This window comes from Colossoma macropomum, unplaced genomic scaffold, assembly GCF_904425465.1.
Source record: "Colossoma macropomum unplaced genomic scaffold, Colossoma_macropomum, whole genome shotgun sequence".
In the NCBI taxonomy this organism is placed as follows: Eukaryota; Metazoa; Chordata; class Actinopteri; order Characiformes; family Serrasalmidae; genus Colossoma; species Colossoma macropomum.
In genome coordinates, this window is record NW_023494791.1 from 35,529,186 (window position 1) to 35,589,839 (window position 60,654).

At 39.1% G+C, this 60,654-nt stretch overlaps 2 protein-coding genes across 2 annotated transcripts; both read right to left on the reverse strand.

The window, feature by feature from the left end:
* Positions 1 to 15,088: 15,088 nt before the first annotated feature.
* LOC118810844 (ATP-binding cassette sub-family E member 1) lies at positions 15,089 to 28,259 on the reverse strand. Its single transcript, XM_036574939.1, has 18 exons — positions 28,127 to 28,259; positions 26,986 to 27,144; positions 26,624 to 26,709; positions 26,327 to 26,424; positions 26,129 to 26,246; positions 25,452 to 25,589; positions 25,286 to 25,355; positions 23,763 to 23,859; positions 22,991 to 23,080; positions 21,594 to 21,715; positions 21,002 to 21,223; positions 19,476 to 19,535; positions 19,332 to 19,390; positions 19,118 to 19,228; positions 18,673 to 18,816; positions 16,266 to 16,387; positions 15,990 to 16,101; positions 15,089 to 15,380 (listed from the first exon to the last, which is right to left on the reverse strand). Exons 2-18 carry the CDS (start codon positions 27,086 to 27,088, stop codon positions 15,333 to 15,335), a joined length of 1,800 nt encoding a protein of 599 aa, XP_036430832.1. The 5' UTR covers positions 27,089 to 27,144; positions 28,127 to 28,259; the 3' UTR covers positions 15,089 to 15,332.
* A 10,545-nt stretch (positions 28,260 to 38,804) lies between these two features.
* On the reverse strand, positions 38,805 to 46,484 carry LOC118809984 (nephronectin). Its single transcript, XM_036573501.1, has 6 exons — positions 46,416 to 46,484; positions 46,001 to 46,093; positions 45,509 to 45,631; positions 43,632 to 43,751; positions 41,723 to 41,857; positions 38,805 to 39,343 (listed from the first exon to the last, which is right to left on the reverse strand). Exons 3-6 carry the CDS (start codon positions 45,582 to 45,584, stop codon positions 39,138 to 39,140), a joined length of 537 nt encoding a protein of 178 aa, XP_036429394.1. The 5' UTR covers positions 45,585 to 45,631; positions 46,001 to 46,093; positions 46,416 to 46,484; the 3' UTR covers positions 38,805 to 39,137.
* Positions 46,485 to 60,654: the final 14,170 nt, after the last annotated feature.

The window sequence follows — 60,654 nt, forward strand, 5'->3', positions numbered from 1 at the left end:
ATATTTTGTGTGTTGGTTATGGTTATGATGAACATGCTGCCTAATGCCAGACAAAAGCTTTTGGCCTAAACATTTTTTTATGGTACAGAGGTACATGCAGGGCATTGTGAGGCCAACGAGTCCTCAGAGAAAACTTATTTTTATATATTTTACTCTATTTTACCATAATCATGATTACATATAAAAACTCAGAAAACACATGTAGGTTCACTGGTTGTTTTTGATAGTGAATTAACTGGCTTTATTTGCTTTGTAGACATTGTGACTCCTGGTTCTTATCACCACCCCTGTAAAGAAATCTGAGGCAGAAAGTTCCTCTACAATGCATCATTTCACATCAAACCACTCTGAATGACTTTGTTCACATCTCAGCCACTGAATAATGCAGATTAAAAAAAACTGGCGGAATTCCCCTTTAGCTTCAGTTATAAGTCATGCGTTTTTCCTTTTCCTGTAGTTACCATTTTAGAGATATGAGGCTTTGTCATGACATGTTAATATGCAGGATAGATAACAACAGCTCTAGTAAGACTGGCAACAGATCAACAGGCTAGTAACAGAGGTGGAACAATACCATTTACAAGTCTGACTTCCTAGGTGTGAAAAATACCTCACATCCTTGATCTCACACTCTGACACCATTATCTGTTCAGTGTAAACAATATGTATTAATTAGCGTCTTTTGTGTCTCAACACTGCATGCAAAAGTGTCCCAAAGCACATTTTAACACATTCTGCATGTTCAAATGTGCTTAGATGCCAAAGTGCTATTTGTGCAGTAATGTCTCCATTATGGTTGCATCCCCAATGCCAAGGGCTTAGGCCTAGTTCAGACTTCCACAAACAGGGTTCAAGCACAGTCACAGTTCAAGTATCAAAACAGCAACTCTACACAATTGAACGCTATAATTGCACACAGTTGGCTGAAACCCTCACAAAAGGCTTTGGGAATGTAGGTGGCCAACAGCTGCTGGCTGAGTCACTTTTAGGGCCAGTTTCCCGGACAGGGATTAATCCTAGGCCTGGACTACACAGCATTTTGAATGGATATTCTCCAGTGAAAAGAACATGTAGTCCAAGACTAGGCTAAATCCCAACATTTAGTCCTGACAGTTAATGAAATGGCTGGTTTCCCAGACCCAGATTAAGGCAATGTGTAGAAAAAATAGCATTTTTTAAATGTAAAACATCACTGACATAGCAAAGACCTACGATAAGGATGTGTGTAATCTGATAACACATCATTTCAGGACAGCAGATCACACATTGAGGCTCCCTGACACTGATGTGGGCCTACATACAGACATGTCTATTCTTAGGATTGAGACACTGCCATACATACAAACAAAGTGGCTCGCTCACTATTTTTATTCACAAACTGTGTTGTATTCACAATGTTCTCTGAGGTTTAGACAACATTCTAAGTGATTTAGACCTGTACAAGTCAGTTAGTCCTTCTTTAAAGGTTCAGGGACTGGATCTGTTTTAATTGAAGACATTTTAGGTTCAAATTAACATTCATGATCCTGAGAGTATGCTGTCTGACAGTCTTGTGCTTCAAATTATAGTAGTTCAAAATGTATTAATGTAATACTAATGACATAAGCTGATTGGCTAATGAGGCTGTTTTATAACATTATAGCTTTTTCTCTGCGGCCTATTTTTCTTCTTTTTATTTCCAAGTGGCACTGTTTACAAATCACGCTTCTTGTCAAAACAGTACTGTGCTCTTGTAGCACTAGCATTTGAGAGTGATAATTATTAACTAACAGTTTGATTCATTATGAAAACATATTGAGCCTCATTCAACAGCATTTATCATGGTCATTTCTTTAATCCCACTGCCTATAAGACATTTTAGGGGATATATGTCTATTTACAAGATAATTATAGGACAAGAAGTTTCATTTATAGATTAAAACTCAAAGTATCTTTAAAGTAATGAAACAGATCCAGATTCTGGATTAGTTTTAACAAAAAGCAGACTGATTTTGACTCAAACAGCAGGTCTGGAAACTTCCAAATCTTCAGAGAAACACAAGAACATTTTGAAAAATATTGCTAGTAGCCTACAAACAGTCTATAAACAATTCTTGTATGAGGCCCAGTGTTAGTTATGTAATGTTATGTAATAAGTTACATGAATAACTGCTACACCCATTTCCAAAAGTGTGAATTTATCTGTCTCAATTACAGCAGCTTGACCCTTTTGACCCTCCTTCAAAATATTCACTCTTACTGTCTAATGCACATGTGTCAAGCTCCAGTCCTAACAGGCCAAGACTTTTGCATGTTGTCTCGTTAAACACACCTGATTCAGCTCAACGGCTAATTAGCAAGGCCTTCATGAACTGAATTCAGAGCGTTAGATGAGGGAAAACACTATTCTCCACAGCACTTTGGCCTGGAAGGTCCCAAGTTTGACATGCCTGGTGTAACACAACTGTGGGAGCTGCTCTTGGTGTAAAGAGACAAAGTTGCTTCAAAGGATCACCTTTACCAGAGTAAAACTGTCAGTGTTGAAAGCTGAAGTTGGACACAGTCGGTTGCTTGTTGCTGTAGTTCCTGTGTTTAGTTCAGTTACAGTATTTAGGCTGTACCTAGCTACACATCAGCACAAAACATCTAAATTAAAGACTAACTAAACATGTGAACTAAAAGGCTATGAAGCTAGCAAGATGGTCAAACTCATTAACCTTCATATTACACCCGCATACACACATACTGTAGGGTTACAGATTATCTCCAGTATTCAGTTTACTACAGTAGAACAGAACATATGACACCTAGGAACATATTTCTTTGTCTTTGTTGAATTTCAATTCTTGGACTTCTTTTTTTTTTTTGGGTATATTACATCACAGAAATTATGAATGGGTGTTTTTCATACTTCATGCTGTGGAAACTTACCTAACAATGCATGAAGTGTACATTATTAAGATATTGTATGATCTGCACAGTGGCTCATTCTGGACAGTTTCCATCTCAGCTAAAATATTGTCATAAAGTTGGTGCTTCTTCACTTAGTTAGAGCTTAGCTTAGGTTGTCATAAATAGGATGGATTTAAGATTTTGTTCTGTTTTAATCATTTAACAGTACAAACAATGGTGTAAAGAAGAAAAAAACAGAGTGGCATTTCAAAAAGCAAGATTTCTCAGTTTGCCAGAGGACTGTCCAATAGGAGGAGAGCTAAGAGGCATTCCTATTCCCAGTTCTAATATATAAAATTTAATTGCCTAATTTGGCATGCCATCAAATCTTTAATTAAATAAGAAATAGCAAAGCACTTCTTATGATTTGAAAAGATCTAATATAACAATATTTACAGTATGCAAATGAACACCTTTATCAAATGACGCTGATTTTCTATGTGAAATTAAACAAAAACCTCCTCTATAGGGATGATACTTAAATATGGCATTTTGCCAATTTCTATTTATTTACTGAGTTGAACATATTAGAAAAAATAAAACAAAATATAAAAAGTGCTATGTCGTTTGCACAGGCCACATTTCATGTTTTATTTTTTTCCAGAAGTGTTTCTCTGTAGAGGATGTGTTGACTTCTTTTCACTTAGAAAATGAACAAAGCAAGTTATTTGATTTGAATTTTGCATAGGACTGTAAGAATGGGTTTGTATCTAAACTATAAAAAATCTTCTTGATCTCATTAAACCAGGTCACAGCCTCCTCAGTGTCTTTGGAGATGTAGGTGTCCAACAGCTGATTCAGTTTTTCTTAATCCTGACAGTTGAACTGTAAGGTCCAATGTCCCAGATCCAGACTAAACAGGATTTTTTTATGGTGAAACACAATTGCCATTTGCTGTTTAGGCCAAGTACTAAACTTTCTTTAAGATGCAAATTGGAACAGAGATGTGTGGACTGATTCGATTACACATAACACAGGTCAGGTCCAACTGCCCTCACACACCATGCATTCAGGATTATTTACACTAATGTAGACCACATAACAACCTAATATACTCTTAGTACTGAGACTTTGGGCCCTGGGAAATCATACTGAGTGTTTAGGTTCTTTGTAGATTTTTGTTGTGTTTTGTGTTTTGTTGCACATCAAAATTTGACACCTGCACCAAGAGGAATCCCTCGTACAACTTGTACTTGGCGAATAAAAAAGATTCTCATGAAGAGCCAGTGGTACGAACAAATTCATTCTTACATGGTCCAGGCCGGCTCGCATTACAAACAGGCGCCTGTGTTGACACGGCGCTTTGCCAAGGCCTTTCTAGAAATAAGGGCTCCACTAGTGATATTTAAATGCTGCTTGTCTCCAAGGCCTTTTGGTTTTAGCCCAGTGCTTCAGCCTGTTGCTTTCAGCACTTTCCTGCACTCTAGAGGAAAGTTCAGATTTATTAGGATTCCTGAAAGGATCATTTTGAATTGATCTCACTGTTTAAATACTATTATTATTATTTTATACATGTAATGTCAGCGATCTCACAGAGCTTCTTGCTCATACTGTAGTTTCTCCATTTGAGTTTTGGTTCGTCTTAGAGGTTCTTCTTAGTGCTCTTAGAGTGTTTCTCCCTTTGAGTCCTGGTTCATCTCAGTGGTTCCTCCTCATGCTCTTAGACAGTTTATACTTTTGAGTTTTGGTTTCTTTCAGTGGTTCTTCTTCTTACTCTTAGCAATTGTTCATTTTATTGAGTCTCTTAATAGCTCTTCTTGTTACTTCCTCATGTTCTTAGGCTGTTTTTCCTTTGAGTCTTGGTTCCTCCAAGTGTTTTTCCTCACGCTCTTGTAGATTTTATCCTTTTGAGTCTTCACATTGTTTCTTCTTCATGTTCATAGAGAGTTTCTCCCTCACTGATGCTCATTAGGGGTCTAGACCCACCTTTCTGGATGAGGTGCGTTAAGACAAAGTCTGTTGCCAAAACGCTATACAAATCACACGGAATTGAGTTGAATCACTAGTTTTGCAAACTTAAAGGAGACAAAGGCACAAACATGTACACATGTTATTAATGGAATGACTCAAATACAGCATCTCTATCAGTGTGGTTGTTTTGAACAGGGTTTTGAGGAGTTCCAGAAGATCACTAGCCAGTTTGTATATACACTGACCGACCGGCCACTCCATTAAGTACTCCTCCTTGTATCTACACTCTTTGTTCATTTTATTAGCTCTACTTACCATATATATGCACTTTGTAGTTCTACAAGTACAGACTGTAGTCCATCTGTTTCTCTGTATATGAAGTTAGCCCCTTTTTACTTTGTTCTTCAATAGTCAGGACCCCCACAGGACCATCAAGGAGAGGTATTATTTGTGTGGTGGATCATTCTCAGCACTGCAGTGACACCGACGTAGTGGTGGTGTGTTAGTGTGAGTTGCGCTAGTACGAGCGGACCAGAGCACAAATCTGTTCTCAGATTAGCATCAAGGAGCATTTTGTGACAAGGCCCTTACAATGATAGTGCCTTTAAACGGTAGGCCTTTAAAGCAACAGTTTAATTTGAAAAAGCAAATGTTTTTCACTAATTAGCCGAGACAATGTTTGGCATCTCAAGTTTACTTCTTTAGTTTTGCACCAGAGCTACAAGGCTAATATAGTTAACAAGTAATAGATTTTCTTATGTTAACATACTGTTAAAATGAACAAAAACACTCTGCATAGCTAAAAAACAGTAGGAATTATTAATTTTATCCGCACTTTTGTGGTACACAGTAGAGAACAGCATGTTATGTAGTGTCAGAAAACACATAAGTAAATCTAATAAACAACTTGACACCATTTGAGACAAGTATGTGATAACCTAAGCATGCAGTTTGCAATTGGTGGAATGTGAACTTGGATTATTTGGTAGCTCCATTAGCATCAAAGCTTCAGTGCGAACTAAATAAACGTCAGACAGCAAAAATATGAATGTTGATTGACTACATTTAGGGGTAAGTGGTAAACTGCCAAACATTTTCACCTGATTTTGTTTTTGTGCCTATTATACCCAATATGTATCTTAATAGACAAGTATTAACGGGACTGAGAAGAACCGTGTGCTGTTTTCATTCATAGAGGGCATGCACTGTGGGTTTCAGTCGAGCAGTGATGACACTGCAGCACACGCCCTCCATGCCAGCCCGTGCCTCATAACTCCACTCCTTGATTGGATAACAGTTTGGATGATTGGCATTTGTTTAAATGGACAATGTGCTATTTGTACACAGGCTGTGTGTAAGATGAGCCTCCCTTTGCAACCCAACAGCCGCCTCTAAAGACGCAGTTGGCCTGAACACCCCCCCCCCACTCCTAAAAACTGCGAGGAGGGTGGTCTGCCATACTGTGTTCCCAGGGTGGAGGAGAGGTATGATGGGACAATTGTGGGGCTTTACACAGGCTAGAACTGACTGGAACAGGTGCCCCCTGGCCCCAATGCTATAGAGCCCATGCCTAGCGTACATCTAAGACAATGCTATCTGTGATTCATCTTGGTGGTTAAAGGAAAAAAAAAGATAGTGCTCGGTTTAGAAATAGGACAGTGAACAATGGTCACTGAGTTGCAGTGGTTTATGTGACAGCTCAGAAAAAAAAGCAATAAATGAAGTGAAATTTGATATTTGACATAAAGTACACTCTTAAAAAAGATGGTGCTTCGAAAGTTCTTTAGTAAAGAAAATGGTTCTATATAGAACCATAAACACTGAAAGAATGCTTTGCATGATTAAAGGGTTCTTTGCATCATGACAGTGTTCTTATACGCATGAATGTGTAGTAGATGGTTCTATGTAGAACCTTTTTAAAGAAGGGTTCTGTATAGCACCCAAAAGGGTTTTTCTATTGTTACAAGCTTGATGCTGCAACAATAGAAGAGCACTTTTGGGTGCTATATAGAACAGTTTTCAAAAAGGTTCTATATAAAACCATCTACAACACATTCTCCATCGATTTGAAGAACGCTTTCATGATGCAAAGAACCCTTTAATCATGCAAAGGGTTCTTTAAGTGTTCATGGTTCTATATAGAACCATTTTCTTTACCAAAGAACCCTTGAAGCACCATCTTTTTAAGAGTGTAGCCTACAGTGCAAAAATCAGTAACCACCCTTCATTTATTCAATTTCCAGTGAAAACAGCCATTTATTACATGATACATTTCTGAGCAGATTATAAGATAATCCACTAGCATAAAGAGGGAAAAAGAAGCGGAAAAAAGAGGTGAAAGTGAGCAAAATTTCCAAAAGGTTTCCAAAATGAGCTTCTAACAACCATGCAAGACCTGAGACCACCAGACAAACAGCACTGAAAGCTTTCACAGAGGAGAAAGTCAAGCTTCACTTTGATTCAGATCTCAAAAAATCCACCATTTCTGTCCATCCTAAACAAATATGTGTCTGAAAGGACATGTAGCTGTCAAGAAGCCGTTAGGAAAGGAAGAACAAAAAAAGAACATTATAAAATTAAACAAAGAAGCTGCTGGTATTCTGAGAACGATGGACAGACCACCCCAGAGTCTAGACCCTGTGTCACCAGAAAAGAATGGAAGTTATAATAAAAGCAAACACACTGAATACTGAAAGAATATCATATTTAGTTGTTGAGGCATTGAAGTATTTGTGTTATTTTCTAAGAAATCTGTGTTTCCTTTCCTAAATAACTTAATTAACTTAATAGCCATTTTGACTAGAAATGAAATAAATGAAGGGTGGTCCCTGACTTTTACACACATTGTACATGCAGGCTCCTTTTTCTTTTTTTAAGTAATGTGTAAATTGTACTTATTGCATGACAGAATTATATAGTGCATAAGTCTAGAAGAACTCACTCATTCCTGCTTTTTGACATTTATTATCCTGATTTTAGCACTAGTGAGATGATGTCAGGTAGTGGAAGGCTAGAGTTCCTTAAGGTCACTGGCTGAAGCTGTTAATGGATTATTAATAGACTAAGAGAGCTGAAAGACAAATGAGCAAAGAGAAAATCTCAAAATGATCCCAAATGTTACACATCAATACAGAAGTAAAACCATTCTGTTATACACTGGCAATCAAAAGTATAAAACTTCACATTGTTTAATGCTAGAATAAGAGATAAGATGCAATATGCAAAATAAAAGCACTGCCTTGTGGACAGAGGTTTGTTTAGCTTTTAGTCAAAAAGAGATGACATTGGTTCTACAGTTGCAAATGCATTACACTATAGTGGCTTGACTGAAGCTATGATAATGTACTACGCATTTCACAGATGTTCCTCTAACACAACACAGTGAGGTCATTTCTCACGAGATGAGGGCGAGAGAGTGTGTGTGTGGATGGGTGGGTGTGTACGAGTGAGAGAGAAAGAGTGGGGGCGGCATCCATCTGGAGATATTGTAAGCGATAGGACACTGACATCACCCTTTTCCTGTAGAGTATTTGAAACAGAGTTTGGTGGGGTGAAAAAATAGCGGGCTTCCCATGTCTGTCTTTATTTGTGTAAGAATGAAATAATAGGAGTTAGATCACCACTATATATAAACTATCCACTATTACAGAGGTAAGCATAGGATGAACATGCCTGTAGTTATTCTGAAGATCTGAAGAAACAAAGGCTTTTGGAAGAGAAGTTAGATAGTACTGATATAACTGATAATACTGGTAATGACTGAAAATAAGAAGTGATAACTGAAAATGGTCTGTATTAGTGTGAGATGATAATCTATAAAAAAACTCTACTCTTTCATCTTTGAGAGAGAGGAGAAAATCAAGCTTTACTCTTGCTTCAGACCTGAAAGAATATACCGGTGTTTCTGTCCATCCTTCCACTGTGAGAAGACAACTTAATGTTGTGGGTGTAAAAGGATGTGTAGCTGTTAAGAAGCTGTTACTGAGAAAAGAACACAGACAAGAAGAAAATTTCCAACTCAAACAAAGAAGCTGCTGGTGTTCTCAGAATGCTGGACTGACCACCCCAGAGTCCAGACCCTGACCATCATTGAAGGTGCTTGAGCTTTGAGATCGTAAGAAGCGGAAAATGCAACCAATTTCTAAGACTGAACTTTCAAGGTGTGGAAAAACATCCCTGCAGATTTCTTAAATCAGGTCAGCAGAAAAGAATAGAAGCTATAATAAAGGTAGAAGATGAACACACTATATAGTGAAATATAATATATGGTGTATATAATATGTACCATATATTATATTTCACTATTTAGTGTGTTCATCTTCTACCTTTATTATAGCTTCTATTCTTTTCTATATATATATTCTGCATTTTTTCCTTGATGCTGAAAATTTACTAACTTGTGCTTCATACCTTTTGACTACATATTGATAGGTGGTCTCTAACTTTTGCACAGTAGTGTATGTGTCCAAACAAAACGTAGAAACTTGACTCCTTTAAACTCCTTTCAACTCCTTTAATTTTCTTATGTATTAATATAGAGATATCACTCGTTCTATACCAGGTACTGGTATTAGGCCAATATCAGTTGAAAAAGCTGGATTAGATATTGGCAGCAAAAAAGAATAAATCTGATTAAGAAATCCAGTTTGAAGTAGGACTCACTCACATTGTGGGATGCAATGTTGTTAGCTGTGTATTTCATTAAAAAAAGCACATTGTTGGCACAGTGGTTTGCGATAAGTTAGCACATCCTGTTCAGAGAACACAGTTAAATATGGCATTTTCCTGCAAGTTTTTGTTCACAATTTCTAATTATTTGCTGAATTTAACATACTGTAAGAAATAATGTGCTGTAACTTTTGCACAGACCCCCTTTTTACCCCAAAATGTTAAATTCAGCAAATAAACAGTAATCGTGCATTTAAATGTGCTGAAGTGTGTTCTCTGTAGATGATGTGGGAATTTATTCTAACTAAGAAAAGCAACAAGACATGTCATTTGACCAGGGGAGCCCAAATGTTTGCATACCACTGCATCTTTGGCTGCGGTCTTAAGAATAAAAAGAACCGCTTACTGTCTCTGTTGCACCCACAGAGGCTATGATGTCACCGCCATCACTCCATTGATCCTGCCTGTGCCATCACTGCCACCATAGCGTTGTAACTATAGCAGCGGAGGTCGAAGGTCACGCAGATAGGCCAGTAAACTGTCTTAATCGAAGCGATTCGTTTCTGAGAGGGCTTGCGGGTATCGGGTTTACCCATAATCCCCCTCCCTCTCTCCTCCGCTTGAACGGCCTCTCTGCTGTCCTCTTCCCCCATTCTCTCTGTCTCTAGCAGAGGAGAGCCATCGATCAGTGCCAATTAACCACGGCTCTCTGAGGACACCGAGACAGGCCCCTCGCGCACACACACACATACACACACACAGCCACTGACCAGATACTGGCCTCTGATAACCTCTCCCTATTACGGATGTCACTTTGCAGCCGTCTGGTGGTGATCGGTTATGTGCTCTGCATGCTAACTGCTCACTGCTTTAGCTTTATCCTTCGGTCTCCATTCAGACACTATTCTACGATACAGCAGAGAGACCGGATGTGGGGTAGCTGGGTGGGCTGCAGGATTCCCAGATTTCAGGATTGTTGCAACAGCTATTGCTAAAAATAAAACAAAATAATTATGATTCAAATAATAGTTTGAGCACAGTAAAGATATATTTGTTCTTTTTTGGGTGGTATTTGTGTTTTTATTGCATGTTTTACAAACACAAATATGTTCTCATTACGGAGAGCTGAATAGATGTAGTCAATCAGCCCTGGGTAAAATGGAAGGTGCAGATACATGTTTTTAGCCATGTTCTCATATTCTCAGCACCATCATCTGTCAGTGTTGTTGCTATTTCTCGAGATTAACCCTATTTCTCTACCGTAACAGTAACTTTTTCCATCCTATGTTTTTTTGATCACCAAGTTGTGTGCGTAAGTCACAGAATTCACACCTACATTATTTTAATCACCCTCTTGGAGCCTGTGATGTAGCACCATTTTAAAGCATGTAAATAACTCACAGTGAAAGCTAGTGAGGCTAAAGTACAGCCTCCACATGGCAGGGGTAGTTTGAACCATAGGCATGTCTAGCCCCTTTTTAGGGGTGCTTATTGGGTGCTCAGCACTCCTAAAGCTCTGATCCTAGAATCGGCCCCTGGTTTGAATGCAGTGTTATAAGTAAGATAATGAGAGATGTACATATTCTCCCACATTTAGAGGTTTTTATGCACAGATTCATCAAATACATTTTATAGATGTCATGTTAATAAAATATATTTAAATTTTATCTGACATTGTGGTCAAAAATAAGCCACATTTCACACAGGCTCTTTTCATATTTATTTTGATGCATACATTTTTATGCATTTATATTGGAAAGCTCATCATTTTACTAACCCCTCTACTTTATTAAGTACCTCGTTTCTACACTGTCAATTTTATCAGCTCCATTTACCAAATAGATGCACTCTGTAGTTCTACAATTACAGACTGTAGTTCATCTGTTTCTCTGCATACTTTGTTAGCCCCCTTTTACCCTGTTCTTCGATGGTTAGAACACCCACAGGACCACCACAGAGCAGGTACTATTTGGGTGGTGGATCATTCTCAGCACTGCAGTAACACTGACCTGGTGGCGGTGTGTTAGTGTGTGTGAGTTTGTGCTGGCCATCCTCTAGTCCTTCATCAGTGGTCACAGGAAGTTCACATATTTTTGGTTGGTGGACTATTCTCAGTCCAGCAGCAACACTGGGGTGTTTAAAAACTCCAGCAGCACTGCTGTGTCTGATCCACTCGTACCAGCACAACACACACTAACATACCGCCACCAGGTCAGTGTTACTGCAGTGCTGAGAATGATCCACCACCCAAATAGTACCTGCTCTGTGGTGGTCCTGTGGGTGTCCTAACCATCGAAGAACAGGGTAAAAGGGGGCCAACAAAGTATGCAGAGAAACAGATGAACTACAGTCTGTAATTGTAGATCTACAAAGTGAGCATATATATAGTAAGTGAAGCTGATAAAATAGACAAAGAGTGTAGATACAAGGTGGTGACTTTAATGAATGTCTGTTTGGAGTATACCTAGTGTAACAATCTTTATAAATACATTATAAAGTTGCAACTTTGTTACAGGAGTCCAATTAATTGTTATAAATGTTTTAAGTATATATTTTAAGTATACTAAACACTTAAAAATCATTAACTAAGCATTAAGGAAAAGTTTATGTATCGAAAACTATCAGAAGAGTAAATCAATATGTAATAATTTAGTGTAGTCATAGACACTTCATTCAAAATGATTATGAATTGTTTTTATGCAACTAAGTATATGTTTAGTATTTCTGGTTATATATGAGTTCTAAATATTAACTAATTTTTGTTATGTCAATAAGTAAATGGTCCATAATATAAATGGCACCCTTTGTTAATGCGTATGTAACTAGTACATAAATATGAAACATCATAAACCAATTTTTAGACGATGATTAAGTTGCTGTTTATTAAGACGTATTAATTACTTTAAAATGTTCCGAAATGAAACACTGATAATTGTGAATATAAAACGAAAAAACACATTGTCTCATACAAATAAATACACAATAAATAGACAATAGTATACAGCAACAGCGAGCAGTACGTTTGAAGCAGTAGGTCAACTGCTAATTTAAAACAGTCATTTGTGTTGCATCCAGCCCTGGAATCTGTATAATGCAATATCCAGTTGAAAACAGACTGTCTTAAATAGATTGGACACAGAGGCCCGTCCAGTCAGTAAACATGAATGGTTGAACGTAGCTAATAAATGACCATCTTTAAAACCAAGCAGATGAGTGGGCTTCACAAAATCTCGCAATATAAGACACTGTGTACGCTGTGCAAGTAGAAGTACTAGATGGTAGGCTGGCATACCTGATGCAGCTTTGTCGTCCTTCTACTGCATAAACAGAAACCTCTTTTCATTCATCCACTGGTCCCACTTTCTCTTTCTCTCACCCACCATTATACCCTCTGCATTAGACACAATGCTGACTGTTGTCAGTGTTGTTGCAGGAACAGTTCAGTGAAAAATCATATTTCCACTTCACAATTCCTTCTTACCCAAAATGCAGCCAATTATCCAAGAGGCGTTTGAAATTGTATGAAGTTTGCTTCTTTAGTTTTGCACTGGAATGGTGAGGCTAATGCAGCTAACAAGAAATGAAAGCTTATACCCAACAAATTAGCATTGTGCAAACTACCTAAGTGATTATATACTTACCTCAAAACATGTCAAGTACTTTTGAATAGACTATAATAAATACAAACGAAAGACACAGACAAAATTCAGGCTTTAATATGGCTGCACATATTGAATAATACTGCATGCCATGAAGAAGTGAACCTGGCCTGCAGTGTTGTTTGGGTAGGTGGCACATGTCAAATTGACATACATATGCATGCCTAGAACCAGGGTTTCCCAGCAGAACGTCACTGAGAGCAGCACACTCCCTCCGAGACTTGTGTTCTTCCCACAGTGCATCCCAGTGCCATCACTTCTCCAGGTAAACAGTGCACACGTACCCTGGCTGTCCACGTGATGAAGAAAACGGGACTCATCAGACTAGGCGACCTCTTTGCTAAAAGGTGCAGTTCCGACGCGCCCAACGCGCATTGCTGGTTTGTGGTTTGTCTCTCCTCAGACAAACTGTAGGTAGGTACTCACTGACCCAACAAGTTGGAGATGCTTCGACCCAGTCGTCTGGTCATATTTGGTCCTTGTCAAAGTTGCTCAGGTGTTCACGGCTGCCCATTTCTCCCACATTCAACAGGCCAACTATGAGAACTGACTTACTCACCATTTGGTGTATTAATATATCACAGACCTTGACATTCACAGTTGTTTCCAGATAATCATTTGTTTCTTCTGTAAGCAATCATGTATATATGTGTGTGTGAATATGGCAGCATATTCCAGACTTTATTCAAATTCAATATGTATATAAAATTGCATTTCCTATGCGAGAGTGCATTGTTAGAAACATAATTCAAATTCACATGCAAAATGAGTATATACATTTGCACTTCTGTGTATAATGGCTAGAAAAACTTAATAGGGAAAAGCAAAGTGCTTTTGTTCGTACATACACACACACATACACATACAGTCATATGTAAAGTTAGTACAATAGTAGATGCATGCACTTTGACATCCACAGTGGCTACTTGCAGATGCTGTGATGAAAGTTTGGGGTTCTGAAAGACTTCATTTAAAATCTTATGGCCTGCTCTTGGGTTAAATTTGCTGATCTTCTGGACAGTGGAAGGATTGATTTCTAATATTTTTGAAACACTTTTCAAACCCCGGACTCAGACATCCACAATATTCTTTCTGAAGGCCTCAGAAAGCATTTTTGCATTTTCTAGTCATGATGATATCCCAAACTGCAATAACAGAGCAAACCAGACCAGATATCTGAGGTTTAAATAGGTTAAAAAAAAAAAACTAGTTCCTTTAAGATATTATCTAAGTGTTCCAATCATTACCACCTGATCAGTGCACCAGATTTCAATAATTTTTAGAAGATATACACACACACACACACACACACACACATATATATATATAAGGGTGTACCACATAACGAAATTGCATCCGGGTTTATTTCAGTTATAGAAAGGATGATAAAAACGTTCATTTCACATATTATTTGTTCAATTATATCACTGTTATCTGTCAACATTGTTTAAATGAAGGCCATTCGATATCTGTATGTCCAAACATGTTGGAAAAAGTCTAAACTTTTCATGGGGTGTACTTACTTCTTCACATGACTGTATATATGTGTGTACTCATAAATATGTATATATTTTTCCTATGAACCACAGCACGGTTCTATACTGGAAACAACACCGGAATATGAAAGTCTTCTAACATTCATCTGTAGTCACTCCTCTAATCATATCATTTTTCATATTCAAGTGTTTTTTAACTTGTTCTACTTGAAAATACTTTTGATTATTAATGTGTATCCTAGAGGAATAGAGCTGAAATTCATACATTGAAAACACAGAGTAGGCATTCTCGTCCATATATCTTTTAATTAACATCTTAAAAGACATGGGAGTTTAGAGCCATATTTATACATATGTAATGCCAGTACATGTAGTCAGTTGCCCTCTGGTGGTCAAACACTGAAAATGCATTAAGAACAACCATGCAGAGGAGATGAGTACATTTATTGAGTGTTTCCATTAAAATACCAAGAGATAGATTATGACTCTGTGGACGTTGGTGGAAGGCCAAGCCCAGGTAACAACAGAAGCAGAAGCTAGCTTAAAGCAGCAGGTCCACAGTCCATATGAAGGACCTCATAAGCAGCAAACTCATTTCTCCTTTTTCTTACTCTCATTGAACTAAACGACTTTGGGGGATGGACGGATTGCATTGTGAGATGTGAAGCTAGTCGTCGAGGAAGAAGTAGTTGCCACCTCTCTTCTGCTCCACGTCCTGTAAATTAAAAAACAAACAAACAAACAAAGCAGACTGAGTGTAAAGGAGTGCAGTGAAAACACAAATACAAGCTTTAAAGAAATGTTGTACATCAACAAGCTGAAATCTAAAAATCTGTTTTGGTTTGGATTACATTCATATGCTGATTTATGATGTGTTCCTCACAGAAATGGCAAATACAGCAGACACTGATACAACCAAGCTAAAGAAAAGTCCATGTTATCATTATATATCCCAGTGCATGGACTGGAAGGGATAAGGAACCAAATAATAACTTTATACTGCAGCTTTTATCACCCAACACTAAATCTAAAATTATGTGTATCAAATAAAATGTCACATCCTTTTTAGACTTCAATCTGGACAGCTACAGTCTAAATGACATTTTATTGTTTCAGTAGGAAGGATGCTGTACAAGTTCAATGGTTGACTACACATGCTTCACCTGCTTCAACACAGCACCTTAGCTTAGTTAAGGGGTTTTTAATGAGCTGATTAGATGGTGTGTTGGAGCAGGAAAAACTCTAAAATGTGCACATAATGGAGCTCCCAGAATAAGGGCTGGGAAAACACTGGACTAGACAGTTGAAAATTAGCACTGTGCACCTTAATGGAATTGAGCTTGTTGATTCGTGGTCTGAAGTTGTTGGGGTCTCTCCTGAATGTAATCTCCAGGAGTGAAAGGAACTTGTTCATACCGGCAAGCAGCGTCTGTGGCCTGAGAGGCAGATTAAGAAATATTCAGGAGCATAAAAACACTCACTAAGGGTTATTCTAAGTGAAAGGAACATTCCCACAGAAGTTACGTTGCATAAAACAATTTCATCAAAAATTATTTTTGTTAATAATTTTGTCTTCAAATATCATCTCAAGCATACTTACGTGTTAGCAGTTGTCTTTTTCGATGGAACACCATCAAACACAATAACACGGTCAGCCAAGTATGTGGCCATGATGAAGTCATGCTCAACCACAAAGGCAGTTTTCTTCGCATGGAGGATGAAACCTGGGGAAATATGGCAACCACACATTTCACTAGACAAAACCAGACATTTATTACCATTCAATATACAGTACTGTTCAAAAGTATTAGGCAGCCATGAAAATTGTTTATAATTATCTTGGAAGCATGCTTTTTCCTGTAAATATTCCATATATCCCAGTAGTACTAACATTAGAATAAACACAAATAAACAAATACGGTACAATGTAACAATATTTCTCCTTCTTGGTGCACTCCAGACATCGCATAGATTTGTTAAATTCCATCAGGAGCACAACTGACTTAATTTCATGAAGGATTGTTTAGATAAACTAGAGCTTCTTCAAGGAAAGGTTTGGAAATGGTTAAGCTAACACACTAACACAAACAAAATAACAATGAACTGTTTATTCGTCCATTTGATTTATTATAACATTGGTATTTCTTACAAACCAATAAATGCTTACTGCCCAGATTAACAACCTTACATACATTTTTTCAGAAAAATTGACCGGTCAAATTACAGGTTTGTACAGGTTGACCTTTTGAAAATAAGTTAATGCATCCTCTACAGAGAACACACTTGTGCACATTTTAATGCACAATTACTGTTTGTGTGTTTACTGGCTGATTTGAATATATTGGAGAAAAAATAAAACATAAAATGTGGCCTATGCAACAGCTGAAGCACATTTTATGCTGCATGTCTTATTTTTTCCACAATGTGTTAACTCAGCAAGTGACTAGAAACTGTGCACTCAAATTAACACATATATCTCATATACACAGACACACCCTAATGAGCCAAAACATGACCACTCACAGATAAAGCAAATCATAATAACGGGGCACATCAAAGTACCAGATATATTAGACTAGTTAATCTAAACCTGAAGTTATAAATATTTCGCTACCCCCTTTGCCAGCGGGCGCTTCACCACAAACCACAAATCTTTAATCCAGCACAAAAAAATGCTTTAAGCTCAGTTCAAGGCTCTCTCTCAGTAACGGGCTTATCAAACAGAAATTCATAATCGACATTAGTCAGTCTTCCATGGCTTGTACGTGGAGCCATCCAGCAGAGCTTGCACGCACTCATTAAAATGATCATGTAGCACCACCCTCCCAACCCCCAGGTTAAGAACCCCTGTACTAGACAGTAAGCAATAGTTGATTCTCATAGCGGACGGTTTGGATGCATGAGGACTGGGCAGGCAACTTCGGTGAGGGCCTGATCGTTATGGTCCAAATATTGGGTCAGAGCATCTCCGAAACAGCAATTCTTGTGGGGTGCTCCCGGTCAGCAGCGGAGAGTACCTACCAACAGTGGTCTGAGTAGGGACAAACTACAACCTGCGACAGGGTGCTGGGTGTGCAAGATGCATAGATGCAGAAGGGGCAACAAAGAATATCACGTCTGCTCCAAACTGACAAAATAGCTACTGTTTTAATGGTGGTTACACGAAGAATGTGTCAACACACAGACCATCACACCCTGTTGCGTACGGGTCTGTGTAGCCACAGACTGTTCAGAGTGCCTATGCTAAGCCCTTTTCATTGTCGAAAGAGCCAATAATAGGCATGTGAGGATTGAAACTGGACTTTGGAGTAATGAAAGAAGGTTGCATGGGCAGATGTATCCCGTTTTCTTTAACATCATATGGATAGCAAGGTACGTGTGCAGTGTTTACCTGGGGAACTCATGGCACCAGGGCGCACTGTGGAAAGAATACAAACTGGTGGAGGGAGTTGATGCTCTAGGCAACGTTATACTGGGACACCATGGGTCCGGGATGTGGATGTCATTTTGAAACATGCCATCTACCTAAACAACATTGCAGACCACGTTTACCCTTTCATGGCAAAGTTATTCTCCAATGACAGTGGCCTCTTTCAGCTGGATCATGTGCCCTGCCACACTGCACATGTTGTTCAAGAATGGCTTGACGAACATGATTAAGAGTTCAAGGTGTTGCCCTGGCCTCCAAATTCCCCAAGTATCAATCTGATTGAGCATCTGAGGGATGTACTGAAACAACTTCAATCTGCGACGGCTACAAGTCCCAACTCATAGGACTTAAAAGATCTGCTACTAATGTTTTGATGCCAGATACCACAGGGTACCACCAGAGGTCTTTTAGAGTGCATGCCTCGGCGGGTCGGAGCTGTTTCAGTGGCGTGGGGAGGACCAAAAGCATATTAGGCTCATTTGGTTCATCAGTTTATATACTTTAACTTTATGATTTTGACTGCAGAAACAGAGATCAGGGTGAATATTGTAGCAGAGACCTGTAATTAAAGAAGTTACCGTTTGATAACTCTGGCAGCCATCAGACGCTGCTCTGAGTCCAGGTAGGCCGAGGGCTCGTCTATCAGGTAGACGTCCGCTGGTTTACCCAAACACAGGGCCAGCGCCACCCTCTGAAGCTCTCCTCCTGACAAGTTCTGAACCTGTGAACCAGCACACAAATTTTAGGCTTAAAACACAGCAAGACTCTTTCACCTTCTAAATCCTCCTAAACCTTAATGATTATTGAGAGTTCAGGGAGAATTTCACAAAGAAAACAAAGCCTTAAGCTAGGATCAGACACCTGGATTTTTTTCTGTTTCAGGTGATTATGGTCATACAAACCACAGACCAGAGCTCAAAACTATAAAATTCTTCATACAATGCTCCTCTTTTGAAAGGTCCATCAATGCCTTTTGTACTTATTGCTAATAAAGGTCAGAATACATAATGGCAAACACTCACATCCTGATCTATGATGCTATCAATCTGCATAGGCTTCATGACGTCCGTGACGAACTGCGGGTGTGTGTACGCATCTCTGATCTTCTCGTGGAGCAGGGCACGCACACTACCCTGCAGACACACACACAGACCACACACAGCAAGCATTAGGGGTTAGTAGGGGTGCTAACCAGTACCCATGATACACAAGGTGTAGAACAGCACATCATCGTACTTTGAATTTGGGGCTGATCTTTTGAGGTTTGTAGCTGACGTTGAGAATCGGAACCTCTCCTGGAACGGAAGAGATAGAATTTAGACTGTTACATATACAGGGAGCAGCGAAAAACAGTAATACTCACAGAATAAAGTCACTCACCCCCATCATCTGGTTTTAGTCGGCCAGCAAGCATCCTGATAAATGTGGTTTTGCCCGTGCCTGAAAGAATTGATTTGATATTAATACTATTTCACATGGAGAAATAGTAAACAATGAGGGTTCTTACACTCTCCACAACCACATGTACTGCTGTGACTGCCAAGTATCCCACTTTTGTGTCTACTTTTGTGCCTACTTTTGTTTTTTCATCCTTCAGCCATTCTCTCCTATCTACACCCATTAGCAATAAGAATAGTATTATTGATATTATGATTATTAAACTGAAGCTAATGATCACTATTAAGTTGAATCAAGAGCAGCAGGGAAATCACTAAAATGTGAATGTGTTTAGGATTTGGATCAGAGTTACGAACCAATTTCCCAGACGAGAATTAAGCCTAGACCTGCGGGGTATTTCACAAAGCAGGATTTTTAAGTTTAGCCAGCTAACTTAAGCTCAAAGTCATGCCTGTCCAATAGAAAAAAGCTGAGGGAGGTTTATATTGGACAATTCCTCAGCTTTGGGCTCAAGTCGTCTGGTCAACTGAGAAATCCTATTTTGTAAAATACTATCATGAAGCAGGATTTCTAGCTTAGCCAACTAACTTTAAGCTTAGTTCGATCTAACCATGGAACCTTGTCATGATGATGGATGAACTTTAACAGGGTACTTCACCATGGTAACTTATTCTGCATGCCTAACATGCACAATCAGGAAATGACGAAGGTGGACCCCTCTGGCCATTATTTTTTTCCTTCGTGACGTTTGTGGCATCCATTATGCAAAGAACACCGATTTTCATACTACTAGATGTAAAGAATATAAAGCGATTATTACTCCAATAAGCACTAATGTAGTGAAAGCACTACATTACTACTACTTTTTGGTTATTAATGTTTACTTATTACATATTTACATTGAAAAAACAAACAAACAAACAAACAAAAAAAAAACAACCCATGACTCAACCTCATGTTTCACATGACTGGCTGATTGTCACAGGTGTCACACTTTTGTGTGCACACACATAAGGACTAAATATAGCTTGAGTATCTAAACCTGGCTTAACAGACAAAGCTGGAAATCATCTTTGTGAAATGAGTTAACCGCCGTTCTGTTTGTTAGATTGTGTGAAGCTGAAACTTAGAAATTCCGTCTGTGCTAAACTTTTTTTTGGGAGACAGGCCCCTGGACTACACAGCATTCTCAATGGAGATTCTTTATTGAAAAGAAAATGCAGTCCAAGGCTCGGTTTAATCCCTGTATGGAAATGGACTCTATATGTATTTGCAAATTTAATATTTATTTTATTCATTTGTATGCACATTAATAAACCTAAAAGTACAACTGTTAACCAACTAGCTAATTTTCAACTCTAATACCTAAGGTCTAATGTTATACATCAGAAACAATTCAAAATAAACAAAACAAACGATAAAACTAAGACTATAACAAGCATAAAGCACATCAACAACGAAATAACAAAAACATCTACATAGTTTCTTCACTCTCAGCTGCGCCTCACCATTCTCTCCAAGCATGACCATGATCTCAGAGTCCGTGAACTCGCCCTCCACAATCTGCAGCTCAAAATCCCCCATGACCTTCTTCATGTTGGGGTACTGGTAACGGCACATCTTCTTCACCTCCTCCTCCGTGGCTGTTTCAGCCACCTTAAACACCAGGGAGGCCTCTCGGAACCGAAGGTTCTCCGTCGGCACATATCCATCCAGGAAGATGTTAATGCCTAGGATCAACATGAACATGCGGGGTTAGAGCTGTCCCTAGAGCTGTCTCTATACCCTGTCTTCTTAATTCTGGTGGCGTCAACTGAGAAACTGTTGTTCTGTACGTGCAGTAACTGTAGAATACCAAGACCATTTAAAGGGATCGGTCAAACATAATTTCTAATATGTCTAACAATGAATAAAAGATAGTGCTAGTTAGCATAAGCAGTGGCAAAGCATTTTACTGTTAGATTTCACAATATTTAGCACTCACTGCTTCCTTTCAATGGTTCACTGCTGCAACTCCTTTTTGGTAAACTATTCTTTACACGTCAGAAATGTACATGGACACATTCGGATATCTTTTCAGCAAGTGGAAGTGTTCAGTACCTTCTCGGACGCTGAAAGGCATAGTAACAACGCCGTATGCACTGGGTACTCCATACAGACAGCAGATGAAGTCAGACAGGTAGTCCAGAACACTGAGGTCATGCTCCACAACAATAATGTACCTACAGAAATTCAGAGAGAAAGAGCAGAGGCCAGGGTTAATGTTATGTAGAATATTGATAACAGCAGAAGTGGGCAATATGATGATAGAGAGAGGACAGAGAATGATTTGCACTCTGAGCAATCTGAAAAGCCCTGTTTGGAAATACTTCAGAGCAGAACTTAAAGGTCTGCAGACGGCAAAATTGTAGAACTTCAAGATAAAGTTGTATGCAAGCTGTGTAAGCTATACTTAGCCTACCATTCCAGCACTAGCAGCCTGAGGGCACATCTTGAAAATATGCACCCAAACGCATCCAATTTAGTTCACCTCCAAAAATTCACCTTCCCCCGGATAAAGCATGGTCACAGGGGTGTGCTAACACAGCACTGAACCAATGGAAAACGAAATGGGTGAATAACATGGCATGCCTCAATTTAATAATCCAGTTCACAGCAAAGCGAAGATTTACACCTTTCTTAAAACTTTTTAGTAGTTGCAGTGTTGTTTAGAGCTGATTTCTTCTCCGTGAATATGTGCACACCCAATGATGTGATTCATGAAGGGAAACGTGAATTTGAGGGGCAATTGTATCTGATGCATGTATTGTACTGGTTTGCCCTCTTATGGATATGAAGCACGAAACCAGATATTTGAACAGTTCGAACCTGTGTGTTCATCATTTTTGGTCAATTCTGATAGCCCTAGTCATGAGACAAATCATTGAGGTATATGCCCCAATGAGTGTTGAAACTTGTAGCACTTTAAATTTCATTTTAAATGTTTGAATGGTGCTGACCAATCAAAAATGCTGTGAAACGCTGTGTGTGAAAAGCAGTAGTGCATAACTTAGTCATTTTGTGGTCTATGTATTTCTTCCTTTAGGGGAGTAGAATATTTGTTTCACCGTGGTATTGAGCCACACTTAGCCCTGTTCAACTGGATTTAGTGGGGTACAGTATGAGTTTTGATTTCAATTTTTAAATTAAGGTACTAGTGCATTGTGTCTGTGTGATAAAATATTGTGACATAAATCATGTATCGTGAAAATGTCTTTAAGTATTGTGATATGACATTTTTTCCATATTGCCCACCCCTAAATAACAGCAAATACAAAAAATATACTAGTGTTCTCAGTTGAAAACCCTTGGCTGTCAACTGCTTTGGCATAATGGATCCGAAACTTTGAGGCATTTGTCTTGGTTCCTGTTTCAGTTGTAAAGCACTCATGAAAGACACAAGTGAACAGTCATATGTGGAACTGCAGTGATATGTAGCTCTACTGGGAACCGCTCACCTGTCTGGTGTGATAAGGGAGCGAATAGTGATGGCAGCTTTCAACCTCTGCTTCACATCCAGGTAACTGGAGGGCTCGTCAAACATGAAACTGACACACGAAGGACAAAGAGAAGCGGCACAAGGACAAGTTCATTCATGAGCACGACAAAAGGTGGCACGTTACAAAGTAGCGGACAAATTCAGGTTTGTGAATAACAAATCATCTATCATAAAATACTGTAAGACTGTTTTACATTCACAGATTAATCCTAGTTAGGGCTAGACAGGGCTGCAACTATCATACTTTCATTTTTGAACATTCTGTCGATATTATCTAAAATAATCTATAAAAATAAGAAGCTCAACACATGATTCAAATTATTATTACTTTATTACTATTAACTATTGTTATTACAACTATTTGGACAAATCTTGTAATTGAATGTGTCATTTATGCAAATTGCTTTACCATTATCAAATATTTTAATTATGAAATTAAATGAAAATCATCAAATTTGTTGCAGTCCTAATCCTAGTCTTAGTCTTAAATGGTAATTCAGGAAGAAAATCCATGTTGACAGTCGACAGGCTGAAACTGTTAACACAGAAACCATGTGGGAAACCCAAATTGCTCCTTCACAGTATCTACACACTGCCACCAGTACAAGATGAAATTACATCCTTAAGGAAAGGAACCTAATTATGCTTGAATGTGCACCTCCACACACTGCCCTAAACACGTTTAACTTCATACCCTAGTGAAGTGTAAAAATAGTATTTTAGGACCTTACATGTCAGCCCTCTGGATGCACACCACAGCACAGGCAAAACGCTGCAACTCTCCTCCTGACAGATCCTCAACATTCCTGTCCCTGAGATGAGTCAGATCTGTGTCAACACAAAGATCAACAATGCAAAAAACTTGCTCTTTTCATTGAGATTAAAAGATCTGAGACTACAGTTACCACTATCACAATATATTCACCTACACTGTACCTACAGGTCATCCAAACCATAAAGGGTGCGTTTATACTTGTAATTCAGCTTCCTTGGTGTGGATCAAAGCAGACAATGACAAATTGCTGCATTTTAGTTGTGGTTTGCTTAGCGTTCACAAGAACCTGTTTAACATCGAACCAAAAGATGTAAACAAAAGTCACAAGAGTAAAAGGCCAGAACTGTTTAGGCAGATTTTATGATGTACAATAACTGCGATCATGTCCACTGAACTTTCTGAATTATGTTGTTCTCCGTTCTATGTGAGCTCGGTTTTATTTATGTCTTGTTTTATCTGTCATTTGATATTAGACCAATAAACCACGGTAAGTCTCTGCATTACTGTGTATTTGCATGACGCCAAACGGGGTGAAGTCCCTGTAACATCCTGAAGTGGCTTACTGCTTTTACAAAACAGAGAAACCTTGTTGCCTTATTACACTACAACTTATGTGTGCAGACAAATGTGCACATTGAGTATTTAATGATTTCAAACATGCCTCAGACTGATTTCAAAACCAAAACTATCCATTCTATTATTATCAGAGTTATGGAGAGACGATAAAACACATATACATGTCAAAACAGCATCAGAAACTGTTCTTTTCCACATATGAAATAAGTAATGCAAGAGGGGAGACAATGGCTCATTCTGTCTTTGGTCTATATGCGCTCATACTTTAAACGACCTGCACCAGAGATCGTTTTAAAGTTAACCGAGACCGACCAGGTTGCTAATTTGGTGCACACCAGAGTTGGGATGGCAGTGTTCTCTCTTGCTCTAATTTGCAACAGGGTTCGTTTTAATTGAGCCAAATTTTCCCAATCCTGAATGCACCCTAAAGCAATAGCTTGGCAAAAAAAAAAAGACAAACCCACACAATTTCCCCCCTTACCCAAAATGTAGTGGGTGTGTAAAGTTTGAAGCTTTAGTTTTACGCCTGAACTACAAGGCTAATGTAGCTAACACATAACGGAAGCTTAACCTCCACTAACTACACTTGGCATGTAGTTCAAATCAACACACTTATCACAAACAGTTAACAACTTACTTATATGGTTTATGACACTGTAATGGGCAAAAATAGGCATAAGTACATAGCATAGAAAAAAAAATGTAGTAGTAATCTTGAAGCCTGAACTTCGTCTGAATTTTTGCCACGATAACTGTATTTGGGGTAATGGACGAACTGTGCAAATTATTTGCAGAACTTTAAAACTCTTTGCATTATAAAAACTACTGCATTTATACCTACATACCTAATCTACTCGTTCCAACTCACTTTACAGTGTATGATCTTTTCTCTTGTGAGCATACCAAGTTGTTCGCAGACAACTCCCTCCGTCTTAGTGTCATCCTTCCTGCTCAGAATAGAGCCCACACTGCCCTACGAAACAAGTCACAAGATTTAGGATTAACTTTTATAACTAATCAACACCAACAAGCAAAACCACAAGCAAAAACCTGCACCTGGCCTACTGACCTTGACAGTCTTGGGGATCTGGTCCACGTACTGAGGCTTCACAATGGCCTTCAGGTCATCCTCCAGGATTTTGGTGAAGTAGTTCTGCAGCTCAGAACCTCGGAAGTAGGCCAGGATCTCCTGCCAGTCAGGGGGGGCCTGTCAAAAAGAAAAAGACATTAGTACATTGTTTATTACATCTTAACCAGAAAATGCCTGAATTAAACTATATTGTGGTAAACAGTTTTCTTAAAGTAAACATAGAAAGTCCTGTTCTTTCAAGTATTATATAAATTGCATTGGGCCATGTAACCTGGCAGATGATTACTGAGGCAGCGGGCTAATCCCATTTTTAACGCTGAAATATATATATTTTTTTAATTATCCTTCATTTGTAACAGGCAATTATTCATGTGTATAATTATTTTGATCTATTAAATGAAAGCATTGCTTTCTTCTCTGATAACTGCTGTACCATCTACTTTTCGTAATGAGAGGGAAATGAATTTGTAAAATTATTTAATAAATAATTTATTCATTCATTCACTGTGAATTACATTCTGCATGAATTCAGTCCTGGTACTTCAAGTATGAACGAACTAATGCCAGCTCTGCCTTCAATAATGCCTGAGAAATAACTCTAAAACAAAGGTCAAATTGGATTCTTCCTCATACATACATTCCTATCCTTGACTCACGTCATATTTCCCTAGGTTTGGCTTCTGTTTGCCTGCAAGGATCTTAAGCGCTGTAGACTTTCCAATACCATTTGTGCCGACCAGTCCTAAAACCTCTCCTGGTCTGGGGATAGGTAACCTGTATAGATGAAAACAAGACAGTTTTAGCTTATGCATTTCCATCAAACATTATCCAGCAGATCAATCTGACCCTCTTACCTGTGCAATTTGAAAGAGTTGGCACAGTATCTGTGAGTAGTCTCTTTCTCCAGGTTGCTTGGCAGATTGACAATGGCCAAGGCCCCAAACGGACATTTCTACAGAAAGAATTCAAATAAAATAAAACTCATATATACAATAATTCAGCATGACTTGTCTATTTTATACTTGCTTCTGGGCGATGGCCTTGCAGCCAAAATATGAAAGCCAATAAAATCTGACAGCACAGAGTGATGCTTGTTACCTATACTAAGTGTTTGCAAATTTTCCAAAAGTTTGAAAAAACGCTTCACATACCTTAATGCAGATACCACATCCTATACAGAGTGATTCAGATATCCAAACAATTTTGCTCTGTGGAGTGACCTCTATACACAATTTGCCTGCAAGCATAATTTACAATTAGACAAAGTGGCTGGAACACAAAAAGCCATACAAATTTAGTTATTAATTCTAAAATGAATCAAAGTAAAAAAGAAAAGATTATTACTCCTGGAACACAACTACCTCTTTTATAACTACTGTTTTGCTAACCACTATTTTGTTCCACTGAATATATGATTCAGATGAGAATTGATTTGAATATATGGATAGTTAACAACAGTCTACGTGTGTATAAATGATATGTTAACAGCAGCAGAAGCCTCCTCTGTTCTTACCCATTCGAACCACTGGGCAGCTCTTCTTGCATTCTTGCCTGCATTTCTTTGGCTTGCACTTGTCATGGTTGACTATGGCAATTCGGGTTGGTTTTTCAGACATCCTGCCTGACTCTCATCAGAATGGGCTGCGGAGAGCCCCTTTCTGGACCTTAAACACTGCAGAAACAGGGTTAGAACATTTCATGACCTCATCAACACATGACAACAGCAGCCCCTTTAAACTCTCCAGACTTATATCAATGAACCGTCTCAGATGTCTAAGCAATAACAGAGCAGCAGCAATTCACATTCAGACACATGCAAAATGATTGCTGGGTACTGCAGTTTAGTGCTTTCCATAAATAATGCTATACAAGGCTCCTTCACTTTCTATGTGACTCTTTCCCTCAAGACTATTTTACTTTCTAGACCTCCTATGTTAAGTTTTCTTTCTTTCTCTGTGTCATTAACCATTTGATAGCAAAGGATTGCATTAAATGTAGTAGGTATTAGAGAGACTAAGTACAGAATAATATTTATGGATTGTGTTTTTTCCTCACCCTATATTACTTTGATACACGTTTTCCAAAACACATACTGAATGCAAGTGAGTACTGAGTGTTCATGATTATATATACACAACCACTGTCTTTACTCCAGAACTCTTGATGAACCATCGTTTTTAAGAGTGTCTGGATAAAAAAACTAAACGTACAGTCCAGAGCTGCTGCTGCTGCTACTCCAGGACCAAAAGTGGAAACACTGCCCTGAGTGTGCGCTCATCAGCAGTTTGGAGGTTTCTCACTGGAGCCATCACCAAGCAGAGCAACTAACTCACAGGCCAGAGCCTCTCTAAACGGCCCAAAACAAGGCAGACAGCGAGGAGCGATTTCAACTCGCCTCACAAGCCTCATCGTCTTACTCGAGAGTCCCCGTTGTATAAACTCCACTAATGCAGCCTGGCGTCTTGCAATCAGATGAACTCGTAACTTGCCACTATAAGCACCAACAGCTGGGAGTCTGAAGCGAAGCTAAGCTAAGCTAACTGGTAGCCACACGTCATTCCAGCCAACCGGCGAGGCAGAACACAGCACCGTAAAAGCTACACAGTGGCTAATATTCCTACAACAAACTTTTTCAACAACTTGTGTGAACTCACCTCGAAATATTCTGACCTCCTCAATGTGATTTTTATTTGTTTTACAGGTGCCGCACCGTTTTTCTCCCTGCAACGTGGAGCAGCTCAGACGGATAGGAATATGGCGGTATGGAAAGCTTTAAGGACCAAAACTAGTCAAAACAACTTCGCAATCTAACAAATGACATCACCGAAGGGGCGAATGGGAATGGCGTCATACCTGTCCCTGTGAGGTAATTACAATTTCTCACTGTTTCAAGTAAGTGCACGCAAATTAATATATTGAGGCCACCATTTACTATATTGAGTGCGCAATTTATTATATTGAGGCCAGAAAATAATATATGGAGGCCACCAGTTGAGAGAAACTTAACCTGTGGGCTCAGTGTATTAATTTGTGGCCTCAACACAGTACTTTGTGCTCTCAACATATTAATAGGTTGCCACGTCTTATTAAAAAATAATCACCACATCACCTTTGGGTCTCTAAATCTGCGCAGTAAATGGTACATCTGAAAATTTGTAAAAGGCAGTATTTGGTCAATTATTAGGCTAAATGAAAAAAAAAACACTCTGATGTGTCTGGTTAATATCCACAATACACAATGTTCTGTCTCATTATCCAATCAGAATGAGGTACAGTCTCGGCCTCAGATGCTCTGCCCATAATAATAAACTTCAAAAATTACAGGTGTGACCAATCACAGAGAAATCCAAGTGTTGTAACAAATAATAATAATAAAAACTATGAAAAAAAAATTAATGATTAAAATGTAACCAAGTAAAAAGTAATTACTTAGATACTTCATTACTCATACGAACACTATGAATGAGACGTGAGGAAATGCCACTAAACTCTCGGAAAGCTATTACATGAAATGGCTATAAATACTTTGCCTGAGACTTTTTTTCCCTTTGTGATTTACCACTATTTTACCATCATTACATATAAAACTCAGAAGACACATGTAGGTTCACTGATGATTTTGAATAGTAAATAAAACAGTTATGTCTGCGTTGCAGACATTATGGCCACTTGTTTGTTTCACCACCATTGATTCTACATTAACGTAGTATGGGTAGGAAATAATTAATTATGAAGTTCTACTCCTGAAAAAAAAAGTTGCAGAGTTAAAAGCGTATACTCCACCCATTAGCATCATACCACCTGCATGCGTTAAACATCACACACTGGCCTCTAACTCGGCCAAGTTATTTAAGCAATCTCAACTAGCTTATGTGGTTTCTGACACTGTATGGTATGCAGTTATCTATAAAAATAGACAAACAATAGACACTGATATGTCCTGAGCCTGTGCAACATCCTACATCCCTACAAGTGTTAATGCATAATTACTTTATATTTGATTAGCATCTCAGCCACTTTTAAACCACCACTGTCAGAACACAGTACTCAACCACTAGTTTAACCACTAGATTTAGTTACAAGTTAGTCACCACACCTGGCCCCCTCCTGGTCCTTCATTAATTCATTGTGATATGTGGGCCACAAGTAAATGTTGATGGATTGGGCCCTATCAGTGTTGAATTCAACATAACTGCTACTACTGTTTTAGCTACAGTGTACATTGTTCATTTATAGTCCATGATGATAAATAGTGGGGTAAAATTAATACAGCACCCTTGTAGCTCCAGTGCTTTCTTTAATTGCAACAATTTTAGGTTTACAAATGACCTTATCTAACACTTGCAGCTATATGGAGACTTGGAAGAATCCTCACTTAATCTGTCTTTAATACAAACTAAGGTGAGTTTAATTAGGTTATTTACCGGCATCTTTTGTTACAGACATCTGGTATATCGCAACCTTGTGAGGTGGTGCTGGGCGTATACACTGGGAGTGTAGTTATCTCCTCGGTCTTGGCCCCTATGCCTTCATATTAATGAGCGCAGCACGAGTAGGACGTCATCAGGGGGCGGTAATGTTGTTTGACTGATTTGCCTACTGTGACGACAACACGTCATCCGCGCCTATAGACCACTGTAGTCATGTCGCCATTTTGTAATTGCCGCAATATTCTTATGCCCATATTAGGAACTCCGGGTCTAAGCTTCATTTTTTTTTGGCCAGAATGAATAGGGTTTTTGAATAATCGCCTCAATCTCACCCTGTGTTAAATAAAAATGTTCAGAACCAGATACGTTTTGTCCTGTGAACATTTTTCCCCGAATACCACTGGATCCTCCGAATTACCAGGTCGTTAAGAGTTGAAATATGAATATTGCTACATGTAAGTTAAAGCTACTGCGCACTGAATTCACGTCATTAGACTGGCAGCCTCCTTAAGTGGGTTTTGGCAGTAAACATTTCCATGTTCAGACTGAGGGCAGATGAAAAGAAGTCAGAACAAAATCACCAGGTTTCCCTGCAGTTCTCTGTTCTTCGTTTGATGCTCACTGAAACACGATAGATCTTTCCTTTTAGCTTGATTTGAAAAGATCTACAAACGTACCTACACTCAGGCTAATCCAGTACAGACTCATCTTAATATCACTGCTCACCCCCTGATAAACTGCTTTAATGCTGGTAACATTTTTCTAAGGACATTCACCAGCTTTTTGTTCGAATTTTCCCATTCCAACTTAAATGGTGCAGCAGTCACGTTCTGAACTGCTGCACCATTTAAGGTGGAACAGGAAAATTCGAACAAGCAGCCGGCGAAAAAGAAGCTGACTTTAGCTTAACTTATTTTTGCTGTTTCACCGAACTAACAGGTCAGTATTTTGTCTCGTTTGCTAATGTTTGTAATAGACAGTCACAGCTGCTGCACCATTTAAGATAGAACGGTAACATTCAAACAACAAGCTGTGAAAAAAGAAGCTAAATTCAGCCTCATAGTTTAATGATAAGGAGTTTTAGCCTATCACAATATCCTACCCAGAGGTATTATTTATGGGCATACCTGTAATTACGCGCTATGGTAGAAGATTTTGATATTGCACAGAGGGATCATCAGATCACCGCCCCAGCCCGCCTTAGTTTCGTGTAGCTTAGTGACATCAAATTGATGCGTAGTAGCTTTAGCTCGCATGTAGCAATAGTATTATAGCTCTTTACGACCTTGTAATTCGGAGGATCCAGTGGTATTCGGGAGAAAAATGTTAACAGGACAAAACGTATCGGGTTCTGAACAATTTTACTTAACACAAGGGGCGATGGAGGCCATTTCTCGAAAACCCTTTTTAAATGGAGAAATGGAGCTTAGACCCGGAGTTCCTAATATGAGCATAACGAGGATTACAGAATGACGCACGACTACAGTGGCCTATAGCAGAGTTGAACCAGAGGGGCGCTGCAGAGGCGGAACTGACCATGATAAAAATTATATTTTTACAGTTTGGAAAGATGTGTTCACATTTAAGCAAGGCTGGTATATTTTATTATTACATAGCAGTGCATTTCAACTGTTAATGAAAAAAGGTCATAGGGTGTAGTTACTCGTTAAAGAGTAAAGGGTGTATTTTGCGTTACTTCGGCAAAGTGAAGAGCAGAGGATTCTAATGAGATGGGTGATATTTTTCTGCAGTTAACTGTATCATAACGTGCTTATATCTGTATTTGTATGTGTGGATAGCCTGAATGTTAAATGTGTGGCTGATTAATAACTAAAATACATCAAGTTTATCGGCGGCTATCATTGTTTTTTTGTTGACGCCCCCAACTCGGGGCTCATTGAAAAATCAGAGCTTCCCACTAGTAAATACGACATAGTGGTGACGTTCATGTGCATTCACCTCATATTTCCGATATTTCCGACAGGACTTCAAGGCAGCAACCGCACACTCGATTTAGAGGTTTAACAAAGGATCAGGTAGACTGGAGCTTGTTTTGACAGAGCAACATATAACGTTAGCTCCTTATTAAACCCATGGATTTACAGCTTTATCCAAACCAGTGTTAAACTGAGACTAAACGGCTGCTAGGTTAATGACAAAGCAATAGCCCCTCTAATTCCAGTTCATTTCCCTACCTGCTAAAGAGAAAGCTCTAACCGTTTATAATAACCACGATTGACGACTGGTCTTTTTGGTCGTTTTATTTCACTCTAAAGCCTATAGTTTACCTTATTGGCTAATAAGAAGCGATACACTGCATTGTTCTGTGCTCTCACATAAACGTGTTCATTTACGTAAAATCCATCAAAGCTTTAACTTTTCTCTGTTGAGTGTGAAAATAAAGGCAAAAACACTCGTTCTGTGGCCGCTAGCATAAATGCTAATAGCGTTAGCTAACCTAGCTAATTTAAACACCGTCAGACCAAACGGCCTCAGAGAAAAGGTATCAGACCAAACGCAGGCCTGGTCGAGCACATACTGGTTCGTATAACTTAGAAAACTATTATGTATCTCTATATAAATGCCAGTATATCATTTCCAGTTTTTTCTGACAGTGTTTGTTCTGACGTTCAGTTTCACCAGATCTGAGTCATGACGATGGTTTTTCTCGAGACTCGAAGTTGTTAAGCTTGAGGAATGAAGCCGTTCTGACTCGGAGGTCTGAGGATGTCCCAAAATGTACCCCGTAGCCCCGCCTAGTGCCAATTAACATATATTTGCATGTTGGTCAGTTTGAAAACGAAAACGCAAAGTCGGAAATGTAAAGTAAATCTCCAGCAGGTGGCGCTGATGTTCGTCTGCATTTGCCTTTTCATTCTGACACTTAAAGCGCGTCCGCGCCGAAAACTGAATCACAAACTGTCACTTTGCTGTTAATTTATCCATTTTGCATTTTCATTTTCATTTTGTCAGATATGCAGCCGATTGCTGTGAAAAAGAAATAAGAACGTAAACTGTGCATTTTGGTTTTAGTTTTGACACGTATTCTGCATTTCATGGAGAAAAGCCAAAGCCAAAGTGAAGCTTGGATTTTCTTTTCTCTATTAGCTTTTTCATTTTAGATTTGGCCATGAAAAACCAGAATAACGACTAAAATGAAATGACAAATAGCTGTTTTACATTTATTTTTATTTTTGTCACAAATGGCCCGTGCCCGTGTGAAAAATGAAATTGCAAATGTAGGTATTTCATTTCATTTTCAATTTTGGCAGGATATTTGCGCAGATGTTTGGAAAAAGAAATGGCAAAAAGAGGTTTGCATTTACATTTTATTGTTTTAATTTTAATTTCTTTTTTGGCTGGATTTGCCTCCCATACAAATCAGCCCTCCTACTCAAAGAAGCTTTGTGAATATGGCCCTGAAATTATAGGGCTAATTAATTAGGTAACTGTTAGTATCAGTTAATTTAAGTTAATTAGTAAATAAGTTTAGTAGCAAATGAATAGAACCTGAAAAGAACAGACATTTAAATGTTAAATTGGTCCATCGAACCTGACAAAAATACAAAATGTAACATTGAGGTACAAATGAACAGCCACAGACATGATGAGTTCCATAGCTATTAGTAGTACAGTAAGAAGACACTGTTGGTCATGAGCAATGAAAATGTAAACAAAGGCATAAATGGCAAGAACAGCTATTAAACAAATCCTGTGGTTTGCTAAAACCTAACCATAATATAAAATGATCTGTGAAAGGGTAAGCTGAGAACTTGGTGAGTAGTTGGTCATTTTGTTAGGACCCTTGTGCCATTGTTGTCATTTGGTTCATTGACCACTAGAGGCCACCATTTCCCAACAGTTATTTGTAGCCTCTCTTGTGGTCAGCTTGAATGTGCTGGAACTATCTCTCTCCTTAGATAGTTTGCTGTTACATTTACTGTGGAAACTTGGGTTTCAGATTAGGCCTAAATACATTCCTCATTCACAATGATTTACATAGTTGCCCCCTAAAACATCAGCTTGTGTTGAGGTAGAAAACACTTGTGAGCCTCAGTAATTTCCATTTTACTCATACAGGCAGTTAGGGCATAGTAAACAGATATGCAAACCGAGTTGCATTATATTGTTACTGGCGTGGGCTGAGAAAGGAGTGTGGTCAGATTGTGGGTTGTCTTGTGGGTTATCCTTCACCTGCAAGCTCAAGTTGTAGTTTTATAATCTTTGTTGCCCTGCTAGCTTTGTTACCTCATCATCGTGTAGTGATTTCTCACTTCTAGCTTTTGAAATTTTGGCAAAGTTTCACAGCCCTGGAGGAAATTCTTTCACCTTATGTCATCCATTCTCATGGATACTTTCTCTTTATAATTATGGAGGATGCAGGGTTGTGGACCAGACTACTCGTTCAGTTTCTTAACTGTGAAGAGTGCTTTGATCCTGGTCCTTATGAGAGTGTGAGCACATTTGTCTCTCTGTGGGGAAAGTAACTCAGTGACAGGCTTGGTAGGTGATGTCAGTGAGTGGAAAGTGATATCCCAGCAAACACTGGAAGTGGCCAGTGGTCCGTTGCTGTCTACTGGTGCATTTCCTTCTTGTACAAATAGTTGTGTATATGTATACTGTAATTGCACTATAATGAGGCACTAATGTGTACAATAAATAACTGTGTTTGAATGCTTCTGCAAGCCCATACACACCTGAGCTTTTGCATGGAGTCAGAGGGTTTTAGGGCAAAAGAGGCTTAGATCTCTAACAGTGAGAGGGGGATTGAGTAGTGTAGCCTGCCAGCCGGCCAGCCAGCCAACCATCCAGACTTACGTTGCAGCTGTTCTGTCTTGCACCACAACGCTTCCACTGTTCCACTTCCAATACAGCACTAATTAAAGCTGCGCCTATCGCAGCTACTGCCAGAAACCCACCACCACCACCCGCTCTGAGATCCCCCCCAACCTCCCCAACAACAGCTGCCCAAGATCGCACATTTCAATTGAGTTATTGACCGGCTCTTTTCTAAACTAAATTTACTGCTTTCACTCTTTTCCCTCCCCTGCCTTTTGATTTAATCTGGGCGTAATTGATCTCTTCACTAAGGTCTTTTTTGTCTTCTTCTACCACCCCCCCTCCCATTTTGCCACAGGGGCACCATTTGAAACAGGACGTGTGCAAGGCGGCAGCAACACGGGGAGGGTGCAGGCCAGAAAGAGGGATCCCGCTCCACTGAGGCATCTTCTCTATGGACGGCCATTGAAACACAGATGGGCCACCAACATGGATGTTTCAAATACTCTGAATTGTGATTCAAATTCCTCCACTCTTCTAGGTCTTTTTTTCATGCTGGCTGTTAATGACTGCCCGTTACATTAGTGCATGTCTCCGTAGGTGATCCAGGCAGAAATGGTGGTATCAAAAGCAGAAATCATCTGGTCCAATCTGGACTAATCACTGCACAAAAGAAAACGGTTCCAACTGCGGCTCCTCTCCTGGCCACTTCCTTTCCCTTCCACTTAAAAGTGAATTCCTGTCCAAGAAGCATACCGTTGTAGATTAGGTTGAAAATCTTTCCTGTTCTGGCAGGATAATCCCTAGGGCACGACTGCTCTGGGCACGTCGTTCTGGTTTCCGGTCAGCACGGCCACCCCTCTTGCCGGGATTTTGGGTGTTCCACTCACTCCTTGCTTTGTGGGACCAAGTCGGCTTTTGTGGTAGGAAATTTGGGGTTGTTCGTACTTGCCCACAAGAAGATCAAAATGATGGCTTCGATGTGAATGATTCATACAGAGGTTTCTGTTAAAAACAATGCAAAGGCCTATTTTGGGTTTGTGGATTGAGAGCTGGGTTCCCCCCATGGACCCTTGCATATCCGAATGTGGTACTGGGAGTGGGAGAACCTTAGATATACATTTAAACAGCTTTTCTAGGAGCTCAAGTGGCCTTCTTCCCATGCCACCCACAGCCACAACTATACCTTACTTTAGAATACTGAAGAAATGTGAATGAAAATTTGATCTTTCCTGAAAGGCCTTAGTGGTAATCCAAATGGCTGGTGCTGTACCTAAAAAAACATTTGGGAACTGTTTGTACTACAGTAAGACATTTGCCAAAAGTATGAAAGCAAGCACTGATTTCAAAATAGTTAGAAACTGTTAGTTACTATAGCTGCAAACAACCAACACAACATGTTTGTTGACATAAAACTTAACCAAAATGTTTTTCCACAGTATCCTTTTAGTTTGCAGTGATGTACCCTCATTATAAGGGAAAAGCTTTCACATTTTTCATTGATAGCAGTCCCTTACACTGACCTGTACACATTTAACGCACATTATTTGCTTAATGAAGCCTTGATGACAACATATAAACACCTAATTTAACCTGCCTGATTCAGTCAATAAAGCCTTCAGTCTGATCTGAATATAAGAATCAGGTGGCTATGATTTCAGCTACAATATAACTGCAAGAGAATCAGCAGGAACTGCAGACATTTAGATAGAGATGGGCGATATGGCAAAAATGTATCAGGATACTTAAAAGACATTAAGAGACATTTTTGTGATACATGATGCGTATCGTGATATTCTGGCACACATACACAATGCACTAGTAGTGCCACATTTAAAAAAAAGATTTTTAAGATTTTACATTTTGCACACTGTACTGCACTAATTCAGTTAAACAAGACTATTTATGCTCCTAATTTACATGCAGTTGGTCAGTGTTTTTTAACCTCTTAAAAGGCCAGTTTTATTATACACTTCTTCAACCTAAGAAAAGCTTAACTAGTTTGGATTGAAGCCCCCGTAGTTAGAGTAATAAGCTTTAGTATGTAATAAGCCTGGGATTTTAAGGGTTACGTACTGATGACATCCATGATATGCTCACAAAAGCATACTGGTTATCATGATAACAAAGTGTGTTTGATTAATAGTTAAATATTATATTGTCCACCTCTACATTCAATGAGACCATTTTGTTATATGTTGCTAAACATAATACTCACCAAAAACGCACAATTGTATGTGTATTTTTGCAAAGTTCCAGTTACTTCAAAACTTTTGGCCTGTAGATGCATTTTGAAGCTATCGCAAAGAGAATGGAGCCTAATGATGTATGTAACGAAGAAGGTGTTCTATCTTCAGCTATAAGCTTCACTGATAGGACCAGTGAACCTGCTAACCGATGGTTTTTGTTTAAGATGACAAACTTGCTGTGAAGTGTCTGCTCTCCAGGAGGGTGTTAAAATCAGAAGCAAATCCATCTCAGACTACAGTCCTGAGTCATCATGATCTAAACTCCACAGTTCAGTGTAAGCTTGTCATCATGTCTCCACCCCCCCACACCCGCACCCTCTTGGCCTTTGCCGTCGGAAACAGTGCATTGCATCTTGCGGAATGGATGCTGAAGGGCCTGCTTTACATCCCTTTTAGAGAAAGGGGCAGTCCGGGTAATGCTGGAGGTTTCTGTGGTTTTACACTTCACTACCTGTGTTTTCAGCACACACTCTTTGCAGCAACGTGGGTGGCAGGTTATACTACCATGACACACACTCCCTCCTCTGTGTGTATGTGCGTGTGTGCGCACGCACGGTTCCGTATTGTGCTTGGCTCTCCGCAGCCCTCCAAGTCATCGCTTAGCTCTTTGCTTGGAAAATGGTCAGATTGTTTCATGATGAAAGCCCGATTCCTAAAGAGGCAGTCTAACTGCAGAGGTCTAAATTAGATTTACATATTTATTGTTTTCCCTCCTGAGCGGTGCAGCATTGGGGCAGTGATGCTGCTCTGGCGGTCCATCCCGGGACCCTTTGGCCCACTTGCCATAAAAACACAGAGAAAACAACAGAGAGGGAGAAAGTAACAAGCAGGGACATTGGGCAAACTTTCCACTGCTGACTGAGTTTCCTTTCTCACTCTCCACTCTCCACGTTCACTCACACTCCTCCTCTCCCCTTCCTACCCTCCCTCGTTCCCTCCCTCCCCTCTTGTTCCCTTTATTTGTAGTGCAGTCAGTGCTTGGCATTAAATCTTATTATTTTTCAGTAAATAAACCGGTTTCTGGTAGGAATTACACCCAGCTTAGTGTGAGGTCCGTTTCATAAAAGGGCCTGGAAGCTTTTATGCGTGATGTTTTCTGTGCTTTCTGTTTGTGCTTTAACAGAGAGACACTTTCTGACAGCTTAGAAAAGAAAGAGTCCAGGTTTTTCTTGCGGTAAGTTTTTTTTTTTCCTTCTCCTTTTCCCTTCCACTCCAGGCATTGTGGTGAGGGTTATTCGAAGGGGCTGCATTTTTCCTTGATTTCACTCTTTTGTTCTTGGCTGTTTCATAAGTAGTTCCAGGGTTGCAGGGCTGTGTGTGTGTGTGAGTGAGTGTGAGGGACCGGTGTGACACCTGCTGTGGTGAGAATGAATGGGGGGTCAGGGACGGACTCTAGCTGCAGCTGCTCCTTCCCACTGCTGTCTCTGGAGGAGCATACACATACACACACAGAGGCATGCATGCAGACACTCACAAAACATGCAAATGCCACATGCACAATCAAACTCAATCCAACAGGAAGTTTATTGTTATTTTTGCCTTTTTTAGCCACTTATACATCCATATCTGTATACTGTCCTCAGAACCCTACAGCATTTATGTTTTTTTCACTATCCCAGTGCGTACATGCCGGTAAGTGATTGTAGATCACAATAAAACATACAGTATATGAGTAAATACTAACACATACATAATATATATACCAACACAGAATAATCACAGGCATCCATATAGTTAAAAAAGCTAACCAGTATATTTATATATAAATATAATTATACATAAATACATTTTCAGGCTTGTTTTAAAAACCATCTCTTCAGACATGTTAAAAAAAAAATGAATGAATAAAAGAACGTAAATAAATACGCTTATAAATCTGTTATTATTGTGATATTTCCACTATTACAACCCCACAGGTCAAGCAAATGGACATAGCATCAAAGCATTAAACTATTATAAGGGATGCTTCAGGAGCACGCAAAGCACTATTTGACACTGCAGTTCAATTCAACTATAATTATCCCCACAGGGCTATTTTGAGCATTGAGAGCATAAACACACAGAAGATATCAACGATGAAAAATATCTATAATATATTCACATACATTAGCTACACCAGTCATAAAGTAAAAAGGCTATAAAATTTGGCCCATATACATGGGACATAGTTTAAAAATTGAGAAGTATATAGCTGAAAACTGCTTTGTTCATGGACATGTCTCTCTCAGCCTGCTCTGTTTGCAGAGTTTGTACTGGAAGTATGTGCTGACCTGTGATCTTTCTTTCTTCTTCCAGCAATTAAGGCCATCTCCAACATAGTCACCCTCACAGTGGCAGATGTATGAGCCAATCGTGTTTACGCATTGTGCATGGCGGCTGCAGTGGTGGTGGCCTGTCGCACACTCATCTTCGTCTGGGGAGAGGACAGCACCGGGTGAGAATAAGAAACGTTGCAGGTGTCTTTAGGTGCGTGTGTGTGGTGTGCTTCCCTTGCAGGATTGTGTAGCAGGTCAGGCTTTTTTAATAAAGCCATGACAGCAGAGTTGCTCATGCTGCTTGAATAAAAGGCCTAAAACTGCCTGCATTGTGTACAGTAAAACTGCACTGTATATCAAACATTACTTTTCAGGAGAAGAAAACCTCTGCTGTCTAGCCCTACTTAACATGAAATGGGAGCATTTAGAGAGGAATTATAAGCTCTTATTTATATAAAAAAGTGTAGAGGGAATACAAGTTTTAATTTTAAATTGTGATGAAAAACTATTATGGGAATTATGGGAAATAAATGTTCGACCAATGCTATTGGTTCCAAAAAAATTGTAATTAATTTGAAAGTTAATTTAATTTGATCCCATTTCCAACAAACAGCACTTTCTATTTGAATAGGCACATATATCATTCAAATTGAGGAATGTTTTTCACTTGTATGTATGCAATAGGCAATTAGTTTTGTAAGATAGACCTACAAAATTATGAAGCACACAGCTGCAAATTGTGAAAAAACTGTTTTGTCCATGCTCTTAGAGAGAAAGTGTGATGTACAGAGGTTTCAAGAAATCACACATGGGTCTTCAAAATTATGGAGAAGGATGAGGTGGACTGCAACAGCTTTTGAGAGCTACTGAGGTACACTGAGGCAAAACTTGCCCTTCTCATGGCATTGATATTCCCTTTTTTATTCTGGCCAGTAATGAATGATAATTAGAACTTTAGAACTTTAAAATATATAGAACTTTCAGTTATCCGTTATTATATATTCAAGTAATTTCCTCAACTATTTAGTTTTAGTTATATAATCATGAACATATTATAGAGGGTTCCGGCGGATCCTTAGTCTTATGAAGTCCTAAAATAGAGGTGAAAAATGTAAGGTCATATAATATCTGAGTTTGTCATATTTTTCACTTTTAGAGGTGTTAAAGGGGAATTCCACCAATTTTTCAAACTTTCTGCAAAATCAAATTCTTAAGATTTAAATATAATTGTTCAGAGTGGTTTGATATGAAAAGCTGATGCTAAGGCTAATCTAGGGTGGGGATAGGGGGTGAATTCCCTAATTAAATTGTAAGATTATTCCAAAAGGTCAGTTTATATATTAAAATAATTCAGAAGTAAGCTACAGCCGAGAATAGACAATGGTACTGTAGTCAGAAACTGACCACTGATGAAAGGCTAGACACTGGCAGAACTGATCTTGTCAAACACACTGAGAAGTCTGTGAAAGGATCATGCAGTCTTAAAGTATATATCTGTGGTTTTACAACCAGTCGGTTTGAATAAAACAGATATTAATACATGCCATATCTAACTTTGTGTGCCGTTGTGCAAGTGTAAATGGTGTTATTTTTGTTGAGGTATTAAAGAGGCATAAAAAAGTTTTGAGTGTGATTTTAAAGCTCTAAGGCTATCAGTTGTGCCACAGCCCCTGTAATAGTTGTCAGCCCCTATGTTTAAAATAATGCTGAAACATGAATTTCAGCTGTCGCACAGAACAAACAGTGGCCAGGAGTGTGAGTATACACCTATTTAAATGCTGTTGTCAAGAGGGGTGTTCACATTAACAAAAATATCAGTCACTTACAAACATGGATGAAAAAAAACAGAATTAAGCATTAAGAGTTCTAAAGTGAATGTAACTTAAAACAACATCTCTGAATTTGGCCTGTCTGAGCAAAACATACACAGTGCTGAAAAACCACACAGATGTCCCGCTCTTCCTTTAAACCAGTGTGGCTGCAGGTTTTCATTTACACCAAGTAGGAACACACCTCATATAACTACTTAATTGTTCAAAGACTGAGACCCACTGATTAAACAACTGGAATAAAGTGTGCTTCTGCTTGACTGAAATGAAAACTTGCAGCCTGAAGATTAATTTGCCGCCCTTTGTGGATGAGATTTGTGATTTCCAAAGACATGTTTTTAAACACTGCCTGTACTCAGTGGTGAGTGCTTTTAATTAAGTCGTGGTGTACACTAGCAGAACACAGATGCATTCTTCACACATGTTTAGACACTCTAAAAAGCACCATTATGGTTCCTAAACAGAGTAGTATTTCAGCCAAAAATGCTGCTCTTAGAAATGAATGAACTTTGGTTGGGCCTAACTGTTGTTAATAATGAATAAAATTGGGTACAGTGTTAACATTTGTAAGTAAGATAATGCCAACTGGCCCCACTGGGTCAATCATGGTTACATTTTTGGATGAAATGGAATTCTAAGTATTAATTTGCATTTTCATACTTGGATGTGAATTATCTTTCAGTTGGAACACAAACAGAATGAGAGTACCTCGGCATGTGATAGAGTTCCCAAACATTCCTAGGATGTAACCCGGCCTGCACACACACATGTAGCTCCCAAAGGTGTTCCTGCAAGTCTGGCGCTCAGAGCAGACAGGGAAGGGACCCTCACATTCATCTATGTCTACAAAATCACACATTAATAGAAAACTTGTGTATTTATTTAACCCCCAATGCACAACAGCTGGACATTTGCAAAGGTAGATAAAGGCTTCTCTCATCTTATAGGAAAACTGCTTTAGGACAAAGTACCTTACTGTAAAGTAAATGGGAGATTATAAAATAATTCTATAGCTCTCTCTTATGTATTCAGCTGCAAAATATATTCAGAATAAACCTATTCCAAGATCAGTCTGAGCATTGTGGCTGACCACAATAAACCTCCTTCATTCATTTTTATTGTGATCAAACCTAATCCACTTTGTCTAATTCTCTTAAAATAATCTAAAACAGATCCATCAATTTTACCTGCCTGTAATAATGGTATTTTCTGCTGAAAGAAATAACATACCAATGGTAGTGTCTTGCTTATAGGTTGCAGAAATCAGTGGCATTACACCCTGTTCCCATTACACAGTGATGTATATACATGTATGAAATTTATTTTTGGGCTCACTTAGGTAGACACTGATTCCCTTAGAGAGGTTACAAAATGGGCAACACAGACTCAGTGCACCTGGATACACACTCCAACAAGACATCTGAATACAAAAACAGCCCCAAAAACAACAAAAAACAAACAACTTGTTCAGAACAGTCACTCTGTCGTGATCAAACGAACACAGAATAGGGAGTTAATGACCACTTTGATGCTCCTTTGAAATGTACACCACTGTTAAGAACAAGAAAATCGGTCTCTCTTTCTTCTCTCTTTCCTTCTTGCCTTGCCTTCACACAAATAGATTACAGACTCACAGCAACATGAATTGCCTCACTCTAAAGCTTGTCTTTTTCCATTCTAATTCGTGACTTTTTACGCTAAAGTGCCAAGTCATTTATGGATGTTGAACATAGAAGCCACTAATTTTCCTGGTGAGTGGATGGGAATGCACATGTTTGGAGCATCATGACAAAAATAGCTTCATCTCACATCAGCAAATAGCTCTGAGAATACTCAGCATGTTAGATGAAATAACTTCATAGCCATTACCCCAAAGGCTGGCAATGTTACACTACTGTATTTTTCAAGACATATTTGGTGTCTAAAGATCATTGTGTTTGTTTTGCACTGATGCTATGTGTAGTAGAAACAAATATGCCACCAATAAACATATCATTACACATTTGCCTCAAATGAAGAGTTGTTAAGTAATCTTAAAGAGACTTGTTTATGTGGCTTTTGACAGTGTGTGGCCTACTTTTCATTATAAGAACAAGCACAATTAAGGCTTAAAGGTGTCTGCTATTACGCGTCCAGCTATGTGGTGCACTTTTGTCCATTTTTATCGAAAACAGTATCTGTAACAAAGACTCATTTTACTTTCCTCTCCTTCCTTTCCTTTTGCCGTGGGAAATGTGTTGGGAATTTCTACAAAGAGCACTAACAGAGTCAAGCTAGGTAATGAATAAAAAGTTCAAACAAATTACCAAGAGGAGCATGACACTCTTTAGTTTGCCTAGTGGGAGTGTTTGAAAACATTCTCCCATTGCTGCATGGAAACCTATCACCTGTGCATACTGGAGATCATTTTTGGCAGATCCTGCTGTGGCTAAAGCTAATGTCTGAAATCATCCCTAATTTCACCTGCTGGTGACTCTAAGAGCTTTATTTTACGCAGTGTGTTGGCTTTGCTAAATCATTGCCTGTTAACTATGCAGGTATCTACTCTAATTGCTGTTCTAATTTAAAACAATTAGGTAGTGTCTGTGGAAGCCGTGGCTGAAGTCTGTGTTATCACCTTTACATGTTCTGTTATCTGGTGCCAGCTGGAGCCCAGGGGGGCACAGACAGCTCAGCGCTCCATTCCTCCCGATCTGGCAACCAAGCTGGCAACGAAGGCCACTGCAGTCAGGCTTCCCTGGACAACAAAAGAAAATAGAAACTTTGGCTGCTAAAAATCATGTTCACACGTATATAAGTTAATACTGTATGTGAAGTGGTGATCCAGAGCGACACTTTATGTAATACGGGGCAGTCAGTAGCGACAGACATTCTTGAGTAATTTTGTCGTTGAGTACTAAAATAAAAACACAAGAAATCAAATGTGCGAAATTAAAAAGGAGCAGTTTGGCACGAGTGCGATATTTATAGTGTGCTTTGTTTACAGCACTAGTTTAGTCACAGAAACAGAGCTGGACTCCCTTTTTTGTTATATGGAAAATTAAGTGAGTGCTTATAGCCTGCATTAACAAATCCTAACTTTTGATTATTAAGGTCATTGCTACCTTGTCAATAGCTGAAAGCAGATGGCTGGTCCAAGACAACAACGCGTGTTATAGAAAAAGATGTATTTGCTGGAACTAAAATATGTTTGTGAAGATCATGGCATCCCATCTTCATGTTTTGCGTTAAACAGTTTGCAAGTACATAAAATATGCTTTCTGACAGACATAACACTTTTACATGGCTTTTTTTTGTAGCACAGTTCTTGTCAGTCACCTGGCTTTATGCGTCATGCAAACATAATAGTTTAAAGTAGCTGGTTCTTGGCCACATTAATTGATGAAACCCATCAGACTCGCTGCCAGTGGGAAATTCAGCCTAGCAACACTGCCATACTATTTGACTGTAACTCAGAGATCCAGGTGAGGTGTTTTGTTTGTTAGGTTTATGTGAGATTTTTTTTTTATTTGTTTGCAGTCAACACAAAATCAATGCAAATTTCAAGTTCTGTTTTACTATTCAAGTAGGTGGTGAGTAGCAGTTACTCGGTTAATGAATTACTAATGTCCATCCTGAGAAACCAAGTGCTTCATATTCAGAGAAACTACTGAAACAATAAGAGCACAAAGTGCACCTTACGCCTATTGGTCCCTCTTTTTTAGGTATGTGAATCTTTACTGTCTGTGGGCATAATTTTGCATTGTTTGCAAGATCAAGCATTTGCGCTGTATTTAAACACTGCTGCTACACCTATAGCAAAATGCTGTACCGTAATTATGCGTGACTCATTGTGCTAAATAGCCAGTTGCCTCTTACTTTTGATGTAGCACTTTATTTGAATAATGTTATTTAAATAGGCATCGTCCATGGTTTCCGAAAAGAAATTTAAAATTTTGATTCGTTTGGCCACAGAACACTTTTCCACTTTGCCTCAGTCCATCTTAAATGAACTTGGGCCCAGAGAAGGCAGTGGAGTTTCTGGGTCCTGTTTGTTTATGGTTTCTTCTTTGCATTGTAGAGCTTGTAGAACTTGCATTTGTGGATGCACTGATGAACTGTGTTCACAGATAGTGGTACACTCCTCCGCATCTTTACTTCTGAAAGGCTCAACTCTCTGGGATGCTCTTTTTTATACCCAGTCATGTTACTGATCTGTTGTCAATTAACATTGTGAGCTTTTCCACCAGGTGTTTTTTTTTAGCATTACTTAACTTTACCAGACTGTTATTGCTCCTGTCCCAACTTTTTTGAAACATGTTGCTGGCATCAAATTCAAAATGGGCATATGTTTTTCAATAAACAATCAAATTTCTCACTTTCAGCATGTTGTCTTTGTACTATTTTCAATTAACCTTAGGGTTTAAATGATTTGTACATCATTGAATTCTGTTTTTATTTACATTTTGGACAGTGTCTTAACTGTTTTGGAAATGGGATTGTACATAGACTTACTGATGCAGGACCTGCTGTCAGTATCCAGTGTGTAGCCAGGGTCGCAGAAACAGCGGAAACTCCCCGGAGTATTCATACAGCTGTGGGAGCAGGGCCTGTGGTGTAGCCCACACTCATTTATATCTGCCGTTAAAAACAGAGGCATACTCAGTACATCTAGTGGCGTAATTATGGTCCTTTTACTACTGTCATAACTTTTAATTTTAAGTTATTACTTGATCTCAAAATTATTATTAAAGGCTTCTTTATGAGTGTTGGGGTGGTTCTGGATTGAAACATTTGACTTTCTTGGCTTCTTCAGCCAGGATTATTTGTAGCAGTATGACATGCAGTTTTGTTTTTTCGGACTGAGAAGCCCATGGTACAGTCTCTAGTCCTCACGAGGTAACAGTTAATATTAAGCAAATAACTGTAGGTCATGCTTACTGCCTACATTAATGTTCATCAGTGGTCCGGCTGAAATGTTCCTTTAAGAGGGTATGGCTACCTTACCGTCATTGCACTGTTTCCCCTTGTAGCCTTTGTGGCAGGAGCACCTGTCTGGACCAACGCAGACACCATTCGTACATGGCTTTTTACATACAGCTGTGAAATACCAGAAAGACCAAATTGGCATTTTTGATGAGGCTGTTGAAAAAATGAGGCCAATTTATATTCCTGATTTTTATTAAGAATCTTGGTTATGCAAGTTAATTAGTTAATTTGTTTGCAAAATGTTTCCATTTGACCTTTTTCTTACAAACAAGTGAATCTATATTCAAATTGACTTCATTCAGTTTGGCTATATTTTAGCAGTACGGTCTGTATAGTTTAATGGGCAAACTTTACGGTAACAGTACCTTTTAATATAATGCATGGGATAGTGTACAGTACATCATCTGTCATATCAGTGTGTCTCATCACTTACGTTTGCAATCCCCATTTACCTTCCTCCAGCCATAACAACAGGACTGAAGCAGGCCAAAGGTGCAGAAGCCCAGCCTCCCATGCTGCAAAGACACATCCTTCTCATTTCTAGGGGATTAGAAGTGTCTCACAGTGAGTACTAATCAGTCTAGTGGTAATGACAATTTTTAGACTGTTATATTGCACATTTCAGTATATGACAATAATAAGAACATACTAAAGATTTTAAAAAGAGAGAGACAAAAGGGTATGGAAACTTTGAAATGCTGATTAAACATAGCACATTACATAATATATGCTATAAACCTTTTTCACATTTTGCAGTGGAAGTCATCATAGTAAGGAAGACATTACAGCAGCAGCAGCGTTTACAAATGAGATTGAAGAGGATTCGCACATTTTTGTATCTTTATTAAGGAATTTACCTAGACGCTGTTTGTATGGCTGGAGCAGTTTTAATTTTTTCAGAAGTGCTTGACAAGGTCTACATTAAAAGTAGACACTGGTGCTGAAAAATTTGTCACTAATGTTACAAAGCTAATGTCAGCTTCTTATTTGAATTTTCCATTATATATTAAACCATGTAGAAGTTACATTCTGGTGCCTAATGTGCCAGAATTTAACTGTTGCACCGTTTAAGGTGGATCAGAAAATTCAAATAAGAAGCTAAGCCTAGTGACAATATTCCTACTGAAACACAAGTGATTGGACATTGTTATGAGGGTTAATATATAGGAACAGTGGCCTAGTCATTTACATTTGACACTGCACAAAACAACATTAACATTAAGCATTAAAGTTAAATCACATAATACAACCAAAAGACAATGAAGTATAACTGACGTTGTTAACTTTACTTCTAACCTGCACAGCATTGACTATGTTCTGGTAAACATCAGACAGCTAACCTTGTTGGGTAATTGTCATTAGAATCTTAATATACCTTTGTGGTCAAGCAGGTAATTCTTAAAGAAAGGCTTGTTGACCTGGTTAAGCTTGCTTATCTCTGAAAATTAAAACTACTCTCTTAAAAAGATGGTTCTTTATTAAGGACAGTGGTTTTATACAGAACCATGAATACTCAAAGATGTCTGTGCTTAACTGGTTCTTTGCATGGTGAAATGGCTCTTCAGGTTGGTGGAAAATTTGTTGTATATAATTCTATATAGAAACATTTTGAAAATAGTTCTATATAGCACCAAAAAGCGTTCTGCTATTGTTACGATGTGAAGCTTGTAACAATAGAAGATCTTTTTGGTGCTATAAAGAACCCATTTCAAAAAGGTTCAATATAGAACCATATACAAATTCTCCATCAATATGAAGAACCCTGAACCATGAAGAATCATGCAAAGGGTTCTTTGAGTGTTCATGGTTCTATATACAACCATTTTCTTTACTAAAGAGCCTTCTTTTCTTAAGAGTGTACTCCACCAAACAAACACTATCTTTTGCAGAAAAAAACTCCTTAATAAGGATGTTAAAATAAGCAAGTTCAGTACATCAGTGGAGCATGTTTTCCTACAATCTTATTCATAAACGCTGTCACTACTTTAATGTTTTCTCTACTATGATGACTTCTGCTTCTGATTGTCTGTGAAAGAAAAGTGAGATTGCAGTTTGAAAGACTAATGTGCAGCTTAGATGAATTTTGCAAATTGTTTTCAAATGTCTCTGGTTTGATGAGTGTGAGAGAAGTAAAACAGCAGTATAAAGAAATGTGATTTAAAATGGAGACAATTAATTTCATACAGCTCCAGTCACGAATAGCTGAAACAGTGTGACAGTCACCACTGGACTAGCTCAGAGTTTACTAATGAGAGCATGGTGTGTAGTTTTAGTGTGTGTAGTAATGTTGTTCATAGATTTAAGTTTCAATACCAAAAAGGAGCTTACAAGTTGTAGTCACTTGAGACTAGGACTTTAAAGTGTAAAGTGTGTTAAGCCTTTTTGGTGATATTTCTTGTTCTGTTATGATCACTTCAGCGCTGAAGCCATTTATCTCAGACCATTTATAAACATTGCTAAATGACAATTATAAACATTGTTAAATATGAATAAAATTATAAGACCACACTTTGTTTCATCATAAATCTTATAAAATATGGAGAAGTCACAAAAAAGTTTGAGATAACTTGCACATACCTGTTGGGAGGAGAGGCCATGCAGAATACATGCAAGAAAAATGCAGTCATCAAGAGCTGCTGTGTCTTTTTATTGCCTACAGACGGCACCATGTTACTTTGTCAATGAATCTTCCATAAAACCAACTTATTTGGAATATTGCAAAAGTAAATAGGTTTGTTTTCCAGGCTCCGTGTCCATTCAGTAATTCTCTACAGTTTGAAAGGACTCCAGGTCAGGGGTGTTGGGTTGTTGGTGACATAGGTGGATGGAAAGCCGAGCTGTTAGTATTTCCTATGTCTGTGGCATATCACCTGTGTGTAGGTTTGTGTGCATGTGAGAAAGAGAGGAAGGGGTGGAGAGAGAGGGATGGGAGGGCAAGAGAGGGAAGGAGTCAGCCTGTGATTACGGCCATCAACTGCAGCTGCAAGTACTGTGAACATACACATTCCCCTATTCCAGGGGTTGGCAACCCAAATGTTAAGAAGAGCCATTGGGAGCCACAACATTTTATGTCCATTTATTGAAGTAGCGTTTTACCATGTTGGCTGTAAATATGTCTCAGTATGTACTAATGTCCTAGCACAGACTAAAAATATAATATAAATGAAATTGCAGACTCACTTTGCTCTGCTTTAAGTTTTTGCTCTGCTATAGCTGCTTTTCTCACATCTCTGACAGGAACCTTTTCCGCAGAAGTGAAATATATGTAAAATCTCTCAACTTTCGACTTTTTGTGAGGCTGAAGTCAGCTTCTCATTCACCACCTTCTTATTTGAATTTTCCCGTTCCACCTTAAATGGCGGCAGAATGTTTCTGCTGCGCCATTTAAGGTGGAACGGGAAAATTCAAAAGAGAAACTGACTTCAGCTTCGTGACTTCTTAGTGTTTGACAGTTACTCATTGCAGATTAAACATATCAGACAACCAACTGGAGTGCTAATAAATGCAAATAAGTCCATTTGTCTCCAAATTATCAATGTTCATCTTAAATCATTCTCTTTGCCTTTTTGTTAGCTACTAGCTAAGTGAGATTGTTATTTAACCAGCAGTCTGCAAGTTAATGCAGTCCTTTATGCTGTATTCAAAGATTCCTTTAATCTTCACTTCTCTGTAGAGCTTGGGTGCAGCCTTGTCAGAGAAGTTACATACCTGGGTTCCAGTGCATGTAACAAAAGCCAACATTTTCCACAACTTTGTATAGATACATGTCTTTTTACATGAGGTAGGTGATGGATTGTGCTTTTTTCTTAGCTTGCTCAGAATTGGAAGGTAGCTTTGTGGCGCCAGCTAAATGTGTCCAGTGTTGTTTGGTTTTTCGATTCAGCAGTTATTTTCTGCACCATTTAAGGTGGTGCAGGAAAATTTGAACGAGAAGTTGGTGAATAAAAAGCTGAAAATTCAAACAAGAAGCTCCCTATTACCCTGGTAAAATGAGTGGGTGACCACTAAAGATTTGTAAAACTGTTATTTAAAAAAAAAATAAAAGACCTAAAAGGCTGTATGCAATAATATCAATACATGTATTCTTGAACAAGAACACTTCAGTAATGCTAGTTGACAGTTGTCAGACTGAAGTGACCTGTTTGAGCTTGTTTGATTGCTGCGTTATTAATAAGTTGTTTGTTTCATTTTGACCAATTTCTGCATGTTTTCATATGATTATTTATTTCAAAAGGATAAAATATAGCAAGACAAAATCTTGTGGTCACAACAAATTGTCAGATGGTGGACTTCCTCTTGGGTTGGATGATAACTGAGACAAGCTTATATTGTGGGCACACTCACCTCTGAACGTGACAGCTGTCTAAGTATTGCTTAGATCATAGATTACTCTGGATTCTAATAATTCACACCTGCTGGTGTGAATGTATATTCAGTTAATTTCAGTTTTGTTTTGGGAGTCCCGAAACACAACATATGCAGTTACATGTTGAGTGTTTTGCATGTGACCATACGGTGCATATCAAGCATTGCTTGTCTCCAAATCTGTGTACTTCAACGCTCAAAGGGAACATATTGTGTAGGACATAAATGACTCACAGACTAATCCCTGACACATCCTGAATCACTGTGATCAAAATGTAGTGCAGGAACCATGTTTTTGGCAAGTCATTGGCAGTTCAAGTGTTAATTTCTGTAATCCTGTGATGTCAAGCAAAGAAATTGTTCTTGACGGTTCAGATGATTTTAAATGACTTTGAACTTTGAAGCCATGTGTGTGTTTTTTTTTTTCTTCTTTTTTTCTTTAGGAAAGATCACCGAGCAAATCAGTTTGTGTTAGCCTCGAGATCCAAGTGCATGCCTCATCGCTGTGCAGTTCATCCAGCATCCAGAGGTGGGCTAAAGGAAACATGGTTCATGTATGTGTGGTTCGTGCACATTATGATTGTGCTCATTCAAATCCCATTTGATGTAGCTGGGCTGCATCTTTTTCATGTTATACACAGGTGCTTGAGTGAATCTTGAGTGAAAAAAAGTTTTTATCTTTAGTTGCGTAAACCCGTGGTGCTTTAGTGCCACCCTATTCTCTTGATGGTTCCACAAGGGTTCTTTAGTAAAGACAGTGATTCTATATAGAACCTTAAACACTCAAAGAACCATTTACGTGCTTACATGTTTCTTTGCATGGTGAAATGATTCTTCAGATTGGTGGAAAATGTGATGTATATAGTTCTATATAGAAACTTTTAGAAAATAGTTCTATATAGCACCAAAAAGCATTCTGCTATTGTTATGATGTCAATCTTGTAATAATAGAAGAACCCTTTTTGGTGACATAGAACCATTTTTAAAAAGGTTCTGTATAGAACCATATACAACATATTCTCCATTAATCTGAAGAAACATTTCATCATTTAAAGAACCATTTAAGCATGCAATATAGATAGAAACTGTTGTCTTTACTAACGAACCCTTGAATAACCATCTTTTTGGAGTGTATATCTGTAGCCCTTTAGGTTTAGGTAATTTAAAGAAACTTATAAAACTTGGATCTTAATTTGGGACAGTGGTAAAAAGAGGATATGTGTGTTGTGTAATCTCTTTATGTCTGTAGTCTCCCTGCTGTATTTGACTGCTGTACTGATTTTTTATTTTTGAGCCCTATTTTTATAGTTTTTGTAGTTTTTGTGTACTATGTTACAGTAGTATAGTATAGTTCTATATTATACTATATACTATAATATACTATACTACTTTTTTTCATTGTTTTAGTGCCTTAAAAAGAGCTTTCTGCAGCATCCCTTTAGGAGTGTGTACCAAATATGGAGTTGAAGCAGGATTTAAGAGCATAGTAGCTTTATTAGGGGCAATCCAACACTCATAGTCATCACAGGACCAAGGGGAGGCATGGTCAAAATGCCCAGAGGGGAGGGCAGTCCAGCAGAAGGGTACAGATCAGGGTCTGGACCAGCAAAGGGTGATAGGAGCGGATGGAACCGCAGGCAACAGGGCAGGAGAGGACCGAACCACATGCAGCGGGGCAGAACCTGTATTAGGGCAAGGACCAGGGACAGAGGCTCAGAACACCCTCCTGGAGGTAGATGTATCTTTGTCAAAGTTAACAATCAAGAGAGGATTTCACCAGAGTATATACAGAGGGTATATCACAGGATGTAAACCACTGGTATGCCTCAAAAACAGGAAGACCAGCTTGAAGTTTGCCAAAAAACATCTAAAAAGTTTGCACCTTTCTGGAATAAAATCCTGTGGATAGATGAGACAAAGATCAGCTTGTACCAGAATGATGAGAAGAGAAGAGTGTGGAGAAAGAAAGAACTGCTCATGATTCAAAGCATACCACCTCATCTGTCGCACATGATGGAGGTAGTGTTATGGTGTGGGCATGTGCGGCTGCCAGTGGAACTTACTCCATTGTATTTATTGTGATCGCTGTCAAAAGCAGCAGGATAAATTCTGAAGTGTTCAGAGTTATATTATGTGCACAAATTCAGCCAAATGCTTCAAAACTCATTGGACGGTGCTTCATAGTGCAGATGACCGAAAGCATACTGCAAATTCACCCCAAGACATTTTAAGGCACAGAAGTGGAATGTTATGCAATGGCTAAGTCATTCACTTCACCACTATCCAATTGAGCGTGCGTTTTACTTCCTGAAGGCACAACCAAAGGCAAAACTCTCCAAGAAGCTGGAACTGAAGACAGCTGCAGTAAAGTAAAGCAGAACATCATCAGGGAAAAATACAGCAACTGGTGATTGGTGTCTGTGGGTTTCAGACTTCAGGCAGTCATTGACTGCAAAACACTTTCAACCAAGAATTAAAAATGACAGTTTGATTGTTAGTTTAGCCAATTACAATTGAGCACCCCCAAAACGGGGGTTGTGTATGAAAATGTGTGTAATTCCTACACCATGCAGCTGATTTGGATGTAAATACTCTCACATTTAATTTGAATGTGTACTTTGAGCTCATATTCATTATTTCATTTTATGTTCAAAATGCTGTGATGGACAGTAAAATTAACAATATTTTTGTTGACGTCCAAATAATTATGGACCTGACTTTAAAGGCCTGACATGTACTCTACCCATTTTGCTGAGCTGCAGTATGAAACAACCATTTACTGATATGAAAAACGTTCATTCAGTCAGAGGAACGATACTTCAGGCTGAAGAATGACAAAAATACACCAGTGGTGTTTTGCACCAGTGATAGTGCATGCTCTTGTTTTAATGTTGCTGGTTAATTCCCACAGTCAGCTTGCTAACCCTCATGCCTTTATTGATTTGCTGGGGCTGGACGCCACAAACCCTACTAAAAGAATTACTAAAAACATATTACTGGTAAAAGGGCAATCATGGTGTAATGACCTTCCCCAAATCTCCAAATTTCATGCACTTATGTGTTCATATCCTAATTTGTTTTTTCATGTCTCAGTTTTGCATTTCTGTCCATGTTCTCCGCATTATGGAAATCATAGGGTCCTACAAATGACTACTATTGCAGGTTTGAGAGAGACAAATTCACACTCCAGTCACTCCAGCTCAACATCAGCCTCCATCACACCTCTGGCAACCAGCAGCATTCAACGTTATCTTCCCAAAAATCCGCTCCTCCAAACTCTCCCAGCTCACTGTATCCCCAGCCATCTGTCAGTGGTTTACCAGCTTCTTGACAGACAGGAAACAGCAGGTGCAGCTGGGGGAGGTCACTTCAGGTGTACGGACAGTCAGCACTGGTGCTCCTCAAGGATGTGTACTCTCATTTCTGCTCTTTTCTCTTTACACCAACGACTGCACCTCTAAGGACCCATCTGTTAAACTCCTCAAGTTTGCAGACGAAACTACGGTCATCAGACTCATCCAGGATAGCGACAAGTCTACATATTGGCAGGGAGGTTAAACAGCTGGTGTTCTGGTGCAGTCAGAACAACTTGGAGACTGTGGAGATGACTGTGGACTTTAGGAGACACCTCTCAGCACTGTTCCCTTTTACAATATCCAACAGCCCTGTGTCAACCGTGGAGACCTTCAGGTTTCTGAGAACTACCATTTCCCAAGACCTGAAGTGGGAGACCAACATCAGCTCTATTCTCAAAAAGAGAATGTACTTTCTGCGGCAAATGAGGAACTTGGGTCTGCCACAGGAGCGGATGAGCCAGTTCTACACCGCGGTCATTGAATATGTCCTGTGCACATCCATAATGGTCTGGTTCGGAGTAGCCATGGACAGGAACAGACTGCAATGAATAGTAAAGTCAGCTGAAAAAATCATTGGTGCTCCCCTGCCCACCTTACAGGACTTGTACTCTTCAAGAACCAGGAAATGGGCAGGCGCTACAGAATCCTATATACTAAGACTGCCAGACACAGGAGCAGTTTCTTTCCTCATGCCATCACCCTCATAAATAGCTGACTAGTAATATCATCTGCTATAGCTACACCTGTTTTTTTTTCTCCTGATAGCTATTACACCCTGCTTCAGACTTGTGCACCATAATTTCATTCCCATACATGATGTAGATTACTGTTGTTTGCACTAACACACACACATATATTGCTTGTATACTGTGTATATTCTATATTGTGTATTGTCTGTAAGAGACACTACACAACAAACAGAGACACCAATGACAGGAACCAAATTCCTTGTGTGTGTTGACAGGACTTGGCCAATAAATCTGATTCTGATTCTGAATTTATATATGGTTCATTATAGTAGATGGGCTAGAGTTTTGTATGCATGCATATGCACCTATACACTTGGTGTACCTGATAAAATGGCCAGTGACTGTGGATACAAGGCTAGTATACTCAATACACTTTGTGTGTTACAACTCAGTGTATTTTTAACTTTTAACTGAATCATTTCTCTGTTCGCCTGAATAATTCAGACCAAAAACACAGTTGGAACAATTCCAATTCCAATGCCAACAGGAGATAAGGCATTTCCACAGGACTTTAGACTGGAATGATTTAAGCTAATTGAGAAGCCCTTCTTTACTGAATAGCACCTGTGCCTTTGCCTTTGCAGGTTTAAATAGAAAGGAAAGCAACATGACTTGGTCATGTCTGAACCTGTGCTAAATCGGATGTAAAAATTAAAATGCCACTGGAGTCTTCAGCTGTGGAAGATGTCTGCTTGCTCTTGTGTGTAAATCAGCACAGTGTAGTTAATTCAGCACCACATCAACACTGTAATTTGTCAGATCCCAAATTGGGTAAAAGCCTTCAGTGAATTGTGTAATTTTGGCAATGTAGGATAAAGTTATCCACATGCTAATTACCAGATTAGTGCATCAGATAGCGAGTTGACAGTCAAATCGCAATCCTCCAGCAAAGAATAATAGAACATGATTTATTTCGAGCCCAGAAACCGCAGCACCTCTACCACGGCTGAATCAGTTGAGAAGAGTTTTGGGACAGATTTCTCTGGGCGAGGCCAGTGTGGTTTTGTCAAGTGTACTGCTGCACATCAACAAGCGGGCAGAAACCAGAGAAAGAGTTGTGCATGATCTACCTTTGACTCCTTGCCAAGCCTCAGACCTTGTTCATCATGATAATACAATTAAACATAATCCTGGCTGCCAGGAGAGAGAGGGAGAGAAAGAGAGAGATCATGTAGAAGACAACTGAGGCTAAGCTCTCTTGTTGTCTCAGTGTGTGGCATTAAGACTGATGGGCTTCTTGAGTGGGTTTCTGTGTCATGGTGAATCGGATGGTTAAACTACTCGGCCCCCCCACGAGCCACTTCATCTGTAAGCCGAGAGCCTCTGAAGTTCATTCATCTCGTCAGATGACACTGCTGTTCTGCTTAGATGAATGTGCGGTTGAAACAGTTCATTTTGAGGTTTTGGGACGGGGGGTGGGGGGGGGGTGTCTATGTGGTTCAGTTGATTTTATTTTTCTTTTCATTGATTTTTTGGGGCTCTAGAACCAGGACAATACACAATTCTTGACAGTCTTTTGATTTGGAATCAGATACTTGGGATTGTTACACGCTGAAAGCAGTGTTGGAGCGCAGCACTCATCTGGCCCAGGAGTGTGGACGGACTGCCACCTTCTGTCTGCCTTGAGAGGACTGTGGCTTGAAAACCACAGAGTATCTCCTTCACAGCATTTATCATTTTGGACAAAGGAATTTTGGAATTTGGCAGTATGTACTAGTATCTTATTCCTTCCATAGTTGATTTTGCAGAAATCCTGATGGATTTTATGTTTGTGCTACAGGAAAAATAAGTTGCATAACAAAGTTTTGACCAGAGTCTTAACTAGTCACTGCATTTTTGGAGGGGTGCTTTAACTTCTGCTGTCCTTTGAGCTCATGCTGGAGGTGAACAGCCTGCCAATGTGATATGTTTAACAGGTGCCTGGGAGTGACGGACAGTCTGTGGTCAGAGGTCGCAGAGCAGCGGGCTAACTCCCAGGTGCTGGAGGTCAGAGGCTGGGTCACAGTGGGGTGTGACAGGACACCTGCATAGACACTGATAGATGCATCAGGAATTAATATTTCAGGGACATGGTTGTACGTACTGGGGCTGTGTGCAGTATATACCTCATAGCAAATGTCAAGACATGAAATGTCTTAAAATGTGAGTTCAAAATGCTGGTATGGGTATGTTGTTATTATGTTGACCGTTCTTGTTGGTCATTTGAAGGAACCTGATAAGCAAAGAAAGACATTTCTGGAAGGTGTGCAAGTATTGCGGTTTTACAATTTGTCACAAAACTGTAGTTATATCTGTGGCATTAAGAAGTCACTGAAACTGTATTGATAAAAAAAGCAGAGTTGCCACTTTTGACTTCAGCAGAGGCAGCCTTTATCCTTCTTTGTGTCACAGTGTTTTTCTGAAGTGTTGACCTCCAAACTGACTCCTTTAAAAACAGGCACTTCACTGCAGAGGCATCATTTGGCTTAGATTAAAGCTCTGAGGGGGTTGAGGACGATTTTGGAAAAAGGATATTATGCACAGCCTTGCGTGGGGGATCACTGCACAGTGCATGTGTATGAAAACCGGAGCAGCAGGCTTTTTAAAGAAATGTGCTGGGGAAAAAAGATGCATCTTGTGCCAAAAAAGCACAAATTATGTGAAACCAGAGGGAAGAATTATATCAAAGCCTGTACCAAGCTTCATCAGCAATGCAAGAAAAACATGATACTCTTAGATGTTCATTATTGTTTGGATGATTAATTGATTTGGAACATGTAGCAACACCAGCTTAGGTTGGAGCAAGTCTCATGACAGTGCTGTGGTCAGATCAGGATGTTTTCCATTAAGTGAGTGTGTGCACGCAGGCCTGTGTGTGGCCTGCCATGAGTAGACGCTCACCGTTCTGATTCACTGTGAATGCAGTTTGTAAACAGCACATTCTTTTCTCACGCCTCGAGCTCGGAGAGACGACAGACAGGCAGGCCACGGTAACGGCCAACACAAGCACAGGCCCTCAGCACACACATCAGGGCACCAGCCTTGTGGACCAGCTGACCTACTGAAGACCCACAGAAACTAATTGAATGATCATGTGTTCATGTCAAAGTCTGCTGAAAGTATGCTCACTATAACACCCTTCTGATCTCCAGAGACTTGAGGATCATCATAGGGTCATCTAGAGTTCATCTAAGACCCAGTTTCTTCTGCTTACTTTTACTAAAGGCCTTTTGGAGACAATAAAGAGATGAAAAGGAGGAGAGAGAGGTGATACTACACCTGAGATGATCATTTTGCATTTGGGAATATGAGTGGTCATGCTTTAGTTTCTTTTATGTCTAGATCAGTTTTCTAGTTTTAGGTCCATCTGATATTACATATTCCATTATATTTTTCCAAGAAAATAGATGAGACAAAATTGTCAGATTGTGTTGGGATACTTTTTTATTCATCAGGACATTCAAGTTAAAACCTCTCAAACTGCAAGGGCTCATGTAAGTGCACACTTCATTTCTTCACTCTTATGGCTACACAGCAATTACTTGCATGTTAGTTTCATAGTAATTACCAAATAATCCATATTAGTTACTGAATAATAAGTCTTAAAGTCAATATTTGGAAAAAAGGATTAAAGAAATCTGTTGAATTTTTTGGATTTTGTTTTTCTGTGGGCTGTGACTTTACACCAGGATGGCTGCAGTGCAGCACAATTTAGTTTTATGCTCATTCTAACGCACCTGATTGAAGTCATGAAGGGGCTGGTAATTAGCTATGCTCTTGGACTTGAGGTGGCATGGTGAATTCGCTCATCCACTTTTACAGGTCATCTCGCAAGGTCTTTGGTGTGCCTCCTGAAGTGTAAACCCATCTTCTTTGATCAAGCTGCAGAGGTTTCGTGCTGTGCCCTTTGATGTAGCCACATCGACTTCTTGAGTGAAGCAGTGCGCAAAGAGGAAAGGGCCTTACAGCTTCGAAAAATAGAAATGCCGCAAGTGGCCAAGATGAATGACCATGTGTACAGGTTAATACAACACTACCCTACACAAGAACCACCATAAAACATTTGCATAGCTTGTTTTAATGTGTTTGGGAAAATATGCAGCCTGCGGTTTGCAAAGATACCTCAACATGGAAACTTTTACCTAGGTGGTCCCTTTCCACCGATACCAATTGTTTACCAGGCCCTTCTAGGGATCACAGCTGAGACAAACAGACAAAAAAAGACAAGTGTCTTGTTTCACAACCCCACACAGTCATCTAGACGTAGCCGCTCGCTTACCCAAATGCGTGTTCGCATATATAGCCCTCGATCTAAAACCATACATACCTGCCATTGTAAATGGATGCATTTAATATCAATCGTAATTAACAACAGGGCACCAAAGGACTACAGACCATGATCTCATTCCTCCACACCCATCCCCCTGTCCTCTTTCCCTGACATCTACCTGTCTTCCCCTGCCAATCTCCTGCTCTGGCCTTTGGATTGGGCTTGGTGTGTGTTTACATGACAGATTGGGCCCCAGTGGGAACCTTAATTGCATCATTTCATGGATGCGAGTCAGCGTACTGGCTTACAGGCAGTAAACAGGAGTGAAGGACCAAGGCTTTGGACACAGATCCTCTTTTAGCAAACATATAAAAAACATGCAATGAGGTAGCGTGGGTTGGGTCATCTTTTGGCCGTTCAGGGGCCTTGATAAGGCATGAATGTTATAGTGTGATGGATGCAAAGTGGAAAGAGATCCTGAACCAGGTGAAATATGAAGGATAGAAATTCTGTTTCATGCAAGGATGGTAGTTATTAAATAAGCTGGTTTGGCATGTTGACTCTAGGAGTAACATAGTGTACTTGAAGGGAATACAGTTGGTGAGGGGAAGAAAAGCAGGGTTACAAATACCAAGGGTCAGCTCAAGGAAAAAAAATAATACATAATGGAGTTAAAAAAAGATAACTCTAGTTGGGTTTACTTTTACAGTTTTGAAGTAAGCTGACTTTTATTCCCCTTTAAGTAAAGGCTAAAGGTCAGCGTTAAAAGTTTGCTAGAGTCTACGGCTTCATCAGTGAGTGTGTACTAAAGGGAATATCAGAATTCCTCATCCTCGGCCACACACACTGCAGCAGTAGTCCTCAATGACTCAGTCATGTAAACACATGAGGTAACAGAATACGCTGCACAGTCAAGGGCGTGACAAGACCAGATATAAAACCAAGGCACTGTCATCGATCCGAACTCCATCAGCCGTTTACTCAGCCAAAAATCAGGCCTTTTGACATAAAGCAGTGAAGTTAGATATACTGTAGTGTTTCAAAATGATTACACCTATTATATCAGAAATAAAGATAATGTGAGTTCTTTATGTGAGAATGAGCATGTGTAGAGGACAATTTGTATTTTTTTTTTCTCTCCTATCTACACCCATTATCTGTAAGAATAACTCTTCGGCTCAAGTACACAATATTATAACATACTTCTCCAACCATCTGAGTCGCGGAAATATTTAGTATACAGGCTCGTCATGTTTACTCAGTACAGGGTTACACTGTTTATGAAAGATAGCCAGGCAAGGGCCCTTTGGGGGAGAAAAAGAAAACCATTCCAAACTAAAAAGAAATGATTCATGCCACAGATAGCATATAAACTAAAATATACCCTATCACCCCCGCTCCGCCTTAATGCCATTTTGATTGGCTCCAAAAAGTGAAGAGACAATCTAACACTGCCATTCTCTGAATACACAGTGGTGATTTGGGTGATGTGGGTGGTCCTCATTCGTTATTATAACGAGCAAACAATCTGATTGATATTTGGAGACAGAATTTAATTATACACTGTTAATTTGCACAGAAAAATTGGTTTTCATTTGAGTCAGTGTAACTCTGCATAGTGTAAATCAAACTGTGGCGTGCACTGCTGAAATCTGATCTTGTTTGTTTCTATTCTTTATTTCTGTTGTGTCTTTTGTCTAAACCTGCATCCAATGGAAATGTGAAAATAGCGAGTTTGTCACATTATACTTGCCCTTTTTAAACGTCCATCCATCTGCTCAGGCACTTTAAGTTACAAAGAAAGAAAGGACTGCAACTTGTGTATGTTTTGCTTAGCAGTCACAGTCAAAAGAAAGATATGGGTTAAAATAACAGTCACTATATTTTCCATATATGGAAACTAAGCAGCAAAACCAGCCTACTCTGGATCTTTGTGATGTCACAAAACCCAAA

What these genes read in the sequence shown, in the direction of transcription:
- LOC118809984 (XM_036573501.1), bottom strand. Translation starts at nt 45,584, where the DNA reads ATGAATACTCCGGGGAGTTTCCGCTGTTTCTGCGACCCTGGCTACACA. An exon ending in AGATAACAGAACATGTAAAG is followed by an intron (nt 41,858 to 43,631) that starts GTGATAACACAG and finishes GTGATTTTGTAG; the next exon opens with ACATAGATGAATGTGAGGGT. An exon ending in GAACTCTATCACATGCCGAG is followed by an intron (nt 39,344 to 41,722) that starts GTACTCTCATTC and finishes TCCTCTCCCCAG; the next exon opens with ACGAAGATGAGTGTGCGACA.
- LOC118810844 (XM_036574939.1), bottom strand. Translation starts at nt 27,088, where the DNA reads ATGTCTGAAAAACCAACCCGAATTGCCATAGTCAACCATGACAAGTGC. An exon ending in TGCATCCAGAGGGCTGACAT is followed by an intron (nt 23,081 to 23,762) that starts GTAAGGTCCTAA and finishes TTCGTGTGTCAG; the next exon opens with TTTCATGTTTGACGAGCCCT. An exon ending in GGTCATGCTTGGAGAGAATG is followed by an intron (nt 19,536 to 21,001) that starts GTGAGGCGCAGC and finishes CAATTCTTTCAG; the next exon opens with GCACGGGCAAAACCACATTT.